The sequence below is a fragment of the Pelobates fuscus genome, chromosome 7 (assembly GCF_036172605.1).
Source record: "Pelobates fuscus isolate aPelFus1 chromosome 7, aPelFus1.pri, whole genome shotgun sequence".
NCBI lineage: Eukaryota > Metazoa > Chordata > Amphibia > Anura > Pelobatidae > Pelobates > Pelobates fuscus.
Genome location: NC_086323.1, coordinates 141502440 through 141574528, shown reverse-complemented (window position 1 = coordinate 141574528; position 72089 = coordinate 141502440). Strand labels below are relative to the sequence as shown.

Here is a 72089-nt window from a genome sequence, read left to right as displayed (position 1 = left end):
CATACAGTAGCACTAATAGGGAAAGATTATGTTTTATGTATTTGAAATTCTGCGTCCCCCAATAATTTATGCTCGTGCTTCAAACTATTATTTTTCATGAACACTTATGCAAATAAACTGCTTCCTTTGATATCTTATCTCTCTCCATTTGTTGCAAGTAGAAAATGAAATAGATTTATATTGTATCTGGTATACTACTATGTTTAGGTATGTGGGATTCCATTGGCATGTTGGAGTCTGGTGTAATATGATAACAAGATAGCAATGGGATTCTGGGATTGCAAAATGAGGGGGCATTGTATAATAGTGAGGATACCCTTATCTAGCTCCTATGAATGTATTGTACTGTTGAGAGGAAAAGTTGCAGATTCTACTTAGATCTACTTAGAAGCCCACAGAACCAAGGACCACTGGGAAATCTAGATAAGCAGAATAAGGGCTCAACTAAATTTAAAACAAACAGAAAACGAGCTTCAGTGTGTAGGGAGGATGGACAGAAAAAATACAGCCTCCCCACACACTATCTACCCCCTGTCATTCTCACCCACCACACTCACTACTCATCCAAGTCACAGTCACCCTATCACACTTATTTTGTCAGTCACTTGCCGCAGTCACTCTTATACACACACAGAGTGGATAGTGGGAACCGCACTCAATCCCAACGGCTAAGGGTGCTCCGGATCAGGACCAGCAATCCCAGGATAATATACAAAAAAGAGAAGACCACAGGCACTCCAAATTAAAGCCATATGCAGATTTATTGGGGAAAAAATGCAACGCCAAGTAACGTTTCGCTTGAAAAAGACCTCTGTTGGTCGAAACGTTGCTTGGCGTTGCATTTTTTCCCAATAAATCTGCATACGGCTTTAATTTGGAGTGCCTGTGGTCATCTCTTTTTTCTTATACACACACAGTCACCCCTCACATCCAACACAGCCTCACCATAAATATAACGCACACATCAAGGACACAAGCAGCTCCCCCCCACACACATATGCTCCCAGATACAGAGACATACATGCTAACAGACACAGAGATACACCATAAACATAACGCACACATCAAGAACACAAGCAGCTCCCCCACACACACATATGCTCCCAGATACAGTGACATACATGCTCACAGACACAGAGATACACCATAAACATAACGCACACATCAAGAACACAAGCAGCTACCCCACACACACATATGCTCCCAGATACAGAGACATACATGCTAACAGACACAGAGATACACCATAAACATAACGCACACATCAAGAACACAAGCAGCTCCCCCACACACACATATGCTCCCAGATACAGTGACATACATGCTCACAGACACAGAGATATACCATAAACATAACACACATCAAGAACACAAGCAGCTCCCCCACACACACATATGCTCCCAGATACAGAGACATACATGCTCACAGACACAGAGATTCACAGACACACAGATTTGCATTTAAAGATGCACAAGAATTCTCACTACCAGACACACACTCTCAGTTACACAATGACAGGCATGCACACATTACTTTTGTTTCCATTAAATAATAGTTATTTATGCATACAGAAACAAAAAATACTCTTAAACATTACCCTCCAGCTCCCAAAATACTCAGTAGGCATGTGCATGGGAAAAAAATTCGGTTCGGCACTCCAAAATTCTGGATTTTCGCAATTCGGACTTCGGCAATTTGGCACTTCAAGACTTCGGAACTTCGGCAACTTCAGAACTTCGGCACTTCAGCACTTCGAACTTCGGCACTTCGGAAATTCGGCAACTTCGGAACTTCGGCACTTCAGAAATTCGGCAACTTCGGCACTTCGACACTTCCCCCCATTATTTTACATTAAGGCCCCCACCCGCTGCTCAGGGGTGGGGGCCGGGGGGGGGGCAATAGGGACCTTATTTTTTTATTTTTATTTTTTTACAGTGAGCAGCCACAGGCTGCTCACTGTTTAATACACATGCCCCTACTCGCGGTATAGCGAGTAGGGGCATAATTTACTAATACTAAGTAATCTTTACTTAGTATTAGTAAATTTGGCTGAAAGACCAATTCAGGTCTTTCAGCCTTTTAGTAGATAGCTCCCTAATACCGTGGGAATTAGGGAGTTATCTACTTATTCATTCCTGTCATTACACTGACTGGCCAAGTAACTTACATTTTATATGAATGTATGTTACTTGATTGTTGTAAGTGTTGTAAATGCTTACAGCTGAATCCTGGCTATGTTTGTATACTTTTTATTTAAAGTTGTATGCAATGTAACATTCTTCTTCTTTCACTGGGTAAGTATATTAGTACTTAGGCAATACTGTGCTTCAGAACTTCGGAACTTCGGCACTTTGACACTTTGGCAACTTCGGCACTTCGGAACTTCGGCACTTCGGCATTTCGACACTTCGACACTTCGGAAATTCGGTAATTTCAGAACTTCGGGACCTCGGCAATTCGGCACTTCGGCAATTCAGAAGTACCCGAATGTCCGAATTGTCAGAAATTCGTCCGAATTCCTATTCGGACCGAAACAAATTCCACATGTCTAATACTCAGATTGTGGGGAGGTGTTTTTTGTAGACCCTTAATAGTGAAAGGTTTAAGGAGTGTCTGTTATGGATTTGAATGTTATGAATTTGAATTATAGAGGAAAAAAAGAAGGAAAATAGAAAAAGTTAGAAATCTTAACCAGCCAAACATTCTTCTGTTTTCTGTGCGCTGATCCAATGCAAAAATCTATATATTATTTTGACAAATATGGTTATAGATTAGAATTCTGCAAAGTCACTGCAATGACAACGATAATATATAAATGGCTAATATGTTTCACAATCATATAGGTGGAGACAGGATATTAGCTGTATAAATTCCAGGTTTTCCCACTTCCTTCTTTTCGTTACTACATACCAAAATGTATTTTAAAGAATTTCTTTGTACAAACAAAGATTATTGGAATTATTGCTATTCATTTAGTGATCTACACAAATATGATCAATGAAGAGAAACATTTCTCTTCTTTACATGCTAAAGCACTGTTTCATACTTGTCTAGAAAACTATAAAGATGAGTGACTAATTTGCTGTTTTTGCAATAATCCCAGATGTATAATAATTTCCTGTAAATAAGTACACCGAGTCATACAATTTGTTTAGGCTTTTTACTTACACTCAAACACACACACACACACACACACACACACATACACACACACACACACACACATACACACACACACACACACACACACACACACTATCCAGCAACATTTGTACAGAAGACAAAAACAGCTTATCAATAGCTTGCCAAGTAAAGTAGGGAATCGATGTGCAAGTTGAATAATTTTTCATGGATATAGTTTTTGGCTTTCCTGTTATATATTGTTTGCCTTTTACATTGCATTCTTTTCTTATGTCTTTTTAAACAAGCGTATTCTTCTCTTTTTCTGGTTTTCTGCTAATGTTATCAGTTTTGGCAATGTCTAATATTACTTTGAGTTAAGAAAAAATATATTAATTTCTAAAAAGAAAGCTGTTACAAAATCATTGTAAACTATAAGTCTAACCTCTCACTGCTGCCTGTGTGTCAGTGTTAGTATAAAACTTTTTGTTCACAAAGATGCTTTTAATGGTTAATGAGAGCCAATGTAAGCAAATATATATCTGTATAGCCTGTTGCTTGCACATGAAATTACTACTATCTAAGTATTGGTTTATATAATACTCTGAGTTCATTAAAATATTTGATGTCACAAATATGATTCAATATTAGGGAATATGTTAAGGCATTGGACAGGGCTTGGGTGTGGTTTGGGCTGAGCTTGAGGATGGGGTTTGGGAAGGGCTTGTGGTAAAATATGTGGGAGAGGCTATCAAATTTACCCTTGGGCTAAAGGCCCTGGTCATTTCACCATCTAGTAACGCCCCTGGGGGAACCAATAGCAGTGGGATATTAAGAACTGAAACAGCAGATATTGCTTTAAAGGGATACTATAGTGCCAGAACCCCACATATTAAGTCAAACTATTCTAAAATGTTTGGCTACTTACTTTGGAGGGGCGCCATGGTAGTATTGGCACCATAACAACTACAAAACCATGTAGTGGTTATGGTGCATGGAGTGTTCCTTTAATGATTTTGAGGAATTCTATTTCTAGAGGTAGATTGGAAGGAGAGGATGCCCTAAAGGATGGATTTCATGGCAAAATATTCATAGACTCCATAAGGCAATATTTAAGACAGTTTTGCTTGTTCATTGCTATCCACAGTGCTTTCATCCAATCCAATGGTGATGTTTGCTTCTTACTTTCTCTGCAAGTTCTGAAATGACATGATTGACACAGCTGATTTGCTCATTGAATATAGGCAAAGGTAACAAAATCTGAGAAATTATTTTAAATTGCTATTAAATCTAAAACAAAAAAAAAGGAATTTTGTTAATGCGCTGTTTAGTAAACATCACAGTAAAAATCACAGTGAGAAGTGCCACTAGCGGCTGGATTAACCCTAGTGTAAACATATGTTTACAGCTGCAGAGTTAACCCTAGATGGACCTGGCACCCAGACAGCTTCATTGAGCTGAAGTGGTCTGGGTGCCTATAGTGGTCCTTTAAGCTGTAGAGAGAAACATGTCATAAATGTTACAATTGTAGTCAAAGACCTGAACCTAAACCACTATAAACTGTAGTGGTTATTATGCTTAAGGTGTCCTTTTAAGTCTTTTATGTTCACGTTTTAATTTCACAGATAATTTGCAGCTGTAAATGAATACATAATGGGTTAACGTTTTTCACCCCAGAATCACTGTGCTCAGAAACACAGATACACACAATGACAAACATGCACTTAGACACATTGACACACTTACTTACAGATACACAGACACCTATATGCCCACGCTGACACACACACACACTGACACACATGCGGATGCAAAGACACACTGATACACACACAGATAAACAGACACGCATATGCACACACACGGACACAGATACACACAAACAGGTATCCATTTTATCCACCCTCCAGTTTCCTACCTTTTGATGCAAGAGGGTAGTTTCTGCTGACTGGGGCTGTTGGGCGTTAGAGGATTGCACAGTTGATTTGTCCCCTCCTATTGCTCCCAAACGGCACTCGTTATTATCTGGGAGGAGTGACAGGCTATCTAATTCTTCCAGTGCGGCAATCGTTAAAGATGCTCGGTCATGCTGTTAAAGCAGCAGCCAGGCCCCTAGTGGCACATGTCCATTGGGTAACCATAAGTACATGGGCCACCTGATAGAGCCCCCAAGTCTGTGGGCCACCATTACAGATTTTGTTGCATGTACCCCTAGGGGGAACTGGATTGTATCCAAGGGGTACATGTACCATATGTTGGAAATCCCTGCACTAGAAGATTTGCAGCTGTCTCGGTTCCATAAAGTAGTCCCAGGGATAGAAAATTAGAGCGTGCCGCAGCATGGGAGTGGATGTGACAAGGGGAAGAGACATGGAGAAGGATTATGCTCTTTTAGGGGGATTTAGACTTTGCGTCCTGCACCAGTTGGTAGCATGATCAGAACAGGCTCCATAAGATGCAGCTAAAACAAGCAATAGCTAAGCATTAAAGGACCACTCTAGGCACCTAGACCACTTCAGCTTAATGAAGTGGTCTGGGTGCCAGGTCCAGCTAGGGTTAACCCATTTTTTTTATAAACATAGCAGTTTCAGAGAAACTGCTATGTTTATTAATGGGTTAAGCCTTCCCCCTAATCCTCTAGTGGCTGTCTCATTGACAGCCGCTAGAGGCGCTTGCGTGATTCTCCCTGTGAAAATCACAGTGAGAGCACGCAAGCGTCCATAGGAAAGCATTGTAAATGCTTTCCTATGCGACCGGCTGAATGCGCGCGCAGCTCTTGCCACGCGTGCGCATTCAGCCGACGGGGCGTAGATGAGGCGGAGAGGAGGAGGAGAGCTCCCCGCCCAGCGCTGGAAAAAGTTTTACCCCTTTTCCCCTTTCCAGAGCCGGGCGGGAGGGGGACCCTGAGGGTGGGGGCACCCTCAGGGCACTCTAGTGCCAGGAAAACGAGCATGTTTTCCTGGCACTAGAGTGGTCCTTTAAGAGATGTAGATTATAAATGTATAAAATGTAACAGAATAGCCAGTGCTGATATACACTGCATGCAATGCATGCTTTGACAAGGCGAGCTTGTAATATGATGAGAATTGTAACAAAATCACTACCAACAAAACAAATTATAGGTAGCAGCAACCAATGCCTAGTTTGCTTGCCCTACAAGACATTTCAATGTATGTTTGTCGAGATAATTACTTTTTGATAGGAAGCAATTTTATGGCTGCTGTCAATGTGAAGTGCCTCACATAAAAAATAAACAGTTTTAGCAGCAGAATGAAAGATTTGTGGTGTATCAAAAAGAAAGATGAGGGGAAGGAATTTGGCAATACATTTAGAAAAATCCTGCAGGGATTAAACTAAACGAATATGAATAAGCATTTTAGAAGGGTGCGGCAGGAAAATAGATTTTGGCAAAAGTAGCAAAGATAAAGCAAGAGAGGTTTTCAAATTGTCTATGCATGTCATCATAGGAAGGGAAGAGTGGTCAGATGTTCATTATTGTCAGAGGTTCACAAGTGAGCTGAGCTGAGTTTCAACAACTTTATTAATTACAAAATATATTTAGCCAAATGGTTTTATTCGCTTATAGGACATTAGTAAAATGTGCAGACATACAAAAAAAATTAAGTGATCAGCGCACGCTGATGTGATACTCACATATGTGAAAATTTGTACACCATGTAAAATTCTTTTAAAATGCAGCATATACAATTCTTAGAAATTGCAACTCTAAAAGATATAATACTTGTATAGGGCAATATTGCTGCTACACATTAAATGATCAGATATCTAAGAAACACTATTTTAGGTACAGCACTCACATATTTTTGAGCCTGTGTATCACTGGCTCAGCAATACATCAGCATAAGTGGGATAATTGTTTCTTGGAATTGAGCTTCTGTATATGGATCCTACCCAAGGGAAACAGAGGGCAGCAAATTAGAACAAAACAGCCAGATTTATTACCAATAATAAACATAAAATCCTTATGATTCTCAATGATTCAGTCCTCAATGATTCAGTCCATCAGGGTATGTGCACAACACGTTTCAACATACATCTTCCTCAGGTGCATTTTATTAAAAGTAGAGCTGAATGGCAACTTGATATTTAATTTTTTTTTTTTGTAAATTCTTTATTTAGAGATTTTCAGGAAAACGTGGAAGAGATATTACATCCGTATGAGTAACCGACAGTGAAATACCATAAAGTAATGGTGCGGAAGACAAATATAATAAGGCAAGGTTACATAGCCAATATCATTACATACCATAATAGGATAACATGTTGTTACAATGTGCTGGTTATACGTAATGTGTGACCATGGTTGTAAGTAGCACGTCAGTATGATAAAGTGGAGATGCTACCTTTTGCCCCACAGTGTAAAATTGTTGTATTAAGGGTGGGTGATAGTGAACAAGAGTATAACAGTAACTATGAACAACGAAAAAGGTGATAAAAAAGGAAGAAAAGACACGGCACAGGACCTGCCTGCCACTCAGAGGTCCCGACAACCACCGACCGGCACCCAGAGACAGATCGTCCATACACCTCCCCAGAAAGCAGACATGCCAGACAACTGCAAGCCAGCGATACAGCCTGGGGCCGGAGGGAGAAATATTACAGCTTTGGGACAAACGCTGCCTTCCTGAACCCCTATTCCCAGGGCTTCAGTTTCCCAGACGTGGGAATTGGCTGACTGTGCTCAGGTCTCTGACTGGTAAAGTTCCTACTAACCTGGAGTTTACACTAAGCAAGCTTATAATGCCTACCTTTTTATATTACTGTTATTTTCCCACCAGAGTTGGTATATGTGAAGGCAGTCCTAACATAGGTGCATAAATGTACCCTTCTCCCCACAGCCCTTCCACCAGAGATCCAAGTCTGCACAGTTCATCTGTTTTTGTCTGAGGGAAGTAAGAAACCACCGGATCATGGTCTTGTATGCTTGCTCCTTGTGGTTGACGCAAATAGAGATGTGCCCTCCCATATGTCTTTCCAAACTGAGAAATCCTTGGGAGAGCCCGAATCCCTCTCCCAAGCCGACACATAGAATACTGCTTGTTTAGAGGTAACGTTGTTTAGAAGAGAGTACAGGCACTTATTCATCCACACATAAAAATGTGGTTAATGGCATTTACTGTCCTGACAAGAAAAGTTGTGCCAAGCAGCATTACCGTCCTGACAGGAAAAGTTGTGCCGAGCAGCAATCATGCACATGGAAACCTGGTAATTGCTTTTGGGGTCAAAGGCCGGTCATGGCCAATCAGATCCACAGGAGGATTTGTGCTGAGCAGCAATCATGCACATGGAAACCTGGTAATTGCTTTTGGGGTCAAAGGCCGGTTACAGCCAATCGGATCCACAGGAGGGGTATTTAAATCCAATTCTCCTTTTGCTCATTGCCCTGTTGTTGTTCCATCCTGATGGTAATCCGAGAGTGCATTCCTGATCTTGATTTTCTGGTATTTCACTTTGGCTTCGTTTTGACTTCCCTGAATTCTTGTATCCTTGAGTTTTGGCTTTCCCTCATCATTGTGTCTGATTCTGTGTTCCTGACCTCGGCAAGTATTTTGACTATTCTTGGAGACGTTCAGTCCGGCCATTTTAAGGTCCGGTTATACGTTATCCTTAGTCCTAGGTGTGACTCAGTTCTGCGTGCTGGATCAACTTGTAATCCTGACAGGTAGATAATATAGATTTGTCCCTTTTGTATGGAAGATTGTATGGACATTTTTTTGAATCTGGTTTGTGTAGAGGTGGCAGCTTTCTTGTTGTGTGGGGTGTTCAGGGAGCTGCGGATTTGAAGCTATTCTGAAGTAATCAAAGGTTAATTTTTTTTTCTTTAATTATCCCCTTCCTGCTTTTTCATTACCCTGTACTTGAGCAATGCCCACTTTTGGTTGGGTTACAATTAAAATTATATATATCACTCCAACATATTCAGTAGCACTGTGAAATATGAAAAAAGACACACATTTAATGCTAACAAAACATGTATGATACATGGGAACAGTAGGAGAAGAGGGACCTGCCGAAACAAGTTCACAATTGCTTACAATTACAATACCTCACATTGCTGTACTTGGCCACTTGAATGTGAAACCAAAATAGCTTCCTTATTTTATGTACTTACACATACAGCCATCACTTGGAGTTTAGAGAAAAGCACACCAACATACCAACCCTACTCTTTGCCTTCATACAAGTCCATAGCTATGCCACTTCCTTTGCTCAATGTTTTACAGGCAAAAGTTGTGACAGTCCACTGAAAAATAAAATTCTCAATAACACCCTTTCTGCACCATCCATCTTAATCTTTTATGCCCTTTCATAGACATTGCCCTCTGGAATGCCACCCACTACAGAAACCAGGAAATGAATATCCCATCTCCAACATCCGGATGGCATGAATTTACCAATACAAACTACCAGGAAATAACTTGTAGCACCCCTTCGGTATTTCCCTAATTTTGGGCACAAACCTGGAACCGTTGCTTGGTATGTTGTCTGGCCAGGTTCACTCTACCACCTGATGTACCCATCCTCAAAAACAAGTAAATTAAAGTGACACTATAGTCACCAAATTAGCTTTAGCTTAATGAAGCCATTTTGGTGTATGTATCATGTCTCTGCAGTCTCACTGCTCAATTCACTGCCATTTAGGTTTAAATCACATTGTTTATGGAGCCCTAGACACACCTCCCTACATGTGACTTACACAGCATTCATAAACACTTCCTGTAGACTCCATCTATTGCAAATTCTGTTTAATTTAGAATTTCTTATCTCCTAATAGCTAGCTAGACCCTACAGGAACCTCATGTATGTAATTAAAGTTAAATTTAAAGAGCAGGAGATAAAAATGTCTAAAACAAGTTAATATCAGATTAAAAATGAAGTAAGTTTGTTTTCATACAGGCTGTGAGTCACAGGCAGGGGAAGTTAAACTAGGGCTGCATAAACAGAAACAAAAGTGGCTGTGGCAGAGAATTGGGCATTGAGGCTTCAGAGGCGTGATCTATACACCAAAACTGCTTCATTAAACTAAAGTTGTTTTTGGAACAACAATGCCCCTTTAATTATTGTTTTTTATCTGCGGTGGGGAGGACAACAATCATTAACCGCTTTACTAGCGTCCTACCAGCACTAGCTTTATATGCAAACTGTTTTACATTTTCTAGAATGGGCTAGCTCTTTACCACAATGGCAAAATAAATTACAAAAATGTTTATTCAATTATGAGAGCAGTACATCAATACTGTGGAGCCCTTTACTGTTAAAATAAAAATAAAATCATATTTGAAACAGCTGCACTGTAGATGGTGTTGGCCAAGGAATCATTTCCTTACACCTCAACCATCTTTGTTATCTTCCAAGGAGATTCCTGTCCCCTCTTTTTGGCAGGGATCGATCATCAAAACATCTGTAACACCAGACAATTACTATTTCTATCCATCACACTCTATTGCAAAGGACCTGGATTACTATTGACTATTCATCAAAAGTTTTTATTGCACATTTCTGAACATGTTGACTAATTTTCTCTGTTGATAACTTCCTACTGATTGAAGAATTCATGGAATATTTTTGCCTTTTTTGGAAGCTGGGAGTCAGTGACTAAATGAGCCTGTAAAGGTCTGTAAAAATTCTTATGGGTTCTAGCAAAATATTTTGCTTTTATTGATTAATATTGTACTGTTAACAGTTGTAATTTCCAAGATTACTTCAAGAGATGTCTAAAACTACAACGATGCAATAATGCAACACAACTCTTCCCATCCAAGTACATAACCATTCACAGAATCGCAACTAAGTGAATTTCCCTGAACACAGTGAAGTAATGATAGTGTCCTCAGGCATTTAAATCACATTCCCTTATTACGATACTTTCCAACTTCTATTTTGTTTCTTGTTTTGTTTTAATTGTAACAGAACATTCCTGAACCTAGAACATAAAATCCCTTGTTAACATTACATACTAGAGGATTGCACAATAATTTCCAATGCTTTGCACACCTTGCAGTGGTGATCATATAGTTAATAACTAGATACATTTTTGTAATTCCGCTATAGAAGATGCCAGAGTTGTTATTACAAATATCTCTGTAAAAAAAAAATGAAAACATCCATGATGGTATGTGGGTTGTATAAGTGGGCTTTTTGAATGCCTTAACAGTAAATTACAAGCCGATGAATGTCTTTGACAGAGAGAGTTAACACCTTCAGTACCAGACCCTTGTTTAGTGACAGTCCCGGCATGTCATAGCTCTCAAAAATTTAAAACACGCCAATTTAGACATGTTAAGACACTTTTATTACCCAATAGGCATGTGCATGGGGAAAAAAATCGGTTTGGTTCGGCATTCCGAAATTCTGGATTTTCACAATTCGGGACTTCGGCAATTCTGCACTTCAAGACTTCGGAACTTCTGCAACTTCGGAACTTCGGAAATTCAGCACTTCGGAACTTCGGCACTTCGGAAATTCGGCACTTCGGAACTTAGGCACTTCGGAACTTAGGCACTTCGGAACTTCGGCAACTTCGGCACTTCGGAACTTAGGCATTTCGGAATTTCAGGACTTCAGCACCTCGGGACTTCTCTTGCAGCCGCTTGGTAGATAACTCCCTAATTCCCACGGTATCAGGGAGTTATTTACCAAAAGGCTGAAAGACCTAAATTGGATGTTCGCAGCATACTTGCACATTTAACCCCTTAAGGACAGATGACATATGTGACATGTCATGATTCCCTTTTATTCCAGAAGTTTGGTCCTTAAGGGGTTAAACGTCATAACTACATACAAACTCAGAACAGGAGGTATGTTATTGATATTGATAAAAATTCACAAAAAGTACAAGTGACTCATGATAATATTAAATGTATACTTACTAATGCAAGGAGCCTAAATAACAAAATGGGGGAACTTGAGGCAATAGCATACACTAAACAATATGGCATAACTGAAACAGGGTGGGATGAGACACATGACTGGGCAGTTAACTTAAATGGATACACACTATTTAGGAAGGATAGAAAAAATATGAAAGGTGGCGGGGTATGTTTGTATGTCAACCACGAGTTAAAGCCAAATCTTAAGCAAGTGGACAGTGGGGAAAGTGAGGAAAATGTTGAAGCTTTGTGTGTAAATATCTGCTTGGGGCAAAAGAAGGGAAATCAGTTATTGGTTGGTTTTATGTTATAAACCACCTAATGTTAATATTGATGAGGAACAACAGCTGTTTGAGAAAATTGAGAACAATGCAAATCTGGGAAATATGTTAATTATTGGAGATTTTAATTACATAAACTGGGACAGAGGGACTAATAGTTCAGCAAAGGGAATTAGGTTTTTGAACTTGTTAAATGACACCTTCATGTAACAACTTGTACAAGCACCAACTAGAAAGGACGCTTGTCTGGACCTCGTTCTAATAAACAAAGTTGATCTTTTGATCAACATTCAATAGGTGAGCACTTGAGAAATAGTGATCACAATATAGTGTCCTTTGAATAAAACTCAAAAAAACCAGAAGCACATAGGGTATACTAAAACAAATAATTTTCAAAAGGCCAATTTCAATAAGTTAAGGGGAGCTTTACAATATATTTATTTGCATAAACCCTTTAGCAAAAAAAAAACCACTGAGGATAAATTGAATATCTTCCAACAAATATTAGAAAGGTACATTTCTCAGTATGTACTACTGGGTAATAAATATAAAATAATCAAAATTGAAACCAATGTGGCTTAGTGGGAAAGTGAATCAAGAAATGAAATATAAGAAAAGGAAATTCAAAGCATTTCAATCAAAATCAGAGACATCCTATAAAAGATATAAGGTAGCTAATAATGTATACAAAGAGGCAATTAGATTCGCTAAACTTCAAAATAAAAAAATGGTAGCCAAAGAGAGCAATACCAACGCCAAAGCTTTTTTAAGTACATCAATTCTAAAAAAAAAAAAAAAAAAAAATGAAAGTGTAGGTACACTAAAAACTGGGATGGGGTGTTAGTTAATGAAGGGCAGGAAAATGCAGAAATTTGCAATAACAATTTCTCCTCCATATATATTAAGGAAGAACCTATGGCAATTGATATGCAAATGATTGCTTCGAAAAACATGCAGAAAACTTGTAATTGGCTAACTCAAGACAAGGTGCTGCAGCAACTAAAGAAAGTTAATATAAACAAAGCTTCAGAGCCTGATGGTAATCACCCACTAGTATTTAAGTGTTGAAATAAGTGAACCTCTTTTTTAATCTTTCAAGATTCTTTTCATTCAGGAAGTGTTCCGGAGGATTGAAGGAAGGCAGTTGTGGTTCCTACATTCAAAAACGGTTCAAAATCCTTGCCTGGAAATTTTAGACCTGTAAGTTTAACTTCTGTTTCTGGGATAGTATTTGAAAGGTTGTTAAGGGATAATATATTCAAGAATTCATTGAGAAGAACATGGTTATCAGCAAAAATCTGCATGATTTTATAAAGCACAGGTCATGTCAAACTAACTTGATTGCATTCTACAAAGAATTAGTAGAAGTATAGATCAGGGTGTTGCAGTGGATGTGATATGTTTGGCCTTTGATACAGTTTCACACAATAGATTAGTATTAAAAACTCAAAGAAATTGGTCTAGATGAAAATTCTTGTTCTTGAGTAGAACGTTGGCTTAAAAGTAGACATTAATGGTACATTTTCAAGTTGGACAGAGTTGGCAAGTGGTGTGCCTCAGGATTCTGTTCTGGGACCCCTTCTATTTAACATGTTTATAAATGATCTTGAAAAAAATATTAAAAGTCATGTTTCAGTGTTTGCAGGTGACACAAAGCCCTGTAAAGTAATACAATGTGAGCAAGATATTACTTTGCTGCAGAGGGATTTACATAGACTAGGGGACTGGGCACTCAAATGACAGATGAGATTTAATGTAGAAAAATGCAAATTTATACACTTCGGCGTCAAGAATGAACAAGGGAAGTGGGGGATGGGGTAGAGGCTGACGGGAGACATGAGGACCCTGAGACACTAGGGGACACTGTTAGACATGGGGACACAGGGAAACCTCTGGGGACGCTGAGACACTTGGGGACAATTGGAGACACAAGGACACAGGCACACATGGGGACACTGAGACATGGGGACACTAGTGGACACTGAGACACTAGTGGACACTGAGACACTAGGGGATGCTGGGAGAAATGGGGACACAGACACACATTGAGACACTGAGACATGGAGAAACAGACACACATGGATACACTGAGACATGGGGACACTGAGACACTTGGGGACACTGGGAGACATAGGGACACTGAGACACTAGGGACACAATGTCCCAAAGTGTCTCAGTGTCCACATGTCTCCAAGCCAGTGTCCCTGGTGTCTCAGTATCCCCATGTCTCCCAGTGTCTGTGTGCCCATGTTTTCCAGTGTCCCTAGTGTCTCCCAGTTTCCCCAAGTGTCTCAGTGTCCCCATGTCTCTCAGTGTCCCCTAGTGACATGGGGACACTGGGAGACATGGGGACACAGACACTAGGGGACACTGGGCGAAATGGGGACACTGGGAGAAATAGGGACACTGGGCAACATGGGGACACTGGGATACTGTGATACATAGTCTCTGTGTCCCCAAGTGTCTCAGTGTCCCCATGTCTCACAGTGTACCCTAGTGACATGGGGACACAGACACTAGGGGACACTGGGTGCCATGGGGACACTGGGAATAATCCATCTATACTGCAGAATCAAATTGTAAGTAGTTTTTGGTGATTTCACAGAATTTTCTCTTATGTCGCTCCTTGTGATTTAATTCATGTGATGTCACACATGCATAATTAGTTACGCAAATTAGTAAGGCCTGTATTTCTTTTTCAAGAAAGGTGGCAACCCTAACTACTCTTCACATACTCTTGCTTAAGTATGGAAACTTAAGAGGTATATATGGAAACAAAACTTGTGTGGACTAGCTGAAATAAAATGAGTTAAAGTAATGCTGACTTTGGTCTCTCTAACAATGTGGCATGTTCCCTTTCCTCTACACGCACTACATCCACTTTTTCTCTGTGTCAGACTGTATACCAGGAGCTTCTGCCTGCTAGTAAGAAGGTAAGGAGAAAAGTGCACATGTGAGTGCTAGGGGACAGTCCTTAGAAAGCATGGAGGGAGCGCATCATTAGATGCATTTATACCAAGTTCAGGATGCTGTTGGCCAGCATGCATGATTGGCAGGTAGCCTGACATGCACTCATGCCAGGCTAGCCTTCCAATTCTTTGGGCACGCCTCCCTTTTGGGCATGTTCATCCCTTTCGGAAGTTCTGGTTGCATGATCCGTGTCAGTGGCCCACCCTTTCACACCGCCCATTGACTTCCTGCTTCACTGGACACTACTGTTAGGGGGTATGGAATTACTTGGAAGATGAAAGCATGAATTAGAGAGAGATTAGCATATTTTAAGAGAATCTGAGTTTTCTTATAGCTGCATCTTATGAGTTTCCCTCCGTCAACATATCCATTAGATACATAACGCTTGAGAGGTATGACTGTTTTAGTGTTTTTGGTCGATAAGATTCTGTACTTAGGCCCCTCATAATTGTCAGCACCAGGTCCACTGGGCTCTTAATCTGGCCCTGCCATTAATGGAAGCGAATTAGAGATAACCACACACGAGAAGTACTCGGGAATTGTTATAGACAACAAACTATGCAACAATGTGCAATGCTATTTAGCAGTGGCTAAGGCCAGAAAGGTAATTGTCATGCATGAAAAAGGGCATTCATTCTCGGGATGAGAATATCATTCTGCCTCTTTATACATCGCTGGTAAGAACACATCCTGAATATGCCGTGCAATTTTGAGCACCTGTTCTAAAGAAGGATTTTATGGCACTAGAAAAAGTGCAGAGGTGAGCTACAAAATTAATAAAAGGAATGGAACATTTTAGCTGTAAAGAAAGGTTTAGGAAAACGTTGCCTCAGAGGGGAAATGATAACATTATACAAAAATATCCGTGGCCATTAAACACCATTGTGTGGAAATCTATTCACAAACAGGACTTTACATAGGACACGAGGTCATGGGTTTAGACTGGAAAAAAGAAGATTTAGTCTAAAGCAAAGGAAAGGTTTTTTTTTACCATAAGAACAATAATGATATGGAATTCTCTGCCTAAGGAAGTGGTTTTATCAGAGTCTGTACAGATGTTTAAACAGCAACTAGATGCATACTTGCAAAAACAGAATATTCAAGGATATACTTTTTCAATGTAGGGTAAATGCTTCTTGATTCACAAATTAATCTGACTGCCATTCTGGGTCAAGAGGGAATTTGTTCCCTAGCTTGTTGCAAAATTGGAAGTTCTTCAAACTGTTTTTTTGCCTTCTTTTGGATCAGTTAACAGCAAAAAACAAATGTGAGGAAGGCTGAACTTGATGGACACATGACTCTTTTCAGACTATGTAACTATGTAACATACAAACACACTCCTATATTCAGACACATACTCCATATAAAAACATGCATGCATTCAAACACACAAACATTGATCAGTGCTAAATACAACCCTGCAAACATGGGAACATTTTAGATTCCTAGCTGTCAAAGCATTGTGCGAGATGTACGACAGGTGGGAATCTATCCTTTGGACACCCTTGCGATAGAAAAGCCCCTCCCAAAAAAAAAAAACTTGCACCAGGGCCCTTTCTACATTTCTGCCACTGCATAGGTCCATGCATATTGTAGCCAGCTAATGGCTAGCATTCTTCAATTATTGCATGTTTGTATTATAATTTCTCCCACAGGTAACAGGGAGGGAGATGGCTTGTTATGTACCCCTAAAATTTAGAAAGTACCTCCACGTTGCTGATCAAAAAGCAGCTAGTCATTAACCTTGGAGATCTTCCCAATTCCTCTGGATTCTCTGTTCCATGTGTTAAGATCAAGATATTATTGGGTAGTATTTTCCATGTTGACACACAACTGAAATAAGGTGGTATTGCTTAAACAAGTATTAATAGAACAGTCTCTTAGCAGAGGAGTATCTAGTATGTAAGTTCTTGGGCCCAGTTTCCATAAGATCTCTTTAACAACAGATCATAAACCACTGCTTCAGTGGTAAAACAGTGAAGGCAAACATTATACATGTTTTAATACAAGGGACAAATCAGATCCCAGTTCATACAACACACCAAGTAAAAAGGTGCAACAAAAGGACTATAAGTGGGGGTAACAGGAAAGCATTACTGGAAAGACCATATAAGGTGTGAAGGTGTAAGAGACAGGAAGACCTCTTATTTAGTGAAGAGGCTTGACTGATAATATACACGGGATCCTTTAAAATAGGTCTTGACATCACGTCTGCTTGTACAACCTAACAATGTAATATTTTTCAATAATTTATACCAACTGTATATACCAGGCCACTGTTATCATCACCTAATGCAAACGGTATAACTGGAATGCACAAGAAATATAAACATTCAATATAACAATGTATCATGATATTCATAATACACTTGTACTATTTATTATATATTCCTCCCAGTCCTACTTCTCACTATCCGTACACTATGATAAAATCTCATTGGAACCTTTAGCAGATCTGGTATAATGCCTGTAAGCCATTTCATCCCTTGTTTAAAGTGAACTGCCACTTTTTAAGGTTTTTTAACATTATGTTTACTTATATCTGATATTTACCAGATATGTATCCGTGAGGTGTGAAAAATCAAATGAAATGTATTGGAACCCAAGGGCATCAAAGTCCTGGAAATGGCAAACAACCTCACAAGGGGGCTGTATCCTAAAAACGGAATTGCATTGAGTTGACGTATTGTGACAACTGCTTTAATATTTGCAAACAAAACTAACTGATTTCTTTTGTTTCAGTTTGTCTGTATCTTACATCTCAATGTCACAATATCATTAGGATACAAAATCTAAAGGAGCAGACCAAAGTTAAAACCAATATTCCCCTTACAGTCTTGAAAAAATTGGCACATGAGCCAATTAAATGCAGCAATCATGGCAATCAATACATAGAACCCTTCTCATAGAAGAGGGTTAGACTAATGCTCCTCTATGGAAGATCTCACTTCCACCTGAACAATCATTCAAGTGGACATAACCAGGAAGCCCTCCTAGCTGTAAGGTTTTCCAAATTGATCCAAGTCAACTCATAAAAATGACTTTTTTTCTTGAAATTGGCACTTTTATGAACTGGGCATAAGAAGACATGCTGCTAATCAAATCTTATTTAATTTGGTTTCTTATGAATGAAAACAAAAGTTCTATTAAATGTGTTGTTTGTCCACACAGTAGATGTGACGTACGGTCTAATAGCCAGAATGCTGAAGTACGATGAGCCTATACACATTGTATCTGAGAAATGATGGGTGGTCACCACAAACAATGAGACCATGAGGTCATCCTATCACAGTAACACTGGCATGTCTGCATGCTGTTACCAGAAAAAGCAGTAAACTCAAATCTACACAAAGGAGGTGTCAAGTGTATGTATAGAGGCACCTGCAGATGATGTGATTTTTTTTTATTAGAATGCCCCACGGAATTTTGTGGTAAACATAAAAAAAAGCTGTGAAATATACAAAGCTCACACTAGTGACCACAAGACCCTTTGTTGCTTTAAATAACACCATAAATCACGCAGCAGCTCATACACACTATGTGTATAACGTTGGGCCAATAAAGATGTTACTTTGTACTTCAATTAGAAATGAAAACTCAACCTCATTTTTATCCATTTATGAAAGTGTAAGCACATGTCTGCCAGATGTTCAGGGTTCTTTATGTATACACTTTAATTCTCAGTACTTAGACTATACCCGCACCACCTAGATTCAACATGTTCAACTTCTTCAAGTTAAAACGCAACACAGGAAAAGAGCTGCTCTGCATTATGTAAAATGTATACGGTGCAGGATTTATCATTGATTTAAGACTTGAATTTCCACATACTGCTTGACAGCACTTTTCATGTACTGCTCATCAATATGTAGAAGTTACTCGTGCCCAGGACAACATAACAGTGGATCTGACATTAGGTCCCCCCCCTTTATTAGTATTTAGGGCCCCCACCCACCGCTCAAGGGTGGGGGCCAGGGGCGAGGACATTAGGTCCCCCCCCTTTATTAGTATTTAGGGCCACCACCCGCCGCTCAGGGGTGGGGGCTAGGGGGGAGGACCTTAGGTCCCCCCCCCTTTTTAGGATTTAGGGCCCCCACCCGCCGCTCAGGGGTGGGGGCCAGGGGGGAGGACATTAGGTCCCCCCCTTATATTACTGTAGGGCCCCCACCAACTGCTCAGGGGTGGGGGCAAAGGGGGAAAACATTAGGTCCCCCCCTATTACTATTTAGGGCCTCCAACCACCGCTCAGGGGTCAGGGCCAGGGGGGAGGACATTAGGTCCCCCCCTTATTAGTATTTAGGGCCCCCACCCGCCGGTCAGGGGTGGGGGCCAGGAGGGAGGCCTTTAGGTCCCCCCCTTATACCAATTTAGGGCCCCCACCCGCCGCTCAGGGGTGTGGGCCAGGGGGAGGACATTAGGTCCCCCCCTTATTAGTATTTAGGGCCCCCACCCACCGCTCAGGGGTGGGGGCCGGGTTGGAGGACAATAGGTCCCCCCCCTTATACCAATTTAGGGCCCCCACCTGCCGCTCAGGGGTGGGGGCATTAGGTCCCCCCCTTATTAGTATTTAGGGCCCCCACCCGCCGATCAGGGGTGGGGGCCAGGGGGGAGGACATTAGGTCCCCCCCTTATACCAATTTAGGGCCCCCACCCGCCGCTCCCCCCATCATTTTACTTTAGGGCCCCCACTTTAGGGCCTATTTTTTATTTATTTTTTTAAACAGTGAGCAGCCACAGGCTGCTCACTGTTTACTAGACATGCCCCTACTCGCGGTATAGCGAGTAGGGGCAAAATCTACTAATACTAAGTCATTTTTGCTTAGTATTAGTAAATGTGTCTGAAATACCAATTTAGGTCTTTCAGCCTTTTGGTAGATAACTCCCTAATACCGTGGGAATTAGGGAGTTATCTACTAAGCGGCTGCAATAGAAGTGCCAAAGTCCCGAAATTCCGAAGTTCCGAAGTGTCAAAGTGCCGAAGTTGCCGAAGTTCCGAAGTTCCGAAGTGCCGAAGTTCCGAAGTGCTGAAGTGCCGAAGTTCCGAAGATGCCGAATTTCCGAAGTGTCGAACTGCCGAAGTGCCGAAGTGCTGAAGTGCCGAAGTTTCGAAGTTGCCGAAGTTCCGAAGTGTTGAAGTGCCGAATTGCCGAAGTCCTGAATTGCGAAAATTCCGAATTTCGGAATGCCGAACCGAACCAAAAATGTTCCCCATGCACATGCCTAGCTTGCATCACTGACATCTACAATGGGCAAGTCCACCTGGGAAAAGGGTGTGCCGGACCACTGAAGTGTCAAGCTTGCAAGGCTGACAGACAGCCTTTTGTCCAGCCCCCGAAGAATTGCAGGACCATGCAGAGAGAGGCTGCTGAAACTTTGCAGGGCGTATAATGATGCATTTGCACTGTGCTGCCCTAAGGCTGTTTTGTTAAAAGTGGGACTGTTGGGAGCACTGTAGATGGACAGACTACATACATAGATAGGGCAGCGACGTTTTAGCCGCGAGGCAAACAAGGCATTTGTCTTGGGCGTCATTTTCCAGGGGTGCGGCGCCGCCCCAAATGCCCAGGGCAAATGCCTTGTTAGCATTGCGGCTAACTGACATGCCGGTCGGGCGGGCGGCACTGGCGGGCGGCTGGCGAGGGAGCACTTCCTCTGAGCACTCTGCTCAGCTCCCTCGCGCGCCGCAGAGTGAGGCTGGGAGCCGGAAGATGACGTCATATTCCGGCTCCCAGCCTCACTCTGCGGCGCGCGAGGGAGCTGAGCAGACAGCTCAGGGGAAGTGCTCCCTCGCCAGCCGCCCACCCAGCAACCAGCCCAGCAGCCACTGGACCACCAGGGAGGAAGAGAACTCCCCCCCCTCCCCAGCATTTCCAAAGGTAAGGAGGCTGGGGCGGTTAAATTAAAAAAACTAAAAATGTGTTAAATAGGTGAGTGAGTGTGTGTGTGTGTCTGTCTGTCTGTTAGTGTGTGTGTGTGTGTGTGTGTATGTCTGTTAGTGTGTGTGTGTGTGTGTGTGTGTCTGTTAGTGTGTGTGTGTGTGTATGTCTGTTAGTGAGTGTGTGTGTCTGTTAGTGTGTGTGTGTGTATGTCTGTTAGTGTGTGTGTCTGTTAGTGTGTGTGGGTGTGTGTATGTCTGTTAGTGTGTGTGGGTGTGTATGTCTGTTAGTGAGTGTGTTTGTGTCTGTTAGTGTGTGTGTGTGTGTGTGTGTGTCTGTTAGTGTGTGTGTGTGTATGTCTGTTAGTGTGTGTGTGTGTCTGTTAGTGTGTGTGTGACTGTGTGTGTGTCTGTTAGTGTGAGTGTGTCTGTTAGTGTGAGTGTGTATCTGCTAGTGAGTGTGTGTCTGTTAGTGTGTGTCTGTTAGTGAGTGTGTGTGTGTTTCTGTTAGCTAGTGTATGCGTATCTGTCAGTGAATGTGTGTGTGTGTGTATTTAGAAGGCGGGGTGGGGGAAGGGTTGGGTGGGGGTGGTGCGGGCCTATGGCAGCACAAAACCAGGATACACCACTGAGATAGGGTACACACTCTGTGTAACCTGTGGAGAAAACTAGACGGAAAGTATTTTGATTACTTTCAGATTATAAACTGTGCACTGTTTTTAGGGCAGAGAAATACTTTATTCAAAGTCACCTTCATGGGACACAGTGGAAACAAATCTGATGGAAAATACAACATTGTGCATTTAGTAAGAATTGCCCAGGTTTGGCAAAACTTATATAAATTTCTCACTTGTACTTACCTGAAAGAACTATAAAAAGAGAAACATGTACTTGTTCCAGATACAGAAAAGAAAAGAAAATGGGGAAAATCTCCTGAGGAGAGATCCCCATTGCAGTACAAAATGGTAAATAGGCTGTGACAAAAAATACAACATATAACAAAATAATGAGGGAGAGATACTATAGTAGATGCCATATAGTGACGGTAGGATGACTATATATCTAATAGGTAAACCAACAGGCTATATTTATTTGCCTAAAATGTATTACCCAGAAACACTTATATCCGTCAATTAACGGCAGAATGGTACTAATGGTATTAGTCTGTTATGGCATAAAGTCTCTCAATTACAAACCGTTATTATATTAGTTCATTTTTCAAATAAGCCATCAGGACCAACCAAAAAATGGAAAAGAATGGTAAAAGAGGAGAGATTAGCTAAGGTGTTGACTTGTCCAAATGTAAGGTAAGAGGTTGATATTATAGAGGAATAAAAGGCATATGGCTCTAAGGCAAAACCTAAGCAATATGAGGTAATCAGGCAGTCACCCAATTCAAGAAGTTGGATATCTTGAATGTAAATACAGTGGTCTAGTTAATAGAGTGCCATAAAAACTTTCACAAACCGAAGGTATCTAGAGCGTTTTGTCACAAGGAGCAGTGGATGTTATTAGGGTTCATGCTCAGAGTGGGTGGGTACAACTCACACTGACCACCCATGACTGGGATATCTCCCAAACAGGGGTTATTAGATTGATCTTGGTCTACATATATACTTTTTTTTTTTTTCTTTTTTCTTTTTTTTTAAAGGAGCAAAATGGTTCTCATTTTGTGTAAAAACAAATCAAATCATAAATATACTTTACTTTGAAAATAATAATGAAAAGAAATTAAAACAAAAAATAAAACATATTGCTCACACTTTTGCCTATAATAATGTGTACATAATCAATTTACGTTAAGGAAAGTACTTCAAAATAAGTAGAATTATATGTCCTTATTAAGAAATACATCGTGTGTCAATTTTATTATTTCATTAGTTACAGATCACAAATTAGAAGCAGTGCAAAGACACGTTTACATGGAATATCATTTTTAAACAGCAAAAAATAAAGTTGTGTTCACCATAATCCCACAAAGTAATTTCTTTTCTTTCAAGTCTAAATCTGTAGAGATTAGGGTTATCCGCTTGAAGATGAGTCAGTTGTTTAGACAGTGTAAACATTTTCTAGCTAACTTATAATTTTTTCAGAGGTAATATATTTTATAATTTGGTATAAGTCTCCTCAATATTTAATAGTGACCACAGAAAACAAAAGTGACCAATTAAGTAGACATGCTAGAGTATGTATCTTGATGGTTTTTGACACTTCTCACCTGGCCATTTTCCCACCAGATTTTGCTAAAACATATAGTAAAATTAAACATTTTTGTTATTTTGTGTTATATATTATTCTACCGCAGTATCATAAAACAAATGCATCCTCGTGTAATCCATTAGCTGTTTTTTTTATATGGTACAAGGCAAAATTAGATATACCTATATCCAATTATAAACTTGGAAATCGACTTAATTCGGGCATGTAACCATCTCACCAATTCTTCTTACTCTATAAATTCATACCATTAGCAAAATACAACACTCAGGGCTATCTCACAAAGGTTCATTTTTGTTTTTACCAATTTCTTTCAGACTTTGTAGTATCATTGCCCAAGCGCCAAAGTAAGAGTGAACGGTGCACTCACCGAACCCTTTCAGATCCGGAACGGAACGCGGCAGGGATGCCCACTCTCCCCCATGCTCTTCGCCCTCACCCTTGAACCGTTCCTGGAAGCTGTACGCAGATCGGATGAGATCCTCGGATTTCCCAACAAGGACGTCACCCACAAAGTGGCGGCGTATGCGGACGACCGTTTATTCATCATCAATAAGCCCGAGACCACCCTACCTCACTTGATGTCGGCATTTGAGTCCTACGGGGAGATATCGGGATTTAAACTGAATATACCGAAATGCGAGGTACTTAACATTTCGGCTTCTCCGGCGCAGGTCGACGCACTGAAGCGCCAATTCCCGTTCAGATGGTGCCCGAACCACATGCAATACCTGGGCATCACCCTTAATAGGGATCTAGGAGACATGTACCGGACAAACTTCCTACCCTTGCTACAAAGAATAAGCCGGGATTTACAGGCGCGGTCGTACCCATATATTTCATGGTTCGGCCGCATAGCCATCCTGAAAATGAATATATTGCCCCGGATCCTATACCTCTTCCAAACGATACCTCTGACCCTACCGACGGCGTACTTTCAATCGCTCCGGACCGCTATGATACGATTTGTGTGGAGCGGAAGACAGGCGAGACTCAGATAGGAGATCCTATGCCTGCCACGAGCGTGGGGTGGAACTGCACTCCCGGACCTTCGCAAATACCATCATGCTACAGTGCTACAACGGGTCTTGGAATGGCATACTCATCCAGCACACAAACAATGGATTGAACTAGATAAGAGCCACATGGGGTCGTCTCTTCTCACTACGGTATGGAACTCGAAGAGACCTCCGATATCGCCCCATGACTGCCCCTCCACAGTGGCACAAACACTAAAAACATGGGACACCATCAGAAGACTACCGCAACTGTCTCCAACGCCGAGCCCGCTGATACAGCTGTCATATAACCCACACATAGGAGGTGGACTACCACCAGCATCCTGGAGTATCCTGGGAGGGGAAGAATCCCTCTCCATCCATAGATTGCTGAATAACACAGGCGTAATACCATTACGTGAATTGATAGACAACGACCAACCGTCCGCAATGCAAATCTTCCGCTACACACAAATTACACATTTTTACCAAACCCTACCACACAGAGAATCTCTACATAGAGACCTGACGTGGTTTGAGACACTCTGTGACCGACGGACAAACCTAGCCAAATCCACGTCCCTCATTTACCAGCATCTCCTTACAGGCCATCTGGAGAACGCGGACACTTTTCGCCGACGCTGGGAACGCATCCTGGGTATATCATTCACCGCGACTCAATGGGAAAAAATCCTGGTCCTGCACCACAAATGCTCCTCCAGCTCCGGCTATCAGGAAACTAATTATAAGCTCCTGTCGTTCTGGTACAGAACACCCTACAGCCTACACAGGATCTTTCCGGCGGTACCTGACACTTGCTGGAGATGTGGGGAGGGACATGGAACGATCCTGCATATCTGGTGGGAATGCCCACGCATCATGCCATTCTGGGACGAGATCAAACGGCGAGCGGAGGAAATACTGGGGTCGGACGGTGGATTCGATAGAGAGGTGGCTCTACTACACTCTACACCAGACACCATCGGGGTGTATAGAAGATCTATACTCCGACACCTGTTGAACGCCGCCAAGGCTCTGATCCCATTACACTGGAAGCAAGATGTAACCCCGACGATTGGTCTCTGGATGGAAAGGGTGGAGGAGATATATAGGGCGGAATCAATCCACGCTTCATTGATAGGTATGGAGGAGAAGCATGTCGAGAGGTGGCGGCCGTGGCTGTCTTACGTGGCGGGGTGGGGTGGGGGGGATGGGCGGGGGCGTGGCCCGTGAAGGGTGCCCCTTTACGCCCCTCCCCCCCCTCATCCACCTGCGCCCCTGGACGAGTGGCACTTCATTACACGGAACACCTCGGTCCCGAATTCCCTCCCCCCACTTTTTTTTTTTTCTTCTCTCCTTATTCTCTCTCTCTCTTCCCTCCTCTCTCTCTTCCATATCCCCTTTTGTTACTGTGCTCTCTTTTTCTGACCCCACGCAATAATTTGTCCCCATTGCCCGTGCACACTAGTTCAACAACAGTCTACTAGTAGGGTAAGGTGGGCTGGGGCCTCAGGTGCTATGCGGATGCTCCGCTTAATCGTTGCTGCCCTCCACTATAGACTGAACCTACAGATTTCACCGCCCGCACGACAAAATAGGGCCCGCGCGAGGCAATGATACCCAATAGAAACCCATTACTCCTCAATAATTTATAGGACGACGAGTCCCCTCTCTGACTTATTTCTTCAGGTTAACCTTGCCACAGATGTTATAATAGCCCCTATCCGCTTCAAAGATACTCCTCGGCTGTACACGGCCATTATGATGACTGGCGTATCTTGTCCATACACTACACAGTCACTATCTGGCTCACACAGAATTGATAAACCTACCCTTTTGCAACCGATTATACAGATGTTTGCATATTTACTACATGTACCGTAACGAAGTTAACAATGTTGCTACTGTACTACCTTCTACTTGTTAATATTGTTTTGGTGTTCATCACTTTATATTTATATGGCTGCTCCCACTGTTGCGAGACCTGCGTGTCTCCTATTTTACTATCTTATCGCATTGTTATACGTATCCGATGACACAAATAAAAGCCGTTTGAACACTAAAAAATAAATATTTCTATTACAGACTTTGTAGTATTCTTTTATGTTCTAATTTTTCACATGAACATTGCATTTTTGTTGTGTACTTTTTAATCCTGATGTAGGCGGCTACAGTAATTCAATAAGTATGCTTAAATAAAATAAATGTGACATTTTATATAGATGCAGGGAATTCTTGCCATAAAGTTGGGCAGGGAATTTTCAATATGGACCCTGCAAATTCCTTAGGCTGCTCAGTAGACCAAAACAATTATATTCTATTGTTGGAATGCAGTGGAATAATTGCCAAACACAACATTTCTTATTTCTCCTGAGAAGTCCCACATTCACCCCCATATGTCTAAATCTATGCTTTTAACTGCCTAAATCATCTAGGCGGTCTTTGTTTATTTGAGACCGACTGTAATATTCTTTACAGAGTGAGTGTGTTGGCTTCCTACTTAATGTCCACTATTGAAATCACTTGTGTTCATTGTGTCTGTCATGGGGGAAGACATATTAGCTGATTCCGGTTCTTCATGATCCCTGGATACTGAAACAATTTGAGATGTATGTGCATTGGATGATCACTTCTGGCAAAACTTACTCTATTTATTAGATTTCATATAAATAGAAATTAAAATGGAAATTACTTAGTATGAGATTATGTTGTATGAATGCATAAATAACGTCTGTATTATTTTTTTCCAGGAGACAATGGAATACTGTAATGGTCCGGGTCAATGCCAGTAGTTTGAGACCAAGGGGTAAACTTACGTGTAATCCTTCAAACTTAGTTGAGGTCAAGATACATGAATATTCAATATGTTTCTAGCAGAGTTTAGGAGTAGAAAGGGAGGCTTGATGTATCGAAATGATTGGGCCAGAGAAGAAGGTACCTGAAGGAGAGAGCAATAAAATAGCAATCAAGCTCAAGATAAGACACAATATCAATGCAAACTAGGCACTGACAGCGTGCGTCTAAATACACTTACACAGCAGCCACCAGTGTCTAGCTTAAAGAGACATAAATAATGACTTAAAGGAAAAATACCAGGAAAATAATCCAATATATAACACACCAGTTCTTGGTTTACACTTACGTAGTTACAAAGCTGAAAAAGAGATATGCATGTATCAAGTTCAGCCTTTCTCACATCATATCGGTTTTTGCTGTGGATCCAAAGAAAAGCAAATAAACCCAGTTTGAAGTCATTAGCAATTTTGCAACAAACTAGGAAATAATTATTTCTTGACCACAGAATGCATTATTGGCATCCTTATATCTTACATAGGATTCCTCTGATTTGTCTGATTTAAATGCCGCTTTCTTATTTTTAATTTCTTGGTTTACCTTCCCACTAAGTTATATTGGTTTCAATTTGTTTCTTTTATATTTATAACCGAGTGGTACATACTTAATAGTATACATTTCTAATATTTGTTTGGAGATATACCATTAATCCTCAGTGTTTGGGGGTTTTTTTTCACTAAAGAGTTCATGCCATGAGTTGCAAAGCTGCCAAACTCTTATTGCAATTGGTCTTTTTAAAATTATGTTTTAATATACCCCATGTGCATTTGCTTTTTTTTTGTTTATTTAAAAAGACGCCATATTGTGATTACTATTTCCCAAGTGCTGCCCTACTTGAATGTTTGTCAAAAGATCAACATTGTTTGTTATACCCATATCTAGACAAGCATCCTTTCTAGTTGGTGCTTGTACCAGTTGTGACACCTTTTTGCTGAAATACTAGTCACTAGTCAAAGTGCTACCCAGATGTGCATCTTTCCATATTTCCTCTAACAGCGGTTCTTCCTCATCAATATCAAAATTAGGCGATTTATAACATATCCCAACCAATAATTGATTTTGGTTCTTTTGCAACAAGCAATTATCTACCAATAAAGCTTTTCCTCGTCAAATTCCACTTGTTTAATATTTGGCTTTAACTCATGGTTTACATACAAACACAACCCCACTACCGTTCCTGGGTTTTAGTTACCCTTCCTAAATAAGGTGTAACTATTAAACGCCCAGTCATGTGTCTCATCCCACCACATATCCATTATGCCTATTATGTCATATTGCTTATGCTGACGATGGGTTGGTGGAGAACAAACATATATCAATGTTTTTTTTGTATCTGTTTTAATTTCATACAACTCTCTTTGAACTGGGACATAACTCACTTCAAAAACCTTTTTTGTGAAGAGACAACAAAAACTTGTTTTATGAGAAAGTTTCATGATTGCCATCTCATAGAGTGGAATATCTGGCACAAATAACCCCCTAATAGAGTTTAATATCCTGGAGAGCAATTTTTTATTTTTTTATAAAGAAATGTTTATAATGTTTGATGAAAGTACTCTCAATTAAAAATATATTTTTATGTATTAATGATTGATAATATTAAGTCAAATTCATGCAAGAATACAGATAATGAATAAAAGTAAACATACTAGCTGAGGGCAATGGTATAATCTTATTGTGTTCTAGATGAGCTGACTGTTCACAGTAATGACTGGATATGTTCTTACATCTCATACAATTCCCAAGCTAATGTTCCAATTACATGAACCGACCATGCCTGCTTCATACATAAAGTGTATATTGGAATCCTGAAAGCCACACTTCACATAGGTTTCAGATGTTGCTCATTTCCACAGAGTTTCCTCTTAGATCCAAGACCTGATTAAGGCAACACTAAATGTTCCTTGTTGTTTCTGGACATTTGTGCAAAAGGTTTCCCAGCACAGCTGGACAATGACCAAATCACTATGCAGTGTCATGGTATGTTATACCCATCCTGTTCATTCCTTATTATGTTATTTTTTTAGGTTCTTGTTTTGTTTGACTGGCCTCTTTAATGACTTTAGGCTGTGATATTGACTTTATTATCTTCTGGTTTCTCAACTTTGTCTTGTTTACGGTTTCTGCTTACCTTTCTAGAGTTCCCTTTGTCTTTGCATCCATGTAGGTTTTTGTCTAAAGATTGGTAATACATCTCATGATTACTTTTCTGTTCTCGTTCTTCAAGATGGGATGTTCTCCATCAGTAAAATGTCTGTGTGATTCCACCAAATATGTTTTTATTTGTATTATTAGAATTCAATGAGTATATAACACATCTAAGAAAACTAGTATAGAGGAAACCCCTAAACATACAAGCTTACGGTCTAACATACTACATGGCGTCTAGCTTCCATGTTGCTCTGTTTAGGACATATGTGTGAAAACATTGTAATGATATCAAATTATTATGTGATTGCAAGACATCTAGCTAGAACCCATGTTGATAGTCATGGTTAACTTGGTACAGTTTGTAGGTTTGCGAAAAATGTACCAATTCATTATCAAACATTCTAGTTATCACAGCATCAATGTTCTTATTCTGGATTTGAATCATCCTATTTCATCTTCCATCAGACGAGACACGTTATTAATGGCATGTCACATCTAACATCTCTGAATTCTGCAGAAATGCCAAACAGGCAAGAACTGGTTTATTTACTTTCATTTGGACCTCTTACAAACTTTTAAAACCTGGATATATCAGCTGTCTGTTTTGGCCACAAAGGACACTTTCTTTTGCAGTGAGAAAATGATCAGGAATTTTATTATATTGCCTGAAGCATCAGACAATGTGTTTCTGAACCCAGCTGTGTGATTCAGGAGTGAGTGGCACATCTCTCTCACCCTTTGTGACTCACACATTATTCTTCTGTCCTACAGCTACATTTAAATGGTAGACATAAAAGACAAAAAAACACTAGAAGGTGCGTACTATAGCTTGGACAACTATTTGGGGACAGAATCCAATTGGTTAGTTTTTCTGTTTTCGTGACCCACGTTTTTACTTTTCAAAACCTCTGTTGATGTTATTATTAAAACATTATGACTAAAGAAGGGAATTTTTAGCTACATGGAATTAGAGAACAATTACATATATACAATTAAAACAATGATATTGCAACACTACATGCTCGAGGTAAACCTTTTTACCCTGGGCAATCAAAATTTTGCCAGTAATAACATTCATATCTTTGTCCACAGAGTTAAAAATTTCATAAAATGTTTACAGTTTCTCGAAAATACAAACGGGTTTATAATTCAGATGTTAACAGGACAATGCTGAATACTCTGGATTGCTGGATGGAAAATAGCTAAATATCCGGGATTAGACGGTCCACAATTATTCACTGTAACGAAGATGGTAGGGAAATAACTAGGGAATTGCACAATTTTTTGTAGTGAATAAACTACATAATATTAGAGGTATGTGTTTAAAAAGAATTATGATTTAACCTACTCACACCTAATTTGAAGGACATTCCATGCTGTCTTAAAGGGACACTATAGTCACCAAAACAACTTTAGCTTAATTAAGCAGTTTTGTTATAAAGTTAACGCCTCTGAAGTTTATCTGCTCAATTCACTGTCATTTGGGAGTTAAATCACTTTTGTTCCTGTTAATGTATCCCTGGTCACACCTCTCCTGGTGCTATATAAATACTAACAACCTATAATACAGTCGGCCCTGAGGGATTTGCTACCATCTGCTAACTGATACAAAGTGCACAGGGGTCAGACAAGATCTGACCAAGTTCAGCCAGATGTTGACGAGTCAAGAATTTGTTTATTAATACAGATACAGAACCAAGAACAGGAAAAATACAGTCAAAAGCAGGAAAATGGTCTTATTAGATATATAGTGATTTTTAGAGTGAAATCCATGTCAGCAGGCCTGGGATCCTTTGTGTGTCTTCACAAGAAAGTGATCAGTACCTCTCTCTTACACATGCCTTTTAGCTCACAGGTAAATTGCCACCAAATTGAAGTCATAAGGTTAATAATATACATTAAATACACAAATAAATATATACAAATGTATACATATACAATATATATATTTAATATAATAATTCACAAAAATGGGATTTGTTGGGAACCAGGGAAAATAACATTTTAGTCCAAAATAGACATATAAGATATCGTCTCCAATAAAACGAATATAAATCTGTGTTACCTTCATCATGTCCCTTGTTGTATTAGCCCACCCCCCTCCACCCCTTCGTTTGGTATTGAAAGTAAAAACGCTTTTTTGCCTACCTTGATCTAGCACCAAGGTTCCCTCGGTGCTGATGACCTCTCCTCTCCACGCAATGTCACAGAGGAGTAGGCACGGCCTCCCCTGCAATGGCCCAATGCAGTGCTTCTCATAGAGGACCTAATGCACAGGTGCAGTGAGTGCCCATAGAAAAGCTTTCCTATTACTGCGTTACTATTGGACGTCTGCATCACATGACCAAGATTTCCTAGGTCTGTGTCGCGCATGCACCGGTAGTGGCTAACAGCTACCTAGAGCAGGGCTTTACCCTGCAACGTAAGCATTGCAGTTTCTAAAAATTTGCAATGTTTCACATTGCTGGGCTAAGGTGACAGAAACACTGCACCTAGACCACTTCATTAAGATGGAGTGGTCTGGGTGACTATAGTATTCCTTTAACGCTATTTAAATTAACTTATTGTGCACAGATGCCAGGGGTCTGATGAATGCAATGTCTTTTCATACCAACAGGGACCTACAAAATTGTACTGGGACCCATATTTTTGTCCCAGCCCAGGGGTTAAAAAACACTGCCCTATTAAGTCTAAAGTGATTTCAAAAGAGGTGTTGGAACTTAGAATATTTGAAGTAACTTCAGGAAACAAAACTCTAATAATAGGACATTGTAGCTCCAAAATAGTTTTCACATTATTACTAAAAGCAATGAGAAGGATCTCCTGTCACTATTTAAAACTTCTATAGAGCTGTAATTTCCTGAAATACACATTCCAGAACATCCTACACCAGTCCTATTTTGTCCCAATAAAATTAGCTACTGAAAAGCAGAGGATTCACGAATTTCCATTATTGCAAAGAGTCTCACAAAGTGCAATTCATCATTTGTCTCCGCGAGAAACTTTTTTTTTTTTAGCAGAAGGAAGAGTCAGAACAGGACCAAAAAGAAAAGCTTCTCCAAACCAGCCCATTTCCTAAGGGCGACTCCACCTCTCATGCTACAAAAGCACATTCTCTCTTGTCAAAAGCTCAGTAACCACACAGGCACTGCAGGGAACAGGCATTGGAGTCACTGCTGCTTATAAAACACTACTGAAAAAAAGATCACAAGAGTTCGGAGAGATACTAACTTCTGCTTTTAGCATTTCAAGAGCTGCAGTGCTGGGTCTTGTGCAACAAACTACTGTCAATAAGGGGATGAACCGAGAACTTGTGTTGAGAAAGATTCTGGAACAGATGTTTAGAATACTTGGGAGGAGAATTTAGGGGTTTTTTTTTAGCACTGGAGAAAGTCTGGGCAGCAGGAGAAAAAGTTGCTATTGACTAGGGCTCTTTAAAGTCGTATTTAGGGGGCATTAGCAAGATACTGTAGACTGTAAATTGGAAGCTGACAATTTAGCAAACGTTGATAAATAACAGAATCGGCTTTTCTAAATGTTATTTCTGTAGCTGGATTGTGCTCAGTTTGTACATCCCTTGTTTAACATCATTTTATGCATGCATTATTGGGTAATGTTTGTTGACAGGGCCTGGCTGTAAATTGAGTGAGGATGACTTGTTAGAGCACGTGATAATATGTTGGCGATTTATAAATTACAATAATAACAATGACCGGAGCAACTTGTGCAAGTGAGGGCAATAACTGCAGAGAGGACAGGCTAACTAGCAAGGTGGAAAGTCACCGCCCAGGTTGCTGGAAAGGTGTAGGGCTCTGTAAAGAGAAGATAGGTGGCCATAATTGGGACAGGGCAAATGGAAGTCCTAGTAACTCCTCAGATACTGGGATGGAATCTACCTCTGGTGCAGTAATAAAACACCATCACCAGCATAGTATAAAGCACAGGTACGAACTGCTGGAGACTCTGGGAAGAGGTACTTATGGAAAAGTGAAGAAAGCCATGGAAAAGACCACTGGAAAGATGGTGAGTGTAATATACTACTAATTGGTGGGCCAAACATGTGTGTCCTTGGGGGGATGGGGGTTAGGGGCTGAAGAAATGCATGAACTCACTAAACTCTGATTTGCAGCAAAGGGAAATATGAGTTGCAAAATTTAGGCTAAAAGCCAAGCTGGCTATATTTGAGCTGGAGAATTGTTCCAGACAGCAATTTAAGCCAGAATTTTGCCACTCAGTGAAGTTTAGTGAATAGTACTGATACATTATTTTTTTTTTTTTTATTCTGGTGACTGTGTAATGTCTGTTATGCTATTGTTTTAATGTGTGTGTTCTATTAGTAGTTATTTGACTAATCATTTATAGAAAAATGTGTTGCTCACTGATTCATCTCTTAAAACAATTGTTTCATTTAATTTTTTTACAATTTGGTAAATGTGTTCAAAGATCCAAAGAACAATCTCATTATTTAGTTTCCACCTGTTCAAAGAATGACCTGTTAGAATAACTTTAAAAAATTTATGTTTCAGAAACAGTGAAACAGAGCTGCCCCAGTGTGCAATTTCTTAAAGGAAACTATTGATTGGCAATTCAGTTTCCCCAAGAGATCCAGCAGTAGGGGGTAGGGAGAGATTGATTTCCATTTTAATGTACCTTAGCAAATGACTAGCATTTTTTACAATGGCTACATCCCTTCATATTTATATTTCTGCCTGATTAATGTTCCACTACGTTACAGCATTTTATCAATAAATAATTATATAAATCCTATACTGTGAATGTTTTTTTTAAGTTCTATATCACTGTGCACAGTTACATTTTGAAAGTCTGGCTATCACATTGGACTTTAGGTCATTTTGTTACTTATCAATGTAGAAAGATGTGAACTGGAAATGTTTCCAGGATAATTGCACAATAGTATTCACTGACTGCTCCACTTCATTGTGTTTATGAATTACAATAATTTAATTATTTAAATCAAACAGAGTGGGCCAAAATTTAGAGAAGGATTTGAGGAGTCAATAACCCTTTTTTTTTATTATTAATGAACCAATTTCAATGATATTACATACAGTGAATGTTCAATGTTTGGAGATTTTTTTGACTAGGACCAGAAGATTTCATCTTTTAAATGAGCTCAATTTGCCGCCTCGCAAAATCGTTCTCTTTCGATTGTATTGTACATATTGTTAGTTAATGTTTGAGGCTCTAGCGCTGAAATGTCTGCACAGATACTTTGTGTGGACTCAGTTATAATATGTACCTGCAACAAATAAAATAAAGAGAAGTATTCTTGAACATTGTAGCCTATAGGTTGAAATCTATAAATGGCAGGTTTATTCCCTGTAGAGAAATTATATTAAAATATCTTATCTTTCTAAGAGTCATGTTCCTACCATTGGCAGAATAATAATAATAATATGAGTGGAGCTGTGGCATGTCCACAGTTCCACAGGGAACAAGATAAACCATACTTTAAATTAACTTTTGTTTCCATATATATATATATATATATATATATATATATATATATCCGTCAGTTGCAATTTTGTTAAGGGGTAAGAGTTGTTCATTAAATTGTGGATTGGGGATCCAAAGTGTATTTTAGATTTCATAACTAAATTGGAAAATGTCTCCAAGTCAGCTAAATTTTAAGTTTGAACAGGTAAGAAAATAATCAGAAACCCCAAACCATCACAATGAGCTGCTTTGGTGAGGGTACTTAGAGTATGTCCTTAAAGGACCACTATAGGCACCCAGACCACGTCAGCTTAATGAAGTGGTCTGGGTGCCAGGTCCATCAAGGTTTAACCCTTTCTGCTTCAGAGAAACTACTATGTTTACCTATGGGTTAATCCAGCCTCTAGTGGCTGTCTCATTGACAGCCACTAGAGGCGCTTCTCACTGTGATTTTCACAGTGAGAAGATGCCAGCGTCCATAGGAAAGCATTGAGAATGCTTTCCTATGAGAATGGCTGAATTTGCGCGGGGCTCTTGCCGCGCATGCGCATTCAGCCGATCACGGAAGAAGAGGGAGGAGAATCCCAGCACCGAGGGAGCCCGGCGCTGGAAAAGAGATAAGGGATTAACCCCTTCCTCCCCCTTCAGCGCCACGGGAGTGGGACCCTGATAGTGGGGGCACCCTCAGGGCACTATAGTGCCAGGAAAACGAGTTTGTTTTCCTGGCACTATAGTGGTCCTTTAATCACATATAATCTGTATAATGACAGGTCACCAAGTCACAGATTTCTCTAGTGGTAAAGGTAGCTTTTTAAAAATCTGAAACCCACAATTATGGAAACCAGCAATTATGGAAATTGTAAAATTCTAGGCCAATATAGGCTGGAAAAGGCTCTCTTTGCGTTCCAATCTGTTTCAGTGTATCGGTAAGATGCAGCCTTACGCGTTTCGTGAAGATCTGTCACTTCATCAGAGGAGTGAAACAGTTAGGAACGCAAAGAGAGCCAAAGTGGAACGCACGTGGCGAATCTCCCCTTCAGCTACTGGATACACAGGACTCTGCAGCTGTCTGCAAGCCGGCTTTTGACAGTCAGCAACGGCAGAGGATCAAGACTGAGGGTGGTGAGACTCCGGAAAAAGGTTCCCACACTTTTGTGCCGTCTGTGAAACTTGATTTTAAATACTTATTCAATTATATTGATTTTATTTTTAGAATACAATTCCCTTTTTATTTTTGAAAGACATGTTTCTGCATTTTATACTATGAAGACCAACGGCTGGTGTTGGATGGATAACATTGTCGACTTCTAAACTTGACCCGTATGTAGAAAGGTTTTATTATACATTTCTACATTGCTTCACATAGTGGATTACGTTACTATTTATATGTACCATACTATTAAATGTTATTATTAGTGTGTTACTAGACTAATATTGTGCTCCCATTGGCTAGCTTTCCCTGCTGTTTCAATAGAAGGGATTTCAGCCGTACATAAATAGAAGCATACAGCTTAAAAGACTTATTAGGACTGTTCTGCTCATTTATGGGGTTTTAAATAATTAAGGATTGTTACTATTTTCTTTATTTATTGACTTATATACTTCCATTTGGTTTGTGTATATTGAAGATCTGAGTGTTATCATTGCAATTGTTACTAATTCATTGCATAACATTGTTTAGCAGACCTATCACTGCTGCAAATTTCAAATTGTAAACACTGAGGTTTTAAATACACCTATTTTAGAATTGTAAGTGACAGTAGCTATCTCCTGGTTGCAGCAATTTGATTTTTTCTTTTTGCTATTCCTATTCTTTTTATTAACTAAAGGATGCTTGTATTTAAATGTTTGTAGTGCACATTTTAATTTTACTATATTGCTTTTGGCTGTTGGCGAAGTCAGAGTCCATGGACCCTAAGTTGTCCAGAGTCTTTGCTGTTATTAATTCTACATTTACAGGCACTTAAGACAGTGGCGTACATACCGGGTCGCAGGGGTCGCGGCTGCAACCGGGCCCGGCCCACCAGGGGGCCCGGCCGCCCTTGCGACCCGGTATGTACGCACTGGGCCAGCCTCTTCTCCTGGGGGGGCCAGGAGCCGGCCACCTCCGGCCCCCCCCGAGGCTGGCCCTACTTACACCCGGCAGGCAGTCAGGCTGGCCGGTGCGCGATGGAGCACTCTCCCCTGAGTGCTTCCTCTTCAGCTCCCTCGCGCACCGCACTGATACTGGAGCCGGAAGATTACGTCATCTTCCGGCTCCGGTATCATTGCGGTGCGCGAGGGAGCTGAAGAGGAAGCACTCAGGGGAGAGTGCTCCCTCGCACACCAGCCAGCCTGCCTGCCCGCCAGGTGACCGGCCCCCCAGGAGCCCAGCAGCACCACTGGACCCCAGGGAATCCCCTCAGCACTCCAAAAGGTAGGGAGGCTGGGGGGATTAAATAAAAAAAAATGTGTTAGTGTGTGTGTGTTAGTGTTACTCTTAGTGTGTGTGTGTTAGTGTTACTGTGAGTGTTAGTGTGTGTATTAGTGTTACTGTGAGTGTTAGTGTTACTGTGAGTGTTAGTGTGTGTGTTAGTGTTAGTGTGTGTGTTAGTGTGTGTGTTAGTGTTACTGTGAGTGTTAGTGTGTGTGTTAGTGTTACTGTGTGTGTTAGTGTGTGTGTGTGTTAGTGTTACTGTGAGTGTTAGTGTGTGTGTTAGTGTTACTGTGTGTGTTACTGTTACTGTGAGTGTTAGTGTGTGTGTTAGTGTTACTGTGAGTGTTAGTGTGTGTGTTAGTGTGAGTGTCAGTGAGTGTGTGTCTGCTAGTGAGTGTCAGTGAGTGTGTTACTGTGTGTGTCTGTTACTGAGTGTGTTTGTGTTAGTGAGTCTGTTTGATGTCTGTTAGTGAGTGTGTGTTTGTCAGTGAGAGTGTATGTTTTGTAAGTGAATGTGTATGTATGTCTGTCGCTGAGTGTGTCTCTGTCAGTAAATGTGTGTATGCGGCTGTTCGTGAGAGTGTGTGTATGTCTTCAGCACTTACCTTTCTCCAGCGCCGGACCCCCTTGGCGCTGGGGATCCCTCCGCCGCTCAGCTCCGAATGGGCATGCACGGCAAGAGCCGTGCGCGCATTCAAACCGCCCATAGGAAAGCATTAGTCAATGCTTTCCTATGGACGTTCAGTGTCTTAGAATCGCAGAAGCTCCTCTAGCGGCTGTCAGTGAGACAGCCGCTAGAGGCTGGATTAACCCTTTCTCTGAAACTGCTATGCTTTTAGCTGCAGGGTTAAAACTAGAGGGACCTAACACCCAGACCACTTCATTGAGCTGATGTGATCTGGGTGTCTGTAGTGGTCCTTTAACCCCTTAAGGACACATGACATGATTCCCTTTTATTACAGAAGTTTGGTCCTTAAGGGGTTAAGTGTGTGTGCATCTGCATGCACTGGTGTACATACCGCGGTCGCAACCCTGCAACCCCTGCGACCAGGTGCCCGCCGCCATGTGTTGCGGCCCCGGCCTGCGCAGAGTAAGCGTGCGGGGGGGGGGGCCCACGGATCAATTTTCGCACCGGGGCCCCATAGGTCATGTGTACGCCACTGACTTAAGAGGTACATACAACCCTGCATGAGAATTTACAGATGAGTTGCCCAGTCTGAGCAGTACTGTCCCTTTTTTGTTGTTGCTGCACCACCCATTCATTACATAAATATGTCGGGAAATCTGATTTCATTTCTCATATTTGTCTGTAGAATTTTGCGCTATGTTTCCTTGTGAAGATGATTATACAATATATTCTTAAAATTTTTCTTTGTCCCTATGTGCAACATTTCCAGGTATTTGGCAGTTTGTGGAACAGCAGCAGCTATCCACTTTGTCTCCCATGATGCTTAGCAGCTCTCATGGGAGCCATAGATCATAGCAACTGAAAGCCTAAAAGTCTTAGAAGGCCATCCCTGCACAGAACAACAATAAATATTGACACTGACCTGTCCCATTAACACAATCAATTTATTTTGATTGTCCCTTTATCCCCAAAGAGACTCAAACTGCCTAGCGCATGCTTTTGGATTCACCATTTGATTACATACATTACTATTACCTAACTTAATGGCACTTACTTTATTGAATATGGAAGGATGAAATGTTGATTTGATCTTGCCGAGAGTATACCTTGATGTTTGAAAGGTTCTGCAGCTGGTGCTTTAATGTAATATTATCATCTGGTAATGGACAGGGAAGCTCAAAGTGTGGCCTTGATGTTTACAATGCACAGAGCACATTCTAGTTCTGAGAAATCCAACCCTGCAAATTCTTCTACGATTTACAGACTTAAATTATATGAGCTGGAAAATGTAAAATAAATATAGATTATGCAGTAAAAAAATGGCAGAAAAGAATTTGCCAAATAAAATAAACTCTTTGCTGGAAGTATACAGAGAGCTGATATTTTAAGTCGCAGTGTTAAAAATAGCTGCTTTTCTTCCTCTGAGGTCACATGTTAAAGGCTACAGTCAAGCCGTCTGTGGCATTCCAGCTGTTACTGTCTAAAACCGCTGGAAAAGCTATGGGCCAACTTGGCACAGACTGGGCATTGCAATACTCTAGGGGTATGTAAGTGGAATTCTTGGCAAACCAGACTTGTCAAATATCCCCCTTTCTGTACTATGGCGGCAGAATGTATGCTTCAGTGCTATATATATGTGCCCTTTTTTTCAACCCAATGCTTATACAGGCACGAGACATACCAGCTAGCCAACCTGGGCTTCCTTAGTGCTACTAATTACCTTTAATACACTAAAATGGCAGTGAACTGTGCTGAATTATACAATGAATTTTGTAAAAATACCAAGGTTGGCGAAAACAATTAGAATTTTTACAACTCAACTATTTTGAATTTAATATTTGCTTTTCAAGTCAACACAGTTTACTGTTTACAACATGAATCCTGTTACAATTCCTGTCAGCCTTGCCAGAAAATGTGTCATGTGTTATGAAGAAACAATTTGCTAACTCGTTCCAACTTGCTTAAGACTCATACCCACAAGTGAGTGTCAAACGATAGGAGATTTATCTCTGGTAACTGGACTGCTTTAAAACATGCAACATTTTGATTGTCCCAAATTGATGGAGCACCAACCTTTACCACAGTGCTGTTACAAACACTGTGAAATCTAAGCAGTACAACAGTTATATTTTAATAATATACTCAATATGCCATTAACTGTTTTTTTTTATATAGAGTAAGACTTGATGGGTGTAAAATTGTTATTTGTTTTCATTTATTGTTATTTTCACATCAAGGTATTATCACAATCTGGTCCCTAAACACCACATGTATGAATGAAAGATCCTGCTTATGTAGGGGGGGGGGAGGGGGGAGGGGAGATGGCACAAGGCACCGAGCTGCAGCAGTTATGGTGCTTGGACTGTTCCTTTAAAGCCCAGATATCCTAGATATTATCCTGGTGCCTAAAGATATATGTTTTAATATAAGTGTTAGTCTCCTGTTTATCTCAAGCATGCCATTGCAACTCTTAAAGAGAAACGTTCCTCAAAGATAAGGTGACAGGATCCCTTTTTAATGCTACACACCTCTCAAGCAATGTGCCATTTAAGACTGCACATCCTTATAAATGTGTGTGGAGCACAAAGACAGACAAAGCGACATCTCTAAATAGAAACGCTAGAACTTGGCAAATAAAATCTGCAATATCCCTGACAAAGCCAGGCTTTGAAAATGAGATAAAATGTACAAACAAAAAGCATGCAGGATTTGCTGAATAAAGGGATTTATTCACTAAACACCAAATTGTAGAGTATTGAAAAATAGCTGATTTGAGAAAATTCTACAACACAGCTAAAGTCACAGCCTAGCTATTTTAGCCTAAATTTTGCAATGTGTTTATTTTTTGTTAATTCAGGAGACTTTGGCGTTTAGTCTGTGAACATCCAGAAATTCAATTACAAACTTGAAATTCGAAAAATGGAATGAAATAGAAACACAAAAGCATGCAGAACACTGATTATATGGAAGGAAAACAACCTTATCCTTTCAGCTGCTGCCAACATTTCATTACAAATACATAATCTGTCTAACCTGCTGTAGTAATGAGTCAGACGTTCAGACTTTTTATCATTATAATTTGATTGCACGTAATGTTAGTTTTGTCTGTTTTATATTGATATCTAGAAAATGTTTGGTATGTCACCATATATGTTTTTTAACAATAGAACAGAAAAAAGGGAATATTTTTGGAACAAGATGAGGGAAATGCAATTTATTTTTTGTCAATCTTTCTTTTATTGAGGCAATTGGTAAATGGGATGCAGAATAGAGAGAAGGGGATGTACGTTTGTCATACAGGTTGGGTTCATGCTAACACAATGCATCATCTCCTATGAGTGACTGCCTCCTTTTATATTATTCAAGCATTCTATAATATTACTAACAGGTTTAGAGTAATAATAGTAAAGTAGTTAAACATAAGCGAACCATCCAGTGGATTACAACATTTATGTAACATGAGAAGCAATGCATGTTTTATAGAAACTGCGGCTTATCGGCACACCTTATCACGGAACTGCTGCATATCTGCACACCTTTTTGAAATATTGTATGAAGATGTCAGCCGTGTAGCCATGATGTGTGTGGTATAATTTGCTGTGCTGAGTATGCATAGGGTTGAGCTAGTTGCGCTTAAGGTTACAGGTGCGTGGCTTGGGTGTAGTGTGCCATACTTAATAGTGGTATAGTAGCGTGGAGTATAATTTTTTTTTTTTTTTTTTTTTTTAAATTCTTTATTTTTCTGTGCATGAAAATAACAAGCATTTGTAATGTGCCACAACAGCACTCATAGTTTATCTATCAAGATTCTCATGTTGGCACTGAAAAAACTGCACATTTTTCTTTTTGTTATCGTTTGGTACAAGCTATAAACATTGTTAATGTAAACGTAAATTAAGGTAAATCGTAAGCTTATATTTTGCGGCAATAAACAGTAAACCCTGGCTCACCCTGTGGATTAATCATGTTACACTACTAAAGTTAGAGCTGACCCCTGTGTCATGAATGTCAGCTCTTCCGAGGGCAAGTTGAAAACCGAGGAGGACTGAACAGTAAATAGCATTTGCGTATGATCTGTATGAATATGTGCCTGTGAAGGTGGTCTGCCGTTAGAGATATGCTAAGCACTCCAGATTACCCTGTTAAGGCTGCCCGTATCTACTATATGGTGGGTCACTTGTTTATGGTATCACAGGCTGTGTGCGTGGGAGCATGTATGAATAGGGCTTCTGGGCACCCCTTCAGGGACCAGTAGTACAAGTATCAACTAGTAAAATAGGAGAAACGAGGGCTAAAAATAAAAATAAAAGTCATTAATGCCTCTGCCTCAATACACATCAGTCAGTTGCTAGCTCAAATATCACTTATCTCAGAGAGACAGGGCTGGATGTTGATGCAAGACATATTCCACCTCAACTGCAGGAATGTGGTGGTGTTACAGTCCAGGCTGCAGTGTGACAGCGAAGGTCACCCAACTCCTTTAATCGGCAGTGGCATGGCACAAACCGGAAGCTCCCATAGGGCTGCGGTATCACGGGCCAAGAGAGCTTCAGGGACTCCTCCGTTGCTTCCCGGGCCTCCGTGAGTACCTCGGGTGGCGGGGATTTTCCCTTGGTGGCGTGATGGCTGCTCTGCTCCCCTTGCGGTGTCACGGGTAGGTATCTCTGGGTGTCTTCTTGCTGTGGGGACAAGGACCGTCTGAGTGCTGGGTGCGGTTGTGTTTCTCTGTGGGTGTTTGAACCGCGGGTAGGCCGCCCCGGCTCTACAGGTGTGCCTCTTTATTATGCGTCTCGTTGGGCCTTGGATGGAGGTTCTCTGGTTGCGTCGGGGCCCTGGTAGGCGGTGTCGGGTTCGCGGTCTGCGAGCGTTAGGACAGGGCGAAGCCCTCAGTGCCCTTTGCTGCTTCGTGCCGGTCTTTGGTACGGCCGCGTGCCTTGTAGTCGGTCCGCATGCAGGCGAGGCAGCGGGCGGTCGAGGGCTCAGTGTGGTTGTTTGGGACTTTGTCAGTATGGCCCGCCACCGCGCCCAAAAGTGTTCGAAGGCTGCCGCTATGCGGTCTTCGTGGCGGATATCGCTTGTCAGCTGTGCTGGTAGAGGTTGGGCGGCTGGAGTTCCAGGAGCTCGGTCGGCTGCCGCCATCTTGGCATCCGGGTGCGGGTTACTGGAGGCTGTGGACATTCGTAGGGTTCTGTGGCCCTGTGGAGTGTGGACCGGGATTACCCCCGCCGGTCCATAGGGGGGGGAGTAGGGGCCCTTAGGCGTCGAGGTAGCTAGTCGTGGCGGTGGGAGAGCGGCCGTCCCTCCCGCGCTCGCCATGTGACTAGGCCCCGGGCACCTGTCCGGTGAGAATATCAGGTGATGCCGTTTGTGAGGTGTCATTCCGCTCTGCTGAACTTCCAGTTTCGTTTGCTGGCCTTTGTGGCCTGATTAGTCGCTTCTTGGGTCGTGAAAATTGATTAATCGTGTAGCTTAGTGCAGGAGCTCTGGAGTTTCATGTCCTCACGGCTCTGCTGTCAGGCCCCGCCCCGCGTGGAGTATCATAAGGTAGAGTAAAGCACTGCCTGTAACTATAGCGCGAGATTATTAGAGCAGTACTGGGGCGGCGGTTATGACTGTGTGAGCGATATAGATACACATTACTGACCGTCATTTCAAGCTATGGCACAGTGGTTATACAATTGCCTATTATTTAGTTACATGCTAGACAGTGATTTATTAGAGTGTAATTAAACAGGCTTTTATCTAATAGATAGGTCGCAGGCTAGGTAAGATCAGTCAATATGCACCTGAGGTTTGTCCGAAGTCAGTCCATTTGCCTGGCAGCATGAAAGGTGCGTAGAGGGGCTTTGTATGCTGGGTTCAGCCGATTCCCTGTGTATGCTTTTGTGGACAGTCCATTCCCTGCTCGGGTGCATCAGTCTCCCTATCTGGCATGCGGTCCGTCGGGCTGGGCTGCAGATACAGCAAACTGGTTGTCAGCATTTCGTGGCACAGCAAATCCGCGACTCTGCGGCTCCGGGCTGTAACGTGGGCCTTTGCTCTTGGTCTGTGGGTCTTCTTCCTCCGATTGTCAGGATCTCGGGTCTTTCTGGGCTTTGTAGTGGTGGTCATCTGAGAATCTTGGGGTAGGGAGGGTGAACTCGTGCGGTGGGGGCTTCTCCCCAGCTCCAGGCTGTATGTGGGGCCGACACCAAATGACCACAGACTCGGGTGCTTCTCGAGGCCGGGTCTTTCCCTTTGTGGGCGCTGAGGAAGGCCCTGGTGGTCGTCCGCCGCCAGCGGCGCGTGACCTTCCCGCGGTGTGGTCGGTGTTTTGGAGGATGGCTCCTAGTGACCCCCAGCCCAGATGGGCACTCCGCCCTTCGGGGTAAGGCGGCTTTGCCCGGGATCTGCTCCATCCGCCTAGCGACGTCTGTTAACTCCTCCACCTTGTATCGAGTGGGGATTCGTTGGGCCTCCCTTCGCTCCAGTCTCTCCCAGAATTGCCGGAGAAGGGTTTCCAGGTGCTCATGTAAGGGTTGAGATGGTGCAGGCTCAGCCGCGTGGTCTGCAGCCGCCATTTTACTAGCGGCGGTTCGCTTCTTTGATGCATGTCCCTTTCTGTAGCTTTCAACCGCAGTCCTGGTCGGCTTGTGGTACATGCTGGTTGGGACCGGGATAACCCCCACCGGTCTTGGGGGGGGGCCCGATGCTTCGGGTGCCGCTTGTTTCGGTGGGTCAGGAGAGCGGCCGTCTCTCCCCTTCCCTGCTTGGTGTAGGCCCCAAGCCTCTAAACTGGGAGTACTGTGGGTGCTTGAGCGTGCGTGGTGTCCCCCAGTTCCCAAGTCTCCATGGTGCCCGGTGAGGTGAGTAGGGGTCCAGGGTTGGGTGTTTTGCCCCCGGTTTTTAATGAAAATCGGATCCAGGCTCGGGAGCTCATGAAAAGCATGTCTGCACAGCTCCCCGGTCAGGCTCCGCCCCGGGAAATGCAATTTAGTGCCCCGTCCAAGCTCCAAAACTGTATTGTAGGATACAAAGAAGCAAAAAGAAAAGAAAGCACTGTGTGACATGGAACATAGGACGCCATGACAAAATGTAGCTGGTGTGTTGGGGAACCAGAACAATAATTGTGTTGAATGTCAAGGAAACCAGAAGATTGTCTATAAAAATGAGCCAACTTCTAAGTGTCACTTCAAAACCAACATTTTATGAGTTGCAAATCATCAATCTAGTAGTGGCACACATTTAATGCATGTATTCATTGGTGGGATATCTTAAAAGTGTTTGCAAATTATGCAGTTCTTCTGAATTGCATCCTTTGCGAGCCCTCCTCTTCATGCCATGGAAGAGACAGTATCGATACTGAGAAGTAGTCTATCAGAGGCCTGCCAGTTAGAATCCTCTGAAGAACGAGGTATGTGGGGGGAGGGAGGCAGACTCAAGTAGAGTGCGCCTGCTACTTCCGTTAGCTCAGGGGAGCTGACGGATTAGGAAGTAAACCTCCCTGGCTGTCTGATTGACAGGTGGAGGTAGGGAGGGAATCATTAATTAATCATAAAAGTGGCAATTTTTCAAAGATATTTTATAAAGGGCCTTTTAAATGGGATACTCCTCACCCATAAAACACTTTAGCAAGCAGTGCTTTAAAAGTGCTTTATAATGTGTAGTGGCCCTTTAACCCCTTAAGGACCAAACTTCTGGAATAAAAGGGAATCATGACGTGTCACACACGTCATGTGTCCTTAAGGAGTTAAGAAGAGGTAGGCCATTAGGGAGCATTAATAATTATAAAACTATATCTAGTTGTTTAGGAATATGCATATTGCACACAATCTGCAGAAGATGATGAATTTGTGATCAGAACGAATTAAAATTTGGACTTCATCAGCAGCTAACATTAAAGACCAGTTTAAATGGTTGAATGCGTTTTGGAATCAAACGGCTTTAAATATGCCCTTAAACAAACTCGATGAGCACCAAAACAACTTCATCAAAATTAAGTTGTTATGGTTCCCAGAGGTTACTATGGCTTTCTTACCTGAAGGGGTTAAATCATTCTAGAACTTGTTACTAACCATAAAGACATTGAACCTTTCTAGAAACAATGAACAGGACCAGAAATTTAAGAAGTCAAGGGTATAGGGTAGGCAACTTTTGACACTGCAGATATTGTGGACTACATCTCCCACAATGATCTTGCAGCCATAATGTTGGCAATGCATCAGTGAAGATGTAGTCCACAATATCTTGAGTACCAATGGTTGTCTAGCCCTGGTATAGGGTTAGAACCACAGTCAAACTCTGAATCATTGCCTATGTAAAGACAATTTGCGGTGGTGCTTTGAACTCAATAACAATTGAAAAAAAGAGTAATAGCAATAAGATTGTTTGCTTATTTATTGCTGTAAGGGAATTATTTCCAGAAATCCCTTTTATTCCCATAAATTAATTATACAGTCCAAACAACAATTAAGGAGATTTGTCTTACTGTCTAACAAAGAGTTGTACTTAATGAAGACAGGACTCGGTAACATTTTCAGTTGTGTGGTGTAACGTTCAACCACAACTTCCAGATTGCAATAATTTGGATAGAGAGTCTATCCAAATCGTCTCTTTTAGCCTAAATTTAGCAACTTTTTTTTTTTAAATATAAAAATAAATTGATCTTTAAATTCTCTGTTTAATAAAGGTCAGTATTCTGAACGGCAAGCACTATTTATTTAGTTTCATGTGCAAATGAATGTATAGATTTTTCTAAATCTCCCTGCAGGTCTGTGTCTGCTATCCAGATTTAAAATCTGTGTACTCATCTCACTGCATACCTCATCTATTATGTCATGCAGGTCTCAAGACCAAAGATTACTGGGAGACAATGGGGACATGTAGTTTTCAAAAGAGTCTAGCCTGCGTTCCTCATTTATTTATAATATACGATAAAGTGATGAGTTAACATTGTATCATGTCAGTAGAGTAGTCATGAATAATACCAGATTATTTCATTAGAACAGGCTTATTCTGCTTTTTATATTTCCTATATGACATGGAGGATTTATTGTATTATTACTCAATGGTATGATACACAGTCAGTTGAACATGGGATGAGTAGACCCTTTCAGTAATTAAATCATTGGGTTCAATGGATATTACTGCAGTTATAGCACTAACCAGTGAGCTGTCGCTCTATACTTTATCATACAATGCTCGGGTTGGCCTAGTGTTTGACCTGTGATGTCTGAGTTCCTGTATCTGTCTGACTCATTTCAAATACGGTAAATCTGGCATTTTCAGTGAGTCCTTATAAATATATGCCTAAAATCTATACGCAGATTAATTTTGAAACAAAATGTACTTTAAAATTTTAATTCTCTACATTAAAATAAATCCTGAAATCTGTAAATGTTTGGAGGAGGTATGTTTCTGGAATTTAATCTGCATTGTGCGAGCCAAGTTGTCAGCAAACATATCCGTTAAATTGTCGAAATGGTTTGAGACTAACCTTTGCAAACCTATTTATAGTAAAGTGAATCTGAAAGTCTGTTCATGGCAGGACTGTATAAATGTGTTTCCCTAAACAACATCACAAATGTCAAGATTACTGCCAAACACTGTTTGAAAGAGATATCTTTTTGCTTTAGTACATGGCCTATGTTATCTCTCCGACACATTCTTAGCACAAGGATGTGGTTAAGCCATCCGGAAGCAGCTGAGTTGACAGCTGGAAATAGCGCTTCCAGTCAAGATTAAAGCTTCTTAATGCATCCTAGCCATCGTGAGTACAAATTAGGGGTATATTCACTAAACTGCAAGTTGACGTGAGTCGAGAACCAACTTTCCTAATTACACAATTCTTCAGACTAAACTTGCAGCGTTTGAAAGCTTTCCTAAATTTGCTGAATTATTATATCCTGTATAAGGAATGGCAAGATGCTCCATCAACAGAAAATTTTATATCAGACATCAATCAGAGTCTGAGATTTTCTGGGTACATTCCAGCTTTCCTCTGTGATGTAAAGAAGTCAGGGTTCTTTTTTTTATTTTTATTATCATTATGTACAAAGCTCTAACATATTCTGCAAAGCAGTACAACAGGTAGACTAACAAAAAGTTAGGCGTGTTAGGCATACAGGAACACCCTTCTAAGTCTCTAATGCCTAGTTATGGAGAAATCTTCTACTCATCATTTATTTAAAAACTGATTAAATGTTTTAAGAATAAGTTACACAAGATATAGGCAGTTTTGAAATAGCTATTTCATGGTGCATAAGCATTTCCTCATAACAGGAGAGGTTGAATCACCTGTGGGAGATATTTATATTTTTAAAGGGGGACTGTCATTCATTTGCTTACCCATAAGACCATTGATTATACCAGAGTACAATGTAAGAGGGATACTAAAGGCACCCAGACCACTAGGTATTAATGAAGTTGTCTGGGTGCAGTGCCTGTGTCTGTACCCAGGTAGTGTTTACATTGCATTTTTAACTTGAGTCGATTATAGATCAATTATAAATTATATAGATCAATCAGGGCCGTCTTTGTTATTGATTGGACCCTGGGCCCACCTCCTCCCTTGTGTGCAATCATGCCCTCCTCCCTTGCATGCAACCACGCCATCCACCCCAATGCAGTGGTGGAACTAAAGTAAAGAGGTACAATAATTTTTTGGGGCCCCCCTATTGCAAGGGTGACAAAAAGGTATATCACCATCTGTCGTGCAACTCCAACAATGCATTGACAACTGGGGATCTACCATACACCCATGTTTGCAGGTTTGTATTTAGCGCTGAGCAGTGTTTGTGTGTTTGAATGTAAGTATGTTTTTGTATGGAGTATGTTTGTGTAAATGTAGGGATGTGCTTTTGTGTAGTGTTTGAATGCAAGCATGTATTTCTGTGTAGTGTTGGTTTTTGAATGCAGGGGTGTGTTTATATATAATTTTGATGTTTAACACAGATGTATGTTTGTATGTAGTGTTGGTGTTTGAATGCAGGGGTGTATTTGTGTTTTGTGTTGGCGTGTGAATGCTGAGATGTATGCACATATACACACACACTAAAACACATGCAGATACACAGATATACACACTGACACACATGCAGTTATACAGACACATATACACACACTGACACACAGATAGTCACACAGATACACAACCTGACACACATGCAGATACACAGACACACATGCAGATACACCCACACACACACAGATACACATACAGCTACACGAAAATACACAATGACAACATACATACACACAGATACACATACACACACTGACACACTTGCAGATGTACACACAGACTACATACAGATACACACACATATATACACACTGAGACATACACACAGATACACAGACACACACACAGACTACATACAGATACACACACATATATATACACTGAAACATACATACAGATACACAGACACATATAGCGACAATGCTGACACACACAGATATACGTTGACAGACATACTTATACAGACAGACACATACTAAAACACACAGACATACTGAAAGACATGCTGACACATTCACCGACACAAACATACACTGATATACTGACACATACAGACATACAGCGCTACGGAATCTGATGGCGCTATATAAATAATAAAATAATAATAATACAGATACAGACATGCACACACTCACATACACACACACACTGACAGGCATACTGACAAACACACAGACACATACACTGACAGCCATACCGACACACACACACATACTGACAAGCATATTGACACACATTCACAGACATACTGGCACACACACACACTGAGAGACACACATATACTGACATACATACATACATATACTGACAGACATTCACAGACACAAACTGACAGACATACTGACACACACATATACTGACAGACATTGACATACATTCACTGACACACACACACTGACAGACATTCACAGACAAACACACACATGCTGACACACACAGACAAACATATTGGCACACTGACAGACATACTGACATACAGACATATACTGATAGACATTCACAGACATGCACACAAACTGACAGACACAGGCAAAATGTACACTTTTAAGCCCACCCTCCATTTTTCTACCTTGGAGAGTTGTGGCTGAAGCTGCTGGGAGTTGGGGTTTGCTCTTCCGGCCTGACCTCCTCCTCTCTGCCTCCTCTGTCTCTCCCACATGGCTCATCTCTTTGTGGGAGGAAGTGACTCGTGGCTGTCACTTCCTCCCATGTTGCCGAAAAGCAAGAGGGCCCGGCCGCGCTGTTAAAACGCCACAGCGCCCGGTAGGGCCCCTGCTAACACAAGCCCACCGGTTGGCCCTTAGTGCATGGGCCTCCCGGTGAGCCTCCTTATCGTGCGGGTCCCCGGCAGCACTGGTGGGCCCAAGGAGGGAGAAAAAACGGGTCGAGGGCAGCGGGGCCCACAGGGCAGCTGCTTTGGGGCCCCCAGGAGTTACTGGGCCCGGGGCAGCTGCCCCGTTTGCTCCGCGTTAAAGACGGTCCTGAGATCAATAGATCAATGCATGCACACTAGCCTCCCAGTACCACCCTACGGGAAAGCATTGGATTGGCTGAGCTCATCATTGATGATCTCAAAAAGGGGGAGAGAGACGAGTGGCGAGGACTGAAAGGTAAGCAATACTCACATTCAAACTTTCACACCGGGGTGAGGGGACACAGATAGGTAGAAGGACACTATATAGTGTTAAAAGTACACGTTTGTATTCCAAATGCAATATTCCTTTAACTGTTGAAAAAATTAACAAAAATCATAGTCTATTGATATAAACCAGTACCCATGGTACTGTCTTAATATCTCCTCTTATTAGAAGAAACAAAAACGTAAGCAATAAAAAACAATACTCTTGGGACACATGAAAGCAATAGACAACGAAAACAACGCACTTTCACTGTAAGATGTCATCTTGCACTGGGTCTTATAAACAAAGAGACAGCCATCAAACTCTGACCTCAGCGGGATAACTGAGGCAGAATGCAATCTAATTTTTTCAAGTCATGAGAGGTTAAGTAACTTGTTCAAGCAACTGATCAAATATTAACCATAAATCCAAAAGACAAGGAATTGCTTATTGCAAGACTTATTGGTCTGTGTTTTATAGCTAAAAAGAGACTTGTCATGATTTTTTTTATATCTTAAAACTGTTTAATGGATAGATCCTTCTGTATCCAGGTCTTTTGTTGAAGCTTTTTTGTTTTTTTGTTGTGATAGTGAGTACAGATCATCATCAAACGCCACAACAGTGTACACAGATACATACAAGCTAAACAGTGGCATGAAAATGTGCAAATTTTTTGTTTTATGAACAGGCTTAACATAACTGACATAACTCTCAGTAGTGAGTACCGTAGGTTGTCAGTCAAGATGAGGGAGACATGCAGACGGTTCAATGGTAAGTTAATTAAAGTAAAACATGTATAAGTTTGAGGTAAAACATAAGAGGGTGCATGAGCATTACAAGATATGACAAGTGTTATGAGTGTTGCACATTTTTATTTTGTATAACAAGCAAGTTTTCAAGCTAAACAGAACTTTGCATGAGAAGACAACACATGCATAGGGTAGCATAACACTTATTATATGACTGTTGTCTGGAGAGAGACTCCACCCCGTAGGGCTCCGTGTGATAGGCGTGAGAGTGAAATTAGGATGGGGAAGCAGGCTACTGCATCATGGTAGTGAGCATGGAGCAGCACACTTGGGCATTCCTGGTGTCCCGGATAGTGGTGCTAATTAGCAAGCCTAGTGGGGTAAGTCCGGATAGTGGTGCTAATTAGCAAGCCTAGTGGGGTAAGTACCAGTGAGAGAGTACCTTGATGGAATATCAGATGTTGGGGGGCAGTCAGCATTCTATGGGGTGTTGCCGTCTGGCTGGGAGCTCTGCTGCCTGTCTTGCGTGCGCCTCGCTTCAGCAGATGGGTATGTACTGCCATCTTCCAGCGCTGGCGGTGCGGTCCTTGCCGTTTGATGCGTGCCCCAACAGGTCCCAGAGGCACGTGTCTGTCGTAGGGGTTCCGAGGTATTTGTGCAGGTGGTTGAGACTTTGGAGGTCGTGTGACAGGCAGTAGCCACTTAACAACATACATAAGGAACTGCACTCAATCCCATCAATCTGAGCCTGGGTGCAACTAAACCATAACCAAGCACCAGGTTCCAATGGTAATGGTATACAATACAAAAATGGTTTGTTCAGGCACTCCAAGCTTGACAAAGACTGCAAGGTCGAAACGTTGCTGTGGGTTCTAATAAAATTGCCTGTTCTGAACCATGGAGTGCTTGATGATGATATAAATGCAAATAAAAGATTTTTAGCCATTTTCCGGAAACTGTTAACCCTTTTTTTTATCAACTCAGGGTTATTCACAAATGTGAATTTTGGAAAGTGAAAGTAATTTTCTGAATGATTTCAAATATTTGGCAATAATAGCCAAACTATAAACATTCTACAAGTACGCCGAATTTACAGTTTAGCTAATTTGGCCTAAAAGGTTAAATTCACTCTGCATTCTATATAAATCCCACTTCAGTGAAAAACACCATCTATGTCAAACAGGCAGTTAAGCCACCTGCAACTTTGCAAGTCTAAGCAGAAAAAATATTTGACTCACTTCCCTGACGGTCCCATGCCTTCACCCAGCTATCAATGTTTTGCATCTCCACGGACTGTAAATTATGTAAGCTTACACATTATAGCACACACAGGGCTATTCACTGAATTGAAATTTGTCAGTGAGAAACATGTGTGGACCATTGCTTGGTTAACTTGGCTTTTTCAATAACAGGAGAATGCTCCAAAAATCCTCTTTAACGTTATCTTTATTCTTCGTCTGTGGGGAACGAACAACTAAATTGTGAAATAAGAAAAATAAATCTACTTTTTTCCTCCAAGATATTTTATTCAACATTTGAATACAGTTTTTATTTCACTACAAATAACAGTTTAGTGGATAATATATATATAACCTAATTATGTATATTAGAATGTAGAATGTCCCAGAGTTATTAACAGCTTGTTTCCTTCTCCGCAGGTTGCGGTAAAGTCCATTCAGAAAGACAAGATCACTGATGAGCTGGACAGAATCCATCTCCAGAAAGAAATTGAAATCACAGCGCTGCTAAGACATGAACATATTATACAGGTCTTCGAAGGTCAGTCTGCAGCCTCAGGCATGTGTCACAAAGCATAGCAATAGCAGAGGATTCCCTACAATAAACAAGTCCTCTGTTCTACACAGTTTAATATTTTGTCTGTCATAAAAACACTTCAATATAGGTCTTGTAGGTTGGGATTTGCTGGAGTGATGAGAAACGTGTGTTAGGAGATCAATGGTTTAAAGATCTCCTAAAGGTATTTTCTGCGCATTTTTATTGCTGGTACTAAAGTAATGTCACTCCAACCATGTTCAGTTTTTATGTTGGGACATATACACATACAACCCTGCCTGCAGTCACTACGAAATGAAATAGCAAGAACCACCGATGTCAAAAAAGATAAGGTGGTTCTGCACAAGATTACATTTAAGGACCCTGCAGGTGACATAAAAACATAAGCATAAAAAATATAAATTAAGCTATTTGCACGAGTGGCACAATCCAGTCCACTGCTATGATTTTTTAGCCATCTGGGCACATTCATGTTTTCTCATGAATTAAGCATGTGACAGAAAGCTATGAGTATGTGTGCATGGTACAATTAAAACCCTTGAAGCCATTCGCAGCTGTATTATTGCATTTAGTGAAAAGTTTTCAGTTTGGGGTAGGTTGGAGGGGCATAAGAGGCAAGTAAAAGCTGAGCTGCATTTACATCTCAAGTACCTGAACAGATGGATTTTCTTGTGCGCCCCCTAACTCCTCACAAGAATACTGAGATCTGTGTCACTTACTCCACAGAGTGGAGATAATCTTAATTTAAATGTCTACATCCCATACCTCCCCATATAAATGAATTACAATTTAAACTCATCACAAAGAGTGTCCCTCAGTTCAAAGAAAGCAACAAGAAAATATAAATAAAACAATAAATGCACCTTTTTAGTTTAGCAAATGAGCCCTAAGCACAAAGGTGCCCAAAATGTAGATCCCCAGATGTTTCAAAACTACAGCTGCCATGGTGCTTTTTCGTTGTAAAGCATTCTAAAGGCATGCAAAGCGTTATGGTAGTTGCAGTTCTCCAACATCTGGGGATCTACATTTTCGGCACCCGGCAGCTGCCTATTGGGAAATCTGGCGGTGGAGGTAAGGGCTTGAATACGAATTAAACCATTTTTTTTTTTAAATGGTAAAAAAAACTGAGGTAAATTACTTGAAATATAACCTGCACAACTGATGTATATTATTACCAGAACAGCTTTAAAATAACTTGGATACATGCCTGCAGAAAGTCTCATTTTGTACTGCCAGATACTTTGAAAAAATAAACAGAAAACTCATAAATAGAATTTAACAGAAGGCAAATTATTTTAAAAAAAAATCTTGGTTAGGCTAACCTGCCCCACTGGTCTTTTCTAAGAGTAAACAATTTATTTCTTCTCTGAATGATTGGCTATTGTGATCAGTGTGGCTACCAAAGCTGTACTTTGGAATTGTTTCCATCATATTATTAGATACTTTGAAGTAGATTCTGTAGCACTTCTAATGAAAAGCTACTTTTACTCAGAAGAAAGCTATGTTGTTTCTGTTTGAGCAAAATAAAACATAAGTGCTTTTTGGCAAAGAACAAAGATTGAAGAAACACTCCAAAATGGGTATACCACATATTTTGAATGCATTATATATATATCTACTATGTTATATATATTTTAGAGGGTCATGATTAATAATGACCACGAAATATTGTGTATAAGATCAAAGAATGATGACAACAGGGCTAAAATTAATTTGAAGAAGATTCATCGGGTTCAGGTGCACAAATATCTAATAGATCAAACATGGAGGAAGTGACTATTGCCAGGTAGACCCCAGGTAGGAAGTCTAATCGTTATAAAATCGGTTGACTACTGACATTGGGGGTGCCAAAACACTCCTGGCACCATAAGCACTACTGAGCGCTTGTAAATTAGTTACAGAAAATAGGCTGGGTGCCACATATTTCCAGTGAACTGTTCTTGTTGAAATTATTTTCCAGCATATTATACTGAAAATATAACAGCATTTAAATTCTAGCAGCATTATTATGTATTTTACATTCCCATAAAATTCAATTTTTTTTTGTTTCCACGTTGGCAGTTTTCGAGAGCAGAGATAAAATAATTATTGTCATGGAGTATGCCAGCAATGGGGAACTTTATGATTTCATAAATAATAAGCACCAGATATCGGAAAGCGAGGCCCGTGGGATCTTCAGACAAATTGTCTCTGCTGTTCACTACTGTCACAAGGTAAGTTGGCATGCCAACTCTCTGTGCCTCTTCATGTTTTTGGTGTCATACCGTTTGTTTGCTTTCACAATTACTGATAAAATAATGGCTCCAAATATTGTTAGATAAACTTTCCAAATTATGTAACATTTTTGGATAAACGTTTAAATGAATTTTTGAACATATTAAAATATTCAAAACATACTTAATTTAAAAAAACTAAACAAACATCAATATATAAAAAAAATCAAAATATTTAAAAATTATATATTTTAAGTAATATTATATAATTTTAAAAGATTATTCAAAAATATTAAATCATTTGGAAAGCCTATCCAACAATATTACATTGAAGGCAATATTAGGTTCAACACTGTTTAAAGATGTGTTTTTTTCAATTCTGTCTTTTAATGTGATAATGTATAGATATTGTCCCTTTTTGTCAGGAAATGTTTATATATCTCAGAGAACATTGATTTCCAAGTACAGCAAAACTATAACTTCCCAAATTATGAATTATGTACAGTCTCTCTCTAAATTAGAATTGAAATATACTTCACTGCTCTATAGACTAGACTGTATAATTTATTTTCTTCAATTACAACCAAGTGACAGTAACTGGTGGCTTGATGTCACTTTAGTTGTCATTTTTAAAAGAAACTATTAATTGATTGTGATTAACCCAGTGTCCTTACAAGAGAAGGGTTAAGATCCTATGGGGTCCTAGACAGGTTACCAGTTTGGGCTCATCCTTCTTTCTTCAGAAAGGGATGGTTAACGATATTAAGCAAATTCATGGTCCCATGACCCCTGTCTAACCCATGGACCTTAAGCAGTCAACTTATGGTTAATCCAGCTCTGGTCCCTATGCTCCATTTAATTGTGAGCCCTCAATACTGTCCAATGTGCAAATCCGTGACTGACTAAACCTAAAAAGCAGTCCGAGAGCCAAATAAGTTAAAACAAAAAAAAAACTACTTTGCTGAATTGGCATGTGGTAATCATCCTAAGAATTTTTTGCTGACCGATCACACGCTTAAAAAGAACTTGGGATTCATCCATACACTCTGTAATAGCCTTAAAAGTAACAGTGTTTACACAAAAACATTTAAATGTATTCAGTACTTACAATTGGTCTGGTCTAAAGATAATTTATGTTCTAAATATCTGTCTACTACTAAAAATAAATTTAAAATAAATTTAAAATAAATATCTTGTCTAGATTTAAGAACTGTATAAGAGATATGTTAATCTTGAAATTAAATACTGGATATTTATTATGAGCATAAATTCACCAAAGTTTTTCTAATGATGTAGAAACCTAACGTGGTAATGGCAATATTTCAAGACATTGCATTTAAAACAAACCCGAAATGCAATTTAAAGTATGTTCATGATTTTAGAATGACAAAATATCACTGTCTCTCCAAACGTAAGCTTTCAACTATTTGTAGATGTTTGCTTTTAAAATCATAGATTAAAACAATAGCAAAGGAAGATGCTTTGAGAAAATTATAAAAAGCCTGTTCCCTAGAGCAAGTTGCAATAAGTCTAAAAATACCTGAAAAAGATGAAAACAAAAAGATATTTAATAAATATGAAACTTTAAAAGGGAAGTCATTTATTAAAGTCAACTGATTAAGGCCATATTTTGAATAGTTGTTTGGTTTGCTGCTTTTAGCCAATTAGATCTGTGAATCAAATGGCAGGAACATGTGCTGCAAAATATAGAGATATTAGTATTTTCTCATTAGCACATTTTCCGCCATTTTGGTTTGTATGAATTTTTTTCCTGAAACAGATGCATGGACAAAATTCCTCCGAATCGAAATGGCACAAAAATATATTTTCTTTGGACAAGTTAATTTGGATGAACCAAGACTTTTTGCAAAGTCTAATGTTTTACAAATATGTATATGTGAAATGTGAAATGTAGAAATCCACACCTCTTTATCCTATAAATGGGCTTGACACCATAGTTGTGAAAACGCTATTCACCCTGGCTTTATGTGATAATGACTATGCCCCTTTGACACTGTCAAAAAGGGACCAAGCATGGATGTCATTACAATTATGCTCCCCCCCCCCCCTGTAAAAAATCATCAATATACCATGCAGTACACAGCATAGGACCCACAGTACCCAAATGACATGAACTGCTCAAACACATAATACCTACATCAGACATACCATCACACACAGGATCCATATGACACCTCTAAGCCACTGTGGAATAATGAGATTCTTCATCACACACCACTCACATTGTACCCACTATTGAAGCCAATTACAACCTACACCTATTAAACACTGCACCAATTTAAGTGTGTATCCACCATGACAACCACTTAACTTCACAAACAGCATCACTTATACCCATTATGCCTCAGTAGCCAAACATGTCAGAGGCCAGGAGCATCAACATACTTTTTCGGTGTAATATTTTTTGTCCTGTTGTACATTTGGACAACCATACTTCAAATGAAAGAAGGATTGAGGAATGGTATGTTATCAACTATTCAGCAAAGAAAAACAAAACATTTGTAACTTTAAATGATCAAAGGAGCTCCTGCCCTGAGCCTCTCCAAAATGCTAGGGTCCTCAGCAGCTGCATCTTTTCTGTATATAAAAGATGGTTTAGTCCTGCATATCAAATTCATTTCATGCTATGAATTAAAGGCTTGCATGTGCTGGCTGCATTAGAATGAGTAGTAAATGTAATATTTGAACTCAAGTAGCTTAAAACTTCTTCCTTATTTTAACATAAAATAGGCTTATCATAAGAGACATGATAAAGATTTATCAAGTTTATGCACCCTTGCCATTATATATTTTATTGTTCTCTGAATCAGTGCCATTTGGAATAATTCATTGCAGGCATGCTGGTGAAAGGCTGGTGTGTTGCTGTCTAGTAAAATATTTTGGTTTCCTGGGTAACAGTTGGAATGCAATATGCTTGTGTTGATCTTTCCATTGAGATGCTTCATATTTTATTTCACTGTCTGCGTTGCATCAATATGCTATTATTTTTGTATGTCATGATAGTCGTCTAATTCTGTCTGTAAAAATGTATTACCTATGACTTACATTGCATATTACACAAACAACCAGAAGCTTTTAAATTTGATTGCAGATGTGGGGTTGTTGCACATATGTATAACATTTGTAATACATTTTAAAAGAACGTCCCAAACACCATAACAGCCTCCCAATGCAATTAGTCAAACAGTTTTTAACAGTGTGACTCCTTACCTGGGGTCCACGAGGCACCACTCCCTTCTATTCTGAGAACTGGTTCTCATGATCTAAGCCCTATAGTGCAGAGACAGCTCATTGGCTGAGAGTGTCCGCTGATTGCTCTTAGCCAATGAGCTAACCCCGCCACAGTTTTGCTCAACCAGAGAGGGAAGAGTTGCTCCTGACAGATTTCAAGTAAGAAGTCAAAACATTAGATTATTTGACTATTTACATTGGGTGGGCTCCAGAGCACTACAGACACCATAACCACTACAGTGTTTCTTTAGTACATCTTTATGATCTAATGACAAAGATGGCGCTACTCAGGGTGATAATGCTTCATTTTTGTGAGTTTGAATTGAAGGCTACATGCAGTAATCACTGTTTCTCCCACAGTATCTGATCTCTAAATAATTTATGTTAAGAATAATACCCTAATTCACAAAATCCATTACATCCAACTCTTACAACCATAACCTCTAACCCAAACCCCTTTATTTCATTATTCTTTTCAGAATGGGATAGTCCACCGTGATATAAAACTGGAGAATATCCTACTGGATGAGAACTTGAATGTAAAGGTAAGCATAATGCCCTCCAGTATAGATGGTCACTGGATATCAAATTTCTGAAATTCTTGTTCTGCAATTTTTCAATTTCATTTGTTTAGCTTTCCCATTACATAGCGACACAAAGGGAAAAGTTCAAACAGTGACAATACACCTGAAACACCTTTGTATTTATATTTTGTGCATGGTGAGTTAATTTTTCATATTCACCAAAGTGACCTAAAGGGACAATCCAGGCCCCAACACAAGTTTTATGCATTTTAACGTGCCCTTTGTATCTTCTTTCGCTTGGGGTTTGATTAAATTTAAGTTTTGCAAATAAAGAAATAAATTGCAGCAGTATGCAATCTTGCCTCACCTCCTCCTCTAATATATAGTACTTCTCTCTATGGCTAATTGCTGTACCTGTATACGTCATCGCTTTCTGTTTCCCTTCATCCTAACCTGCTGTATTTAAAAACACAGGTGTACATATCATCAGAAAACACAGCACACGTTTCTGGAAGTTGCATTTTAGATAACAGTTTTTATAAGAAGAAAACTAATAACTGAACTGCTACAAACAGACAGTTTGACAAATTAAGAGGTGTGAATTATTCTTGTAGTGACTAGTCACTGCCACATTTCTATTCTCTGCAATAGACTTGGAGATTTGCAACATTACAAACTGCAATTTGACAGAGTTTGAGCCAAATCTGGAACCAAACAAAATGCACAATGGCTAGATGTTATAATATTTATGGGTGGAATTCGGCCGTATGAAATTTTTATTTTCAGCAGAAGTAATTTGGCCAAAATCAATTTTTCCTTTATGTTAATAAGGTAGTGCCCCAATCTTCATCTCTAGCAGTGCTATGACAGAGTGTTTTATGACAGAGTTGAATATTTTCGTCCTTTAGAAATATAAATAATAATCATCGTTTCAGCATGGGTGCTGTTATATGCTTATTAAAAAGTCAAAATTCTATTTTTTGCTAATGTGTTATAGCAGCACCAGATGTAAAGACTACATTTATTGGATTGGTGACCCTTTAACCTTATAAAATAATTGGCGTTAAGGTTCATATCACAAGACAAACAGTGTGAGTATAATGGAATAAAGAGTATTTATCTTTTTGGCAATGCCTTGAGGGGAAACTCCCACCATAGGAAAGCAGCCGTATCACTACTGTGTATCTAACCCGAGCATTTAGATGTGCTAAACATTCTCAGTCTCCCACTTTCCAGACTGGTCTATTGCTTGTTAGTTGTTGGAATGCTACTAATGGCCTTTCAGCTGGAAACCCAGCCAGCTTCATACTGAGCCTGCAGGCTCTCAGCTGTGATAAACTGTGGGAAAAGATTAACCATGCCAGAGCCAAGACTTAACCTAATTTTCACATATCAAACCATTCAAGTGTATCTAAGCAGAAATAGCATTGAAATTCATATGATTTCTAAATATAACAAAAGTCAGTGATTGACCAGCATCCTACTGTTACTTTCTCCTTTTAAGGAAAGTACGACAGGTTTGACATTGTGAATAGGAATGCTGGGAATGTCTGTGTTTAAGTACTACACCGGAAAAAAACAAACCAAAATAAAACAAAAAAAGAACACACTTTTTGATTGGGTCCTTTTCCAGCAATACGTTAGATTTCTGGTAAATAGCAGGAAGTGCTTAGCATTCATGTAATTTCATTTTTCAGGGAATAACATTATTCTCTTTAGTTTGGGATTGTTATGACCCTGAAAGCATGCAGTGAGTGAGTGATTTACCAGCAAAGTATTCTCGCTTCCTTAGACGTATCTTCAAATCTAGTTTTTTAAATTACAAAAACTGACATTTTTTTACATCAGGAAACAAAATGTAGTTTTTGGAGGATTAACTTCAGATCTAATTTTATGTTCTCCATGGTAATGAACACAAGTTTGTCAATCAGTAGTCCAATAAATTTTATGTCCCAAAAGCAGTTTACTTTAATTAATTCTGTCTAAATGACTTAAAATGTGTAACGCTTGTCAAAATCAACTTTTCATCTTTCAGTCCTTAAAGTAGATCTGTACTGTAAGCATAAAATAGGTGGAACTTAAAGGGAAAGGCCAATTTGTTTAAAATTCAAGTATCTACTTAAAAGTAGTATAGTAGGGACTATAGGTTCTCTTCTGCCCAGCTGTGTAAAAAATAAGTAAAATAAATATTAATTACCTCAACTCCAGCAGTGGGACTCCCTCACTGCAGCCTCCAGCTCTGCCTCCGGTGATGTCAGCAAGCATGCTGATCTCACCCACGATCTCATCCAAAAACTGTATTCCTCCAATCAGATGCTGCTCTCAAAATCATTTGATTCCCAGACCGAGTTTTACTTGGTTTGCAGGAGGAAGCGCCTCTAGTGGCCGTCAGGAAAATATAAAAATGGGCATGTTTTACATTGCAGAGTTAAAATGACAGGACCACAGCACCCAGAGCTCTTAATTGAGATGAAATGTTCTGAGTGACTGTAGTGTTCTACTAAACAATGAATATATAATTTATCATAAAGACGAATCATAGATTTAACTGCTTTAGGACAAAGAAACTTAATACTGACCACCTGTCCAGTATTAACAGTGTGACCATCACGCCTGTTACTAAAGTAACACATACCCCTGTGTCCTGTCCCTCTCCTACCTGATTGTCCTTGCTTATTCAGGTAAGAGAGGGACAAAAAGAGCATACATCTCCCAGAATGCTGACACACTGAAGTCAATGACCATGCAGAACTAAGAAATGCCAGCAATGTATTTTCCACGAGGCTAACAAGGCATTTGCCTTGGGCGGCACTTTGAGGGGGGCGGCAAAAAATGCTGCTTCGCAAGCGCCCTGGCAGATGCCTTGTTAGCTTCTTTCATGGGGGGGCTCAAGAGCTGGTCGGCTGGCCACCTCAGGGCCCCCCAGACGGTTAGCTGCTCATATTACGGGCAGGTGGCAGGTAGGACCTAGGCAACAATCCATTTTGCGGCCCCCTCATGAATAGAACTACATTCCCTCAGAGATTTATTCAGTAAACTCTGAATTGCAGTAAAGAGGAAAACAAACATTATAGCTCCCCCCTCTGTCTACCTCGTGGTGCAAAAGGGGTAAAAAAAAATAACTTCCGTCACTTACCCGGGTTCAGCTCTGATGTCCCTCGGCGCTGGTTTGGTTCCACCTTCACTATTTAAAGGCTGCATTAGAATTTCCCATAGGAAAGTATTATACAATGCTTTCTTATGGGGTTTTGCGTAATGCTGGACGTCCCCATGAATAGCCACTAAAGTTGGAGTTAACCCTGAACGGTAATCATTGCAGTTTGTTAAAAACTACAATAATTATTTTTCCGGGGTTAAGGGTCCTGGGACAGTGCATCCAAATCACCTCAATCAGCTGAAGTGGTCTGGGTGCCTATAATGTTCCTTTAAGTGAAAGCAGACACACCGTGAGAAAGAACAGAAACAGCCTGGGAGACATTTAGGGAAAGGATAGAGAGACTGTTGAGATATGTAGGAAACAGAGACTGGGAGACATTTAGGAGAGAGACATAGTAAGCACACATTTAGAGAAAAAAGAGACACACTCTCACTAACACACACACACTCACTGGCATACATAGTTTTACTTACACAGTCTTACTAACACACACCCACCATCACTGACATCCACACACAGTGTCACTCTCACTAACACACACACACAGTGTCACACACTCTCACTAACACACAGTGTCACTTACACACTCTCACTAACACACACAGTGTCACTTACACACTCTCACTAACACTGTCACTTGCACACTCTCACTAACACAGTGTTACTTGCACACTCTCACTAACACACACACTGTCACTCAAACACAAACTCACAACTTTACATAAAGTCACACTTTATTAACACACAGAAATACAGCAATTTAGCACATACACACACACATCAATTTACAACCATTCATACAATAAACAATCCCCCATAGCCTACCTGGGTGCTGTGAAGAGGTTCAGGCTGCAGGGGGGAGCAGGAGAGCCGTGCACTGTAAGCACTGGCTGCTTTCTGTTCCCCCTCAGAAAGCTTCCGGTGTTCACAGGCAGGGGGCAGCTGGGATACCAGGTCATGTACTGACTTCCCCTGCCTGCAGGAAGCAGAGTGCTCTGCTTGGGTGCTGGGGTTACATCACAACCCGTTTCCTGAGCAGGCAAGCAGCAGAGGGAGCCCAGCAGGTGAATGGCTGTGTTGGGGGAACCCATAATGCTGGCTAAGGAGCCGCTTGCTCAGCACACCAGCCCCAGACAGCAGCAGGGCAGCCCATCAGAAAACCTCCCGGTGGGCGCCCCCTGTAGGTCGGCGCCCCAGGCGAATGCCTTATTCGCGTTATGGTAGTGCCGGCCCTGGTGGCAAGGGAGCACTGTCCTCTGAGCTCTTCCTGATACTAGTGAACCGTCTTCATCCCCTCCTTCCCGACCTGGTACACCCCGATCAATCAGGCTTCATACCAGGAAGGGAAGCAAAAAATAACACGACAAAAATACAAAATTTGATCCATTTCTCCAAATTCTCCAAGGGCACACACCTACTGCTATCAATTGACGCCAAAAAGGCATTTGATAGGGTAGACTGGACATTGATGCGAGCAACGATCGAATACATGAGCTTTGGTCCAAACTGGCTAAACTGGCTGGGAGCACTGTATTTCTCTCCAACCAGGCTATGCATCAATGGCCAACTATCGGATCATGCCCCCATTGCCAACGGCACGCGACAGGGATGCCCCCTACCCCCCTTTTATTTGTTCTGGTCCTCAAGCCTTTCCTGCAAGGGATCAAGGACAATCTCCAAATACATGGCTTCCAAGTCGGAGAGGCAGAACACAAGATATCTGCTTTTGCAGACAATATGTTATTCAGACCTGAGATGACAATCTACAGCAGCATCTCTAATTTGCAGGCTAACCTTAGTAAATGCGAAATACTACCATTAACCATTTCGCATGCGCTCAGATTGCCCTTACAACAATCCTTGTTGTAAGGACAATGCCTTCACATGGGCTAAATCATCCCTCAAATACTTAGGGGTCCAACTCCCTAGCTCACTGACACAAGTGTATGACTGCAATTTCCCCCCACTGATACAATCAATTAACATGGACATTTCCTCATGGAATGATCCACACTTTGGGTGGTTCAGCAGGGTGAATATCCTGCTGTTGAACATCCTGCCACAAATTCTATACATGTTGCAGGTATTACCCATCTCAATTCCCAAAACCTTGTTCACCATACTATGTAAAACATTCACAACCTTTATCTGGTCACATAGGCACCCCAGATTGCCCTATGCATAGCTCATGAGACCAAAGGAGAGTGGTGGGCTAGGCTTCCTTAATGTGGAACTGTATCGCACCGCTATTCTACTAGCTGGGGTATACGACTGGTCAGAAACAGGCTCCACTAAATAATGGCATCAACTTGAAGATTTTTTTCTTCCGGGTTCCCATTTCCACCATACCATGGCACAAATCAGGGCAAGAATTCCTCCAACACCCGGCGCACCCAGCCATTAATCCCACGTTGAGAATGTGGATGCACATCAGACATCACCTAGAGATAATCACCTTACCCATTGCCTCTATCACACAACCCACTCTTTAAACCAGGAGAAACTGGAACAACCTACAAAGACTACCAATCTACACCATACCTGCCCCTGGCTATAATTGACAACTCAGGGGTCAAACTAACTCCTCCCTAATGAAAACCACTCACCACTGAGGAAATTCCACTAATCAATTATCCCACTTTGTCCGTACAGGGCCATACATACAGAAGGGATCTCGCGCACTTACTAATTTCAAACATACCTGTGGGACACATTCCATCAAAAAGAAACTGATATCCACTATGTACTCCATACTACTAACAACCCAACTGAATCATCTTCCGAAGGAACTTGGCTTTACCTTAAAGGGACTCTCCAGTGCCAGGAAAACAATCCGTTTTCCTGGCACTGCAGGTCCCCTCTCCCTCCCATTCCCATTTCACGTCGCTGCCTCTTCCTCCGCCGCTGCTCCTCCCCTTCAGCCGGCGGGGGAGACTGATCCCGCCCGCCGGCTGGGGAGACGTAATGCGCATGCGCGGCAAGCATGCGCGGCAAGCATGCGCATTAGACCTCTCCATAGGAAAGCATTAAAAATGCTTTTCAATGCTTTCCTATGGGGATTTTAGCGACGCTGGAGGTCGCATCCAATCCCTGCTGGAGATGCCACCAGCCAAACACAACCTCTGCACAGATATAGTGGTCCTGCCTGGTGAAACAAGGCTTCTGGTCCCGCAGAGCTGAAATGATCCACAACATTCTAGAGCTGATACTCCCGCTTAAACCCCACATTTTGCTATTCTTCCTCCTCCCATCACATCTCCCAAAAGCAAAAACGTCCCTGCTGCTACACTTCCTGACAGCAGCAAACCAACTGATTTCACTGTTTTGGAAAAAAGCATGCCCCCCATCCATTAGAGATTGGATTCAAAAGTTTTAAAGCACCAGAATAATGGAGGAAATTTGTCACTCCTTGAAAAAACAATACAATTTTTAATAAATCTACTTGGTCTCCATGGTGCAGATTCCTAAGGGACAACCCAGAACAAGAACAGTAAACTAAACCCCGACCACCCATACCCAAGACCCTACTAACTGAAATCTTTCACACTAACCCTCACTTGCCTTAAAGGACCACTCTAGGCACCCAGACCACTTCAGCTTAATGAAGTGGTATGGGTGCCAGGTCCAGCTAGGGTTAACTATTTTTTTTATAAACATAGCAGTTTCAGAGAAACTGCTATGTTTATCAATTAGTTAAGCCTTCCCCTTTTTCCTCTAGTGGCTGTCTCACTGTCAGCCGCTAGAGGCGCTTGCGTGATTCTCACTGTGAAAATCACAGTGAGAGCACGCAAGCGTCCATAGGAAAGCATTATGAATGCTTTCCTATGCGACCGGCTGAATGCGCGCGCAGCTCTTGCCGCGCGTGCGCATTCAGCCGACGGGGAGGAACGGAGGCGGAGAGGAGGAGGAGAGCTCCCCGCCCAGCGCTGGAAAAAGGTAAGTTTTACCCCTTTTCCCCTTTCCAGAGCCGGGCGGGAGGGGGTCCCTGAGGGTGGGGGCACCCTCAGGGCACTCTAGTGCCAGGAAAACGAGTATGCTTTCCTGGCACTAGAGTGGTCCTTTAAGTCCACCACAGAGATTTCCATAGGCCCAGGCAACAGGAAAACACAATGCAATATGTTAAGTTTAGACAACCTTTCCCTTTACAGTATACGTTATCCCCTTTGTATGTTATATGTTGTATGTTATATGCTGATATGTATCTTGATCAACACATGATAAATCCAAACTAGGTAGACCACCCCATGGAGGGAGAGGAGAGTGACTCCACTCCATACTGGAACACGGCCAGCGCACAAGTACATGCCCCAATTAGGATATACAAATGGGTCCCGATCGAGCCAAACGTCTTAAAGACGTTCTGCACCTTGTCTACAGACCAATACATGGGCCGTGATCCCTATTACGTACAATGTTTTACATAATATTTTATATAAAATTCTATGCAGAGTTCTTAATTGTAAAATGCACCCGTGTTATATGCAATGACGTTTTCCTTTTGTATACTCTGATTCTCATATCTCACTCCTTGGACGTATATTGACTTGTACAATGCCTATATGTCTGTAAAATCTTTTTGGATCAAGAATAAAAAATTAAAAAAACAAATAAATAAATAAATGCACCATCACTAAAAAAATAAATGAAATAAAAAAGGTTTACACTTCCTTTATTGCAAATTCGTTACATTTGGAATTTCTTATCTTGTAGGGGCCTCCTGTATGTGATTAAAGTTACATTTACGGCAAGGGAGAGAAAAATTCTAAAGCAAGTTAACATCTGATTGAACGTTAAACTGTTTGTTAAAATGCAAGCTGTGTGAGTCACAGTGAGAGGAGGTGTGAATAGGGCTGCATAAACAGAAACAAAAGTCATTTAACCACTAAATGACAGAGAATTGAACAGTGAGCAGTTTTGTGTGATCTATACACAAAACTGCTTCATTCAACTAAAGTTGATTTGGTGACTGTAGTGTCCCTTTAATCCCTTACGAAAAACATTTGATTTATGACGAGTTTTTGTTTTGCAAAAGGTTTGACAACATCTGCCATGAAGCAGTCATTTCACGAAAGTCATGTATGCTGGGTTTAGGTCCAAAAACTAGTTGAAAACCTGCAAATGGGATCTTTGATCAGCATATATTAAGATTCATAAATAACAGAAGGCCGCACTGCAATCAGCCACAGACAGAATAACAAAATGCTTAACCAAGAAAATAATCTTCTTCCGTGTGATTCCGTGTGAATCAAGTCCACGAAGCAAAAACATTGCAAATGTGGGGAAGGAAACAAGAAAGGAATGTCAGAACAAAGTACAGTGCCAGCACCCAAACACAATTAGTGTTAGGACTTCAGGAGCTGTAACCAAATGGAAGTAAAGGAAAATGTATCAGGAAATCATATGTTTACTTTTTCTTCCTAATGTGGTTACAGACAATAAAGCGATGACACATGGGAACTATATGCATATACAAGCAGTACAGGACACAAAGCCACAATAGGTGGGCCCAGTGTAGATAAGAGTATATGCTCATGGAGCATTTCTAAAGTTTAATCAGCAACATGAGGACAGTAAAATGTGAAAAACACAGGTAATGGGGCCAAATGGAACACTGTACTTATTTATTTTATAGAATGGTAGTTTCCTACTTTGTCCTTAAGAAATACCATATGTATTTTTTAGTATCCCCATTGGGACATACCAGGACTGTGGGTATGCCTCGAGGACTGGGTTAGGAATAACTAATAGAAGTCCCATAATGAAAGGCCTGGGATATTATCACATCGCTAGAAAAGTGGGAAGTAATCCTGTTAGTTTGTTGACTAAAAGCAAATGAAACAGTTGCAGCAATAAAACAAAATATATATAGACAACAAAACAAACCTAAGAAAACAACCTCTTCATCAAGTCTTGGTCCAAAGAAATTTACAAAACAAGGAACTGATCTTGCATATGAATGTTCAGCTTGCATGAAATACTTGGTCCAGTGCTTTTCAGGATACCTACAGACTTTTTCATTAAATTGTTAACGAAAATTTTTTATTTTTTTATTTAAGTTGTTGTGTCCAGAATATATATGACTGTGCATGCATGATCAATGACATTTGTAGCTGCCAAAGTGCTTATAAAATACAATAGTGAAATGGAGATGTCATTTCTTAGCAAATGTTGCTTTTTCACATACCTTTAAGATATACAATGCAAGACAATAATTAAACTATTTTATTTTAAGCTTGCAGATTTTGGATTGTCGAGCCTTTATCAGAAGAACCAAGTCTTGGAAACATACTGTGGAAGTCCACTTTATGCATCCCCAGAAATTGTAAATGGTATTCCATACCAAGGACCTGAAGTAAGTACTCAGTCTCTTAAGTGGTAGTTACTAAATCCTCACTTCTCTGGGAGTGTGCATCATTGATCATCTTCCCCTCCCCCATCCATGCCACCGCTTTACCACCCTGAATAACTCTGCTGACTTTACATTCCATTTCTGAAGAATAACTGCCACTATTACATTTGGGCTTACTAGTCTGCCTATTTCCTTCGTGTATATTTGTCTTTCACTTTTCCCTTGAGAAAGGCACCTTGGTGTGCCAAAATGTTGGGTGGGTTTCGTGACTTGTGTTCTACTCTGGTAGGCTATTGATTCATATGTGTATACTGTATGTTTGTATTCTATCCTTATAACTTCTTGTTTGTCCTTGTGTATGCTGGGTTTTTATGTTGTTTTGTAAATAAAGTTCCATTTATATTGATAGTAAATTTGGTGTGTATTCTGGTTTATATTTGTATTCTTGTCTTTCACTAACACCTCTGAAGATGATCTTCTCTTTGTCAACCCACGTGTGCTTTATTCCTCTAACCATTTATTTCACTTTATCTCTCATACCCATTTAACTAATCTCTACATTGCTATTAACCCCTTGTGTTAAAACTTTATATAACCCCGTTGTAGACCAAGCTCTTATTCACTAAACCAAGCATTTTAAGGGATTGACAAGGGTGCTACACAGATTAGGCCAAAATTGACAAGCTGGAAAATTCATTATTTGGAAAATTTATAGAATTTGGCGATGTTAGCCCCAGTATATTTTAAGTGTTACACTATCTCTATATTCTTTGTGTTGATTTTTTTTGTATTAGTAAAATGTGTGTAGGATTTGTAGTATATTTGACATATGTTGAGTGTTTTTACATCTCTACATTCATTTGCATTTACAAATTGGCAGTTTTGGGCCTAGTTACTGGTTTTGTGAATAGGCCCATTGTAAATAAGTCTACCAGAAGGTACCTCAGTATTTCTAGGTAGTTCTGATATGCTTTATCTTGGATGTAGGTTGATTGCTGGGCCCTGGGGGTACTGCTTTATGCACTGGTTTATGGAAGCATGCCATTTGACAACAGCAGCTATAAGACCCTTGCAGAACAGATCAGCTCTGGCGATCACAGGCAGCCACCTCATCTCTCAGGTAATTACACTAAATACCTATGCAACTCTTTACCTACATAATGAAAAAAAAACAACATCATTAGTATTCATAACGCTGAATTTAAAATTATTAAAATTATTGGAAAGCAAGCTCCTCAAAGAAAACAGATTCCGTTCTAGTTTTCTCATTATCTCTAATTACTATATAATAACAATAATTTCATATGGGGTTTTCATAGTGAATTGAAAAGCTAGCTGAAAAGTTCCGAACAAAATAGCTGATGTGAAATTCTCCAAAGTAGCTATAGTCACAGCTGAACTATTACAGCCTAACTGCAATTCATGTTGAAGTTCTCTACAATGTGGTATTTAGTGAATAAGCATAATTTTCTAATCATAATTAACACTGCTGGACACGATTTAAAGTACTATAATGTGTCTTATTTCCATGTAGGGGCCTGTGGACTGATAGATTGGTTGCTGACAGTTAATGCAAGAAATCGAGCAACGATTGAAGATGTTGCTCATCATTGGTGGGTCAACTGGGGTTATGACACTGTGGTATGTGACTGTGATCTTGTCCCCAATTGTCACTCCCCTCTTTTGGCCCGCTATATTGAATGTCAAAATACACCTGGTTTTAATGAGTTGAACAAAAAACCTAGTGGAGTCCAATCAAGAGAAGTAGAAGAATATGAAGTGTGTCTCAGAAAATCCAAAAAAGAAAATGACATAATTCAGTCACAACAAGAATCCGACTTCACAGTTCCAAGCCCAAAACCAAAGGGAATCCTTAAAAAAAGGAGCAGTTTTGACAGTTCATTCTTTAACTCCTCCACATTCTCTGAAAGTCTTTCTCAGAATTGCTTAGAACTAAACAGAGAAACATTGACCAAGTCTACTTCTGGGCCACATAATCCAGTCACTATTGAATGCACTTTAAAGATGCCAAAAAAAGGGATTCTTAAAAAAACTAATGAAAGGGAATCAGGCTATTCATCTTCTCCTGAACAGATCATGTCACCAGAACACCAGAAAGCATATCTCAATGTACAGGAAGACAAAAAGAGACCTGAGAAACATGCGAAGCGGAGGAAAGGCATCCTAAAAAGGAATGGGAGATTTTCTACAAGCCTGGATTTGCCTGCTGAGTGTTCAGCACTCACCCTCTCTGACTCCTCAGAAGATACAATGTCTTCCAATGTAGGGCCAGCGAAAAGTCCAAGCCGGCCGTCAAGTGTCATTAGCGATGACAGTTTTCTTTCCAGTGACTCATTTGACCTGCTCGATATGGCTTCTGAGACAAAATGCCAGCTTTTTTCTTACAATTCAAAGAACAAGTATTATAGTTCAGAGGAAGAAGATACTTTATCCAACAAACTTGAAAATAGTTTTTGCAACAGCAGGCATCACTTATGATTTCTGTACCACCATCATCCAAAAATTGATAACTACCTTGGATGCACACAAAGTACTTTATTCAACAGGACATTGTTTTGGATATTTTACAAATGTTTTACTAGTTTTAATAAATACTGTCACAATTTACAAAATACAGTTGTACCTTTTTATAAATAACAATAAAGTTATTTGAAGAACAGTATGAAGAACGGTAAAGGTGCCAGCAGAGAGCATAACTTTGAGTCAATAAAGACTGCTCACTAACGGCTCTTTGAGTGCCTGGACATCTTTCTTTCTTAATACTGAAGCTCAGATTTTGGATCTCGCCAGGCCGGTCTGGTTGCACCTTAAGTAACTGTGTATTTTTGATGTGTGCACCCCCTTCATGGATTTGACTATCATATGGTTATTTCGTAAGTGCACAGAGATACAGGGAATTTTTGTATTTATTTTTTTTAAAGTCAGAAGGAAACCAAGTCACAAAAGTGGAAGTGCCACTGAATTGAATTGACTAAATAAACAAATAACTAAACTAAATAAATAAATAAATATCAATACACACTAAAAAATATATCTACTGTGACATGAATATAAATAGAAAAGAAAGCAGTCTGGCACATATTTGGCAAAGCCTCATAAGCTCCTTGGTTACAAGTAGAACCAATAGGTGCATTATCCTGTAAAACAACTAGAAGAACCCTTCATAGTGGACAAATATGGAAAATAATGAATGTGTGTTTTTTGTTGTTGTTTAAAATAATATAATTGGAACTCACAGTGAAAAAACACAGTGACCCAGTAGTCAGAGACAAATAGTCACTGCTGCAACAAACTTTATGGACTATCTGGGAATTGGAATTAAATCCAGCCAGCATTCTTCTTGCTTGCAATCGGCCTTCTTCTCACATTTACCCTTGTATGCTGTCTGTCAAAGAGTCCACACTATAGAATTGACAATGGAATCACAATCTCAATGGAAAAAAATATTCTGCAATTTTGATTAAAAACAAATTTTCTTAGTGAAATACAGCACTAGAAACCAATGTTATTACTTTAAACTGCTACTATATTTGATTATGACTGGGTGAAAA

At 40.5% G+C, this 72089-nt stretch overlaps 1 protein-coding gene across 1 annotated transcript; it reads left to right on the top strand.

The window, feature by feature from the left end:
* Nucleotides 1-32507: 32507 nt before the first annotated feature.
* LOC134568841 (NUAK family SNF1-like kinase 1) lies at nt 32508-71888 on the top strand. Its single transcript, XM_063427528.1, has 7 exons — nt 32508-33380; nt 52887-53007; nt 55084-55235; nt 58967-59032; nt 68401-68520; nt 69505-69637; nt 70052-71888. The coding sequence occupies exons 1-7, from the start codon at nt 33066-33068 to the stop codon at nt 71014-71016; spliced, it is 1872 nt and encodes a 623-aa protein (XP_063283598.1). The 5' UTR covers nt 32508-33065; the 3' UTR covers nt 71017-71888.
* The last annotated feature ends 201 nt before the right edge of the window (nt 71889-72089 follow it).

Coding starts and splice junctions, on each gene's coding strand:
- LOC134568841 (XM_063427528.1), top strand. CDS start 33,066: ATGACCGGAGCAACTTGTGCAAGTGAGGGCAATAACTGCAGAGAGGAC. Junction 53,008..55,083: donor TATTATACAGGTCTTCGAAG/GTCAGTCTGCAG, acceptor CCACGTTGGCAG/TTTTCGAGAGCAGAGATAAA. Junction 59,033..68,400: donor ATGAGAACTTGAATGTAAAG/GTAAGCATAATG, acceptor TTTTATTTTAAG/CTTGCAGATTTTGGATTGTC.